The 59,986-nt window shown below is 37.1% G+C and overlaps 1 protein-coding gene across 2 annotated transcripts; it reads right to left on the bottom strand.

The window, feature by feature from the left end:
- Positions 1–2,963: 2,963 nt before the first annotated feature.
- MYBPC3 (myosin binding protein C3) lies at positions 2,964–59,775 on the bottom strand. 2 transcript variants are annotated; one of them, XM_042886301.1, is made up of 35 exons: positions 59,601–59,775; positions 50,897–51,163; positions 47,996–48,091; positions 47,662–47,748; positions 47,365–47,513; positions 46,299–46,416; positions 45,479–45,527; positions 44,768–44,812; positions 42,806–42,862; positions 42,103–42,105; positions 37,863–37,886; positions 37,076–37,242; positions 36,141–36,273; positions 35,911–35,913; positions 35,326–35,450; positions 34,645–34,750; positions 31,523–31,689; positions 30,991–31,156; positions 29,943–30,049; positions 29,587–29,616; positions 29,308–29,444; positions 27,029–27,106; positions 25,703–25,862; positions 24,209–24,313; positions 20,732–20,920; positions 18,640–18,774; positions 17,358–17,525; positions 15,972–16,060; positions 12,021–12,216; positions 8,171–8,310; positions 7,340–7,499; positions 6,663–6,799; positions 4,631–4,817; positions 3,618–3,658; positions 2,964–3,139 (listed from the first exon to the last, which is right to left on the bottom strand). In XM_042886301.1, exons 1-34 carry the CDS (start codon positions 59,623–59,625, stop codon positions 3,648–3,650), a joined length of 3,816 nt encoding a protein of 1,271 aa, XP_042742235.1. In that variant the 5' UTR covers positions 59,626–59,775; the 3' UTR covers positions 2,964–3,139; positions 3,618–3,647. The 2 variants fall into 2 exon arrangements, with proteins under 2 accessions (XP_042742235.1, XP_042742311.1); XM_042886377.1 differs by lacking the exon at positions 44,768–44,812.
- Between the last annotated feature and the right edge of the window lie 211 nt (positions 59,776–59,986).

The following is a 59,986-nucleotide window of genomic DNA, read 5'->3' as shown; positions in this document are numbered from 1 at the left end:
CTTCTGATTTATTTATATATCTTCCTCTCCTGGATTTCATGTTCTGTTGTTTCTCCTTCATCCTTTTTTCTTTTTGTTGCATTTTTTTTTTTTTCAAGCATTGCTCTTTTATTGTATTTACAAAGTGCAGCTCAGCCATTAACACATTTTGCTTTTATTTCCTTCTCTTGCAGAATAACAGTCAAGATTTGCACTTTGAGGCAAACCTATAAAGTAACTAAAGAAAATAAGGAGTACTGGTAAGGTTTGCTTTTCTTCCACGACTCAGTTTTGTGACTTCTTTATGAGGACTATTAAGCAAAGCTTCCCTTTGCTAGGATCAAACAGATCCTTATCAGATTTAAATGCAACACTTTAGTGGATTTGTTTTATTAAATTGTCTGGCCCTCGTTAATAATGTTTTCACGACTAATCTTACCTTGCATATTTGCAAAAAAGAAAATAATAGTAGTATTACTGATAGTACTTTGCAACTGCAGCATACAAATACTTGCCACAGCATTAGAAACCACAAGGCAATCTCATTTTGTAGCAGAGGAAATCCCACACAGAAGGTAAGTTAAAAACCATTATTTGTCATGTAGGTTTTCAGATGTGTTGGGGGAAATTGAGACCTTTTTTGTCTTTAACCAGTTACATTTGGGAGAAGCTGCTGAATTTATTAGTTTTAATTAAATACGGATGAACATAATGTATGTATTTCTTAACAACCCAAAATTAATGATGAATTAACTGTACGGTAAAGATCACCATCAGAAATGGAGAAGATAAATTTTGATACAGAATGGTTGGAAAACAGCAATAAACACAAATTTCTAAGGATCTTTCTAGAACTTCTATTAGAAAATTCTGATCTTGTGGACGCGCCTTGCCTCGTTTCCTCTTTTTGGTGTGTGAGCAGTGCTTTGCTTTTTGAATTTAGGATTCATGTTTTCAGAAAGTTAACTGGAGTGGATTGGGGTGTTGTTTTTTTTTTTGTTTGTTTGTGTTTCTGTAACTTTAGCTTTGGATTTACGTGTATGTGAGAGACATCTATGCATGTGGTAGAATTTTGGACTTGAAGACCATTTGAACAACATTTCATGAAAAATACAATTGAGTAACATTTAATACAGTGTACTTCTTTTCACAACTGAGAGGGAAAATAAGTGTTCACTTTTAAAGTACTGCTTTTCCCGAAAGCATTTTGCTCATGTTGAATAGCTGAAATTCAAGCGGAAGATGCCATTTTCTTAGTGTCTCTTGGTTTATTTTTGTACTCTTTCAGTACTGTACCCCATTACAGTATGAAAATCTGTTCATGAAACACCTTTCTGATAATACAAAGTGTTTGTTATAGCACCTGCTTTTCTTTGTAATCTAAACTCTTGCAATTCAGTCTCTGCAATAGCTGTTGTCCCACAGATGCTGGGTTGATCCTGTAAATCCATTTAACATTCTAGTAGTGGGTAATAAAATTATTTGTGATGTAGGACATCTCTGTCTTCTATGTATTACATATGCCTTACTTTTAGAATAATAGTGTTGCTTGGAAGAATAAGGAACAAAGCAGTGTAGACTTCTTTGCATATTTTCCATCACTTTTATTTATTTGCAGAGTAATAGCAGTGTATTGCAGACAAATGTCGACACTGATGTTCACGGTCTGTCCTTGTTCTGATACTGTAATAAAATAACCAAAATACATATCTCATTACATAAGTGTTTTCATTATGAAGATACAATTGCTTGTTTAGTGTAACTAATGTGCTGTGTCAGATGTGCTTTACCTTCTCAGTTGACATATTGCAGGTAGGGGAATAGTGTTACTTTAGCTCTTTCTGTTGCATCTTCCCAAACACACTCTTTCCTGGATTAATTTCATCTTCCCACATTCTTTGCTATTGTGATTTTATGAAAAAATACTTTCCAGCCAGAAAATAATGCAGGTCCTAAAATCCCAACAAATCCTATTCAAACTAATAAGTGAGAAACAAAAAATGCCAGAGTTTCCCCAGTTTCTCTTAATTAGACATAATGATCTGCAATAATGTACATAGCATTCATAGACTTTCAAAAGCCTCCAGTGATATCTGATGACAGTAAAATTATTGCATTTGTTACAAGCCTTTTGTTTTGATTTTTTTTTTTTAATGTGCAAATAGTATTTCTTTGCATTTTTCAGTGTTTCATCTGATGTACAATGTTTTCTCTGTAGATGAGGGTGGTGTCTATGATTGGCTGGAAAAACATCTAATACCTGAAAGTCTATGTGGGTGTATTTTCAAAAACTAAAAAACCAGTAGTGAGCAATTATCAAATAAACCACTTCCTGTATAAATAAGAGTACTACCCTAACCCATAGAGTCTCAAACGGTGTGTTTCAGACGTGCAGACACATAAATATATGCCCAAGAGCATGGAAGTGGATATTTCAAACGTTGGCAGTAAAAACAGAAGAGCTGGAAGTTACTTTCTACTGTCCAGAGATCAATATAAGAAAAGGTGATTCAATATTAGAAATAATTTGTTTGTAAGAGGGCTGCTCCAAAAGCAATGCCTCCTATTTTGTGATGTCAGCCCATGACATCAGAGGTGGATGGTGGTGGTGTGGCAGCAGAGGTTGAACCTTCCCACCAATATCCCAGTACATTTTGTTGCAGATGGCAGCAGAGGGCCAGTCTGACAAAATGGCACCTGCCACTGAAGGCAAAGGTATGGAACTGAACTCCTCTGTGCAGAGAAAATGGCACCCATTTCTGGCACACGTTTGCTGGACAGTTATGGAAGCCAAACAGTGTATGTGAGCACAGTGAGGTAGTGGCAACAGTGACAGTTTGTCACCTCTTGTGATGTGGACTGTTATGAGCACAGCATACAGGCTTTTGTTTATTGCTGGTAAAAATGCTTAACTAATGGTGGTGACTGTGTTGGGGGAAAAAAAAAAAAAAAGTGTTTTATAGCTGAGATTTTTTTCTGTCAAATGGTATTATTGTACTCTTGTATCTGTTGTAGTCTCCATTAAAATAAATAGGAGGCATTACTTTTGGAGCAACCTACACATGAAATGACTTTTAACATGTGCAGAACTCTTAAGTGTAAGTGAAATTATCCTTCATTAATTTCTTCAGTTTTCATCTCTTCAAATTCCATTCCAGGGCTGAGACAGAAAACAGGGAGAAGGATTTAGTGTCAAATACATCAATTTCATGTTTGAAATGTCTACAATGTATGTTACGTTTTAGATGCAGAGTAATTTTAACCACATTTGGTTAAAGTAAAGCACACACATTATTGATGACAGTTTTCTTCACATTAATAAATAGCAAATGGTCTCATAGAGGAGGTGCTTGTAGTGAGTTAAGGAAAAAAAATAAAGTACTCCGTTAGTTTTATGGGTTTCTACACTGTGCACAGTGTAGTGAAGGTTGGGACCTTCATATTGACTAAAAAACCCCCAAACAAACTGTCTTGTAAGAATGTGATTACATAATAATTACAAATGGAAATCAGAATGTGTGCATACCCCCAGATAATCAAAATTCCACTAGGCCTAACAAAAAACAAACAATGTTTATTCTTATATATAACCGAGCACCCGTTGTTCCTTTATCTGGCTGAATTATTTTGATTCATACCTTGTAGTGTGAATGAATTGAAATTCAGTCTTACTGAGGTACTGGAAAATGGGGAAAGAAAAAAAAAGTTATTAGGAAGATAATTTTAAATAGAGACCTGTTGCTGAACATAAATATGGAATCTCTGTCATGGTTGTTTTTATCTGTGATAGTCCTAATGAAGTGGCTTCACTGAAAATATTTAGTTGATATTCCTTACTGTGGTGCTAAACAAATCATCAGTGTCCACCTGGAAATTGTTTGCAACATAGCCTATGTTACCTCTTGCATCTATCTAGCAGCTCGTAACTGTGGAGTCATAGCATGGAAGTTCAAACTTCCATTGCAGAGTACAGCTCGCCAGTTTAGAACAATTATACGCAATGCAGTGTTTGCTGATGGACCTCTGTTCCTGTGCTATCTCCTTTAGAAACACCAACTCAGAACTATATTATCTTTCTTAAGCCCTGTGTTGCCTAGCATGTAATTTAATTATTTTGTAACAGTTTAGCCTGAAAAACACCATCTTGCTTTTGTGTGTAATCAACAAATGTAGACTAATTTAGATAATATTAGCTAATTCTTGTGGAAATGCTGAGTCATGTCTTGAAGCAGTGATTGAGCACCTGGTGGAAGGCAGGGCCAATCCAGGGGAGCTCAGCTGCATGTAATGCACCTGGTGACCAGAAAGGCTGGAATCAGGATCCAGCCCTTCCCAGACCTCATTTAAGAGTTGGCAGTAGAGGTGAGGGAGTCTTGCTGGAGCTCCCTATGTCCCTGAGGCTTTCTGAAGGTAGGCAGATTCTTTCCTTTGTTTCTGTGTCAGGACTACCTTTTTTTGAGCATATCCTCACTTGCTGCAATCTAGGGCTTTGCTACTATGCTGTTGCTGCAGTTTCCATCCCATTACAGTGTTACAGCAGTGTTTGGTGGTGTTTTTTGTTTTGGTTTGGTTTTTTTTTTTTTTTTGGAATACCATTAATGTTGTTTTTTCCATGCAGAGTTAACGTTATCCATATTATCGATCTGATTACCTCTGACATCCAGTCTGCATTCTATTTCAGCTTCACCACACTCGTTAACGGCTTTACAGGTGTAAAAGCCTCCATCAAATGGAGTGGGTTTCCGAATCTCCAAGGTCAGCACACCCTGTTTACTGAACATGCGGTATTTGGCATCCCCAGAGAGATCCACTTTGTTTTTGTACCAGAATATCTTTGGCTGAGGAACACAAAAGAAGAATCTTATAAAAGGAGGCAGAAAATGAAATTTACTGCTAGTGTAACAGTGTTAGTTTAGCCATCAAAAGTGTATGCACTGTGAGGGCTGCACATTGCGCTGCAGCAGTAATTATTTTTCAAGAAGCCCCTGCTCATTCCAAGTATGAACTCACGAAGCTTATGATTCAAGTGTTAAGAATTTTCTTTAACTCTCAAATAGCATGTAGAACACGTAGTTCTATATCACAAATTAGTGTGACTCTTAAAAACCCTTACCCTGGCTACAAATCCATTCCTTCAGAGGTTATTTCACTGTGCGTATTAAAATATTTTTCAATGCTTCAGCTACGTTACATAAAGTGAATTAAACTGCAGAGATTATCAGAGCAGAATTACAGAATGTGGCCAATATGGGGTGACTTGTCTAGGTCTGGGAAAGGATTTTCCAAACCCTTAGCACATCTTTAGCAATTGTAATGCTCAAAATCAAGTTCCTGCTCAGCTGGTTGGCCCGGAAACAACTCAAGTCATCGTGTTTTGATTCCAGTGTCTTTTATAAATGACATTTTTTAAAATGAAAAACATGTTTAGGGCAAACTGTTCTTGTTTATATCAAGTTCACTGGTACACATATTAGAGAGATAGACTTAAAGTACTTGGTAACCTACAGTTTTTCAGAATGGCAAATCTTGCATTGGCATCAGCTGCTCTGAAAAATTCCTGTTGCCAAGTTTTCCGTTAGATATAGAGTTTTTCATTGCGGTTAATTTGGGCAATGCAAGTTCAGAAATGCGTCTGGAAAAGCTGCTTCAAGAGTATGAGATGCGCTGAAAGAGGAAGACTGTATTTTTTGGGCTAATGTAGAAGGAAGAGCTATAGCAGGCAGGTTCAAAAGCCTTGGTCTACTGTATTGAACTGCTGTAAAATAGGAAGTGTAAAAATGTTACACAATGATACAGAAACTCAAAAGGGTCAGATGACTGAGAGGGAGCATCTCAGCTAGCACTATAATTACATCATTGATGTAGCCTGAGGCAGCTGCTGGGAGATGGATTTTGTCTGCCCTTGCTGTGGTTTCTTCTGTGCTGCTCTTCTTTTGCAGCTGCTTATGTGCCTGTGCTTCCTGAGTTAATTTAAATAAGCATTGATCTTGTGTTGTGCTTTATAGCTATCAAATCCTTGTGCTGGCCTGAGAGGTGGAGAGGAGGTGTACATTAGCAGCCTGAAGGGGGAAGGAAAAGGGTACTGTGTTTTTTTGTTGTTTTTTTTTTTTTTTCATTTAAATTTATGATATGATTACATCATAATGTGGTAAATTCCTTCATTGCAGTCAAAAAGTCTGTTTCCCGTTTTTGACAAACATTAATTTAACTCCTAGCTGATACAGTTTTTACTTCTTGTTCCTGACTCTAACAACAACAAAAAAAATCTACTTTTTCTTCTCTCTGAAGAGACTTCAACAAATTACGTTTAGAGTGAGAAAATACTCTCATGAGATTTAGAAGAAAAGCAAAACTGTCCAAATGGCAAGGTTAGCATAAAGCTGCAAGTCTTTCCCTTCCCTTTCCTCTGTCTTCCTTGCTGTATCGCCTATCTACATGTTTACCCCATTCTACCTGCACTGCACTCACTGGTTTACTGTGTTTGGTGAACTAGGTGAGGCATAACAGCTGAAAAATAACCCAAGAAGTTGGAAAGATACTCTGTGTACAACCATTATCTCTCAGGGGTGATAATTCAGGGACATGTACTTTTCCTCAGTGTAGTTATTGTAATTACACTGAACTGGCATAAATTCCAAGGCAGCATCTTGGCTTGTATCAATGATGGTTGATATATTTTGTACCTTAGGGATTCCTCTCACTGCACAGCTGAGCGTAGCGTTGTATCCTGCAATCACAGACCGGTTTACTAAAGGGTGAGTGAATTTAGGAGGCTCAGAGAAGTCGTGTTCTTTGTAACTAGGTGGCTTGTAAGTGGTGCCTGCAATTCAAAGAAACAAAATACTAATAACTGCTTTCAGTTCTGGTGAGTCGTGTAACCCTAACTGCCATGTTGTTTTAGCTCTGTGACTTTACTGACACTGACATTAATGATGCAGCAAATTTTAATACTGAGTTTCATTGAAAATGCAATACTTTGGTTGAAAGGTTCTCACAGTGATTGAATTTCTGTTTATGTTAAAAATGTGATAACCTGTGTCTGCAGTCTTCATTATACAAATCTTTTTAATCCTAGAATATAAGTGTACCCACACAGTTGTATTATTTTCTGGAAACATTACAGTTTAGGAAAAGTATCCGATCAAGTATTTTTTTGAAAAAAATTCAGTTTCTACAGAAGCCTGCCTAAATAAAGGCTGTTGATGCTAAAATACATTGTGAGTGCTAATTACTTAGTAGTGAAAATATCTCTGGTGGTACATCTACTAGTATTATATTTTTCATTTATGAACGTATTATTTCTAATAAAAAGCGGTTAAGTACTGCTTTCATAATGATTGTTTTTAATAGTAAATGTTACCTGATTTTTGGATATAGGCAGGATTTTTGGTAGTTGCAGCAGTTTCACTCAATCCACACAAATTTTCACTGAAGACTCGAAAGAAATATTCGTTGCCCATAATCAGCTCTGACACTACACAGTTTGTACGACGGTAGTGGTCATAAACAGTGTACCATTCCTGCAACAAAACTGCACTGTTTAGAAAGATACTTCTAAGAGGTCAGACATGGTACGGAGAGATCATTTTACTACAAGGAAAAGACAGGTATTTAACAGCTTGGGAAATGAACATTAATGTTCTTTCCTGTGAAGATCAGCTGACCTGCTTTCTTCTATATTCTGGCTCATGTAGTTGCATGAATATATGGATTTTGGAAAAACAACAACAGCAACAAGAAAAACCTCCTTACACTTTAGCCCTACTTATATTTGAGAGCCTGATGAGAATGCATCTGCTTGATGGAGCCTTCCTTGAGAGAGGCATTTCCCAGTCTGCTTGACAAAGCTGTTTGTTCCAGTAAATTCCCTAAGGTGCCTAGTGCTGAGCTCCTCCCTCCCCTTCAGTTTGTCTCTGTGTTTGTCAAAAATGTGATTCAGAACACCTTCACAGCATCAATCCAGTCACCACCAGAGACGGGGCAGGCTATGTATGCATGCTTCTTTTTTCCACTTAGTGTTTTGGTTCTTTTAAGATTATAATCTTAAATGTTTATCTGCCTTTGATGTGCCATAGGACACTTTGGGCACACAACCGGGGGTCATTAATTTAGCTGTTTTCATTAGGTGTCTGTATTCCTAAGCAAGAAGGTGTTTAAGCTCTTAAAACTGCAAGGACTCAGTGCAGCTTACCATTGTCTTTTTGTCAGCTTTCTGGACCGTGTAGCCCAAGATCTGTGCGTTGCCATCATCTTGTGGAGGTGTCCACTCCAGGGCAACATTAAATCCCCAAACATCGGCCAGTTTTATATTCTGAGGAGGGCCAGGCTTATCTGGAGAGGAGACATGAAAAAAAACTTAGCTTCTGCTTCAGCAGCTGAAAGTGTTGTCATTTCCTCCCATGCAGGGTAAAAATAGAGCTTGATAGCAATCTATAATTGTTCCACAGCAGTACGCTCCATTTATGTGAAGTTGAAACCATAAACAGGAAAGTTGGGAAATTTTCAAATGCCCTTTTCAATACTTTCCTGGGATGCCTGGAACCTACTGAAATATATAGGCAACACAATAGATGTTGGTGAGATAAACTCTTCCTTGAAGTTGAAAAAGAACCTTGTGAATTTTTGGATGAGTGTGATTGCTCTCTTTGCTACAGTTTTATTATGTGCTCTACAACATTACAATTTGTCAGTCTTTCAGGTACAGTGAGAGTAACAATAACAAATAACCTGTGTTCCTTTTCGATAAGGAAAGCCAAACATTTGAGACTGTCTGGGCAAGGAAGGGGTTTCATCCAAGTAGGATGAGGTGGTGCCAACAAGGACATATACTTAGAATACTGAATCTAGTCCTGCGCTGAGAATATCAGTCCAATTGTTAGGAGTGTCAAGCAAACAAGACTGCTAGAATTGTTTAATAGCAGTAAATGATGCAAGATGTTCTGAGGAAAATACATAAAAATTCTCTTCACTCTGATTATCAATGATTATCTGTACCATTTTGACTACATTGCTAAGTAGAAAATACGCATAACAAGGAAAGCAGAATGAAAAGTGGAGGTTGCTGGGATTTTGAAGCTAGTGTGAAAGCCAGGATGGTAGCTTACATCAAACACAGCTCAACAACTTTCTGGTTTAGTTTTAGAGTGTGCTGAGACAGTAGTTGATAATTACTTCTGAGTCTTTAATATAACTTGTTTTCTCTGCATAGCCCAACTTCAGTGATGGGGGGGAGCAGGAAGAAAAGAAATAGGATACTAATGAAAAAGAAAATCATTTAACTCCAGCCAGATATCCTATAATACAATTTGTGATATGCAATTTTATTTTACACTGCTGTAACCTGAAATTTTCCTAACCATTGAACTGTTTCATGAATTCAGACTTCTTTACTGTCCCAGAAATGAACTTTTCATGCATTTAAATTTCTGATGGTGAAGGACCATGAAAAGTGGTCTGAGGTGTTTAAATGCTCAGTCAGTGCTTTTGAGCAAGTTCTATGATGGCAATGACTATAGGGAACTGTACTCAGTAACCAGGTGATCTTTTCCAATCCTGTGCACTATTATAACCCTTAGACCTATCAACTAGGACATCTGTGAGGTACCACAGTAGGTACTGAAGTTCTTGTTTCCTACATAAATGGTGTTTCTATGTCAGAATTAAACAATTCTGAACTGAAATTAAATCTGAAACCTATATTTTCCTTGTGGAACATAACTCATGCTAAAACAAGAAAATGCAGGATTACTGAAAGGCATTTGATGCACAAGCTGAATAATATGTTGCATCTTTGCTTGATTTGAAAATATGATGAGGGAACCTGGCAACAACAATCTGTTGTATTTTGAAAAGAAAAAAGGTCTAACCTCTTTAACCTGTTTAGAAAGTTTGTAAGGTTTTCACCAAAATTGCCGTGTGCATTTTGTTGCAAGAACTGCTAGTCAGGTGGTCTGATTTCTGTCAGAAGGCAGTCAAAAATCCTGATGAATTGTAACCTATCTTAACTCCATCAGCAGTGCTTTTGAGACTTTATACTTGGATTCCATCTTGATTAATGTGATTCAAGTGGCCCCACTGATGGCACGGAAGAAAGTTTTCCGTAGAAGCAGGAAGTTCATGGTATGATTTTTGAATCTGTGTCACTTCATTCTGCTGATCATGATGGTACTTCCTAAGTGATAGGACGCAAATTGCTATGGAGTCCTTGAAGTGTGGTCCTTTCACAATTTGCACTGTTAATGAGCATGAGAATCTGTTTCTCTGTCAGACTACCTGATTCTGTTGACTGAAATGGAAGGAGATAACTCTGATGAAAGAGTGACAAAATCAAGAGTCAGAACCGATGCCTCGGTTGCAGAAGTAGCTGCATGTTTCAAGCCCTTTGTGTTCTTTGCCTGGAATCAAATGGAATTTGTTTATTCCCTTTTAGTTGAGCAAGCTGCCCAAGAAGTAGCAAGCTTAATACCTGTCTTCCAACTCGGACTTGCATTAATCTTTGTGATGACATTCCCTGCATTTTTCAGTCATTTTCGATATAAAACTCTTTGACTATTTGTGTATGCTTGTGTGTTTTTTCTACAGTGCCAAACTGGATGAAAGACATTTCATACTATGCTACAGGAGCAACGTGCTAGAATTGAGAATCTTGAACTGGTTTTAGAAAGATATTTTAGTATTTAGGGTGTAGTTCTTGATCCAAGTCAGCTGGGATTATCTTGTTTTGGTTGGCCTCTGTTTTGTTGTCACAGTACTGCAGCCACCTCCTGAGTAGAACCAGCTGATGGTGTTAAAACATATTCACTCCAATTTGGTATGGCTTTCTTGCTTGTTTTTGGCACTACTTCATATGGATTCTGCCATCTATATTCTATAGAATTTTAGGCATTATATCTTTCATTTCAAAGAATTAGGAGTTACGTTTATATACTGTCCTCCCAAAAATGCGTATTGTAAGAAGGTGTTGGCACAGTAGAGGAAATTTGGGATGACAGTGTAAAAGAGGAAGGAGAAAGAAATAAAAATTGTTATCAAGAAATTATGTAGAGCTGTAATAAGGAGAAATACAATGATTCTGGCTGAACGTTATTGAAATCTGAGTGCTCAAGATCCCAGAATATATCTTACAAAATCCCAGGGGAAAACACTGGAACTTCAGCAGTCCATTCCTTTAATATAACACTAGCAAAGAGGCTGGATTTTGCATAAGATAGAGAGCAAGCTTCCACTAAGCCTTAAGCTGCCTAGACACTCTTAGCAAAGTAAAGCATTAAACATGAATTTTATAAGTTCAAAAGACTGCATCCTGTCATCATTTTTTCTAACTCTCTTAATATACCCATAGAGGTGTATTAGTGCCATGCTTTTAACTTCACTGTTGTTATCTGCTGAAGTAACACAATAAAAGTACATGTATTCCAGGCCTCATATTTCTTTCTTTGGAGACAAGATTGCTATTTTCTAGAATACCAAAACTCTCAAATTCGAATGGTAAGATGAGTGACATATTTGTGAATGTCAAATATTCACAAATATTTGTCATATTGAATATGAGTTTAAAGCTTGAGAATGTTAACTGAGGGGAATGGGATTGAAGACTTCAGATTTGTGAGCAGTACAGAAGCAGTGCTAAATGATTATTCACTGTCTTTCTGATTAAAAAAAAAAAAATAGCATGGATATCAAACAAGATTATCAGAAGAGAGACTCAAACTGAACCAAATAGATTGTTGTAGATGTAAAGAATTTCACAATGTAAGTGCAAAAGAATGTTTGGATTCTGAAGCTTGATCGAGGTTCAAAAACTGACTGGACAAAATAGGAGAGAACATCTTTCATTGGACACACAGGTAATCCCTCTCCCTGAGGAAGTCTCTAGGACGCATCTCATCCCAAGCTGGGAAAATTTTGGAAAATGTTAGCTTTGTCTTGGCTGTCTGCTATTAGCCATTGTTAGAAAGGGATTTGGCGGTAGACATATCTCCGGATTACCTCAGCAGGGTAACTGTGTGATATGCTTTGCTCTGATGTTGATGGGTTCTTACCTATGATTTGAATTGTTATTGCAACTGTATCTGTCATATTTTCTATTTGAAGAGTGACTTCATATGCTCCTGAGTGATGAAGTTCTGCCTTTCTAATGAAAAGGATTGTGTCCGTGTTGCTGTTCCGAATTCCCACATCTTTGCAGTCTAGAGCTTGACCATCTTTCATCCAACTTATTTTGGGTCTAGGCTTACCCTGAGGAGAAAAAATAATTTTTTTTTTAGACTGCAGTAGGTTTTTATTTTCATTTGTCTGGTTTATCTTTTTTTTTTTTTTTTTTAATAGTGTTGTATAAGTCTAGAAACCCTAACTTAATATGCAAAGCTGCTGAAAGTGGAGTTTCTAAATGCTTACAAAAAATAATAATGCTTGTACTGGTCTTGTCCTATTTTCCAGGCACCTGTGAAGCCAACAGTTGATTAGTGTAACTTTGATTATTGTTAAGTAATAGAAATCTTTGTTTGAGGAGTTAATTAGCTGATTGTTCCTTTCACTCACTTTCTTAGAACATTTAATTCTCGATCCTGAGGCAATGTCAGTATCTTTCAAATCATGGTTAAAATGTTACAATCTGGGGGCGTAAATCTTATTGTATAATTATTCCTGCATGGTAAAAATTGTTTTTCTGACCATCAGCCTAGACAAATAGTGTTGCCACACCTCAACACTGAAGAATGATTTTGTGAAATCATTGAGCTAGTGTGGTTTATGTTACCATCACTCAGCTGCTTCTGCGACAAGTGGTAGATACTAGTTCTCTAGAAGTTTTGAGTGATACTTCTGCAGTATGTTTCCACAGCAAAAATCCCAGTAAAACAGAAGTGGGCTGTATCATGTTTATTAACTGCTTCTGTAGTCAATCTAGCAGAAAATATCTATGTATACTTTAAAGTTTCTGTCAGATCAACGTGGTGAAACAACGGAGCACAGCACTACAAATACCAGAAGTAGGTAAAATGGCTGGGCAGAGAGAAAGTAAGACCATCTGCATCAGGAATTAGGTCAACTTAGGCTGGCCTGGAATTGAAGCCCAGGGCACCAAACATAGGATATGTTTTGCTCTCCATCTCTAGTAAGAGAGAGAGCCTCTGAAGGCTCTTCAATTCACTGCCTGGAATAAACTTTCTAAGTCTGTATCTTAGGCTACCAATGGAGTTTATGATAATCAGCCTTCTGGTTTAGATACTGAAATGCAGGCAGAATGAAAAGAAATATCTGTGCCTTGATGTGCCTTTATTCTAGGTTTGACTGCTACTTGCTCTGAAAGTCTGTACGTTTAATTTTTATGTAATATTAGGAAAATATTTTTATGAGAAGCAAGCAAAGATCTGTCCACATCTGCAGTTTAAAAGGCTTCTAAACAACCTAAAGGTTGTCTTTCTTTAAAGAACAGTCATTTATCTGGTTTCTGCATCATTTGATCTTGTATCATAATTGATGATGTATCATTAACTCTGATGTAATCAGGGTTAATAATAAACCTTGAATAAGCAGTGGTTTTGGATCTTCCTTTTTCCCCAGTTGGCAACTGATTTTCTTAATATATCTGATATTCTTAGTATATCTGTCAAGGAGTGTAGTCACATCAGACCTGTAGCTCTGAAATATTAGGCATAAAGTTACTTTGTCCAGTTTTAATATACCTTCACCTTGTCTGTTTTCTCAGAACATTCTTAAGAAATAATAATAGAGAGATGGAAGCTTAGAAGAAATTCCTGAACAAGGCCAAGGAAATACAGTGAGGTGGAAAAAAAAAAAACAACAACATATCTGATTGTTGGTGACCCTGCCAAGTAAAGTCCTCTATTGTAGGGTAAATTTTAGAGTAAATTTTTACTTGTATGGAAATAGAGGTTCCATATGAGTAAAAAGGTTTTGTTTGCCAAAATGTCTAATTCGTCAAGACAAATACTTGGCTGTTTTTTTTGGCTGATTACAAGATAGAGTAGTTCTTGATTGATTTAATAAGTTGAACACAGAATCTGGCCCCAAATATCTTGGTAAAAATGATTACAAGAAGTCGTAACATCCTTTTTCGTTGGCAGATTGAGATATCTCAGTTATAAATTAAGCTTTGCAGCTGCTGCTATTCTAGTGTTGTTGATCAGCTACTTTCGTTATAGGTCTTTCTGAGTGGTAACCGAAGATTACAAGTGTTCACAGTGTTGGTTTTCATATAGTCTTGTATTTATAGGCTGTGAAAAACATAAACAGATAGCACGTTTCTAGTACCTATGTCAGAGGGTTGTATTTCAGTAATGTGTTACAGGTAATGTGAGAGAATAGTGAGTGACAAAGGAGATCTACTGATAGTGAAGGACAAATTTAAGTGCTTTTTCATTTTTATGTGCACATATACATGATTGACAAGGAGTCACACTGTGAGTCTTACACACTAGTAACACGTAATACCCCTTCAATCATCTGCCCACTTAGAAGAGTTTGATATAAGAATATGTTGACTCCCCCTCCTTTCAGCAGAAATCCCACATGCCTGATGTGTAAAGAGGGCATAGGTTAGTAATAATATTGCACTTGTGTTTTTTTTCTGTACATTCTTATCAAAAGTTTGGATAGAATTGTGAATAGGATTTAGCTCAGGACACTGTGGCAAAATAGCTGATAGAAATCCAGTGTTATGTGACTAAGTAGTGGCCGCAGAAGTCAGGTTGTTTTGACAGAGTTGCGGAAAAATTATAAATAACAGAAGGTATTGGCTTATGCTTTCTCAACATCCTGTCCTATCCTGTGTTCCCTGGCTCACGGTCTTATAACTTAAGCTCTTTGTAATTTGAAAGTTACAATTGTATCTGTTTAGTCATTTTCCTCACTAAAAAACATTCAATAAAAAGAACTTCTAAAAAATACAAATAAGAAAATGTTATTTTTGCTATGCTTTTCTGAAAGATGCCCAGTTTTGAGTATCTTAAGTTTTTAAGTATTAAAAATCATTTAATAATTCTTAATTGCTTAAGAATAGCTAAAAAAAAAAAAAATCATTATATATATGTATATATCATGAATTAAAATTGTGGCTTTGTTTCAAGGCTAAAATTTAGTGTTGATGGAGAGGTTTTAGCATTTCTTGTTTCCCTTACCTTTTTTAGGAAGAGGAGTCTGTCTGTTATACTTTCATGTGATTTGTCCGTCAATCAGCCACTCAAATAACTTTAGAATTAGTTGGTTCGTTTCAGTTAAATTAGGCTGCCAATTAGAAATCTCTAGGATTAGTTTAGTACAGTTTTGTTAAAACTGATGACAGAGTACAATACAGATGACTCAGTGTCCTCGCTGAAGAGAGTTAGGGAAGACTCTGCGTTCATCCTCTTTGTTTGGCAACAGCTAATGATACATCAAGTGAAGTGTTGGATTAATTGCAACATGTACCTGTGCTGGCCCGGGGAACTAAGGACATACCTAGGACATATCATATGTAGCTAAGGCTACGAGGAAAGGAGGGGGAAGAGCTGTCAGCTCTTGGGAAGTGCTGTGATGAGCCTGTCCTGAGCAAAAAGGTTATTAGGAAAACAGTGATATATTTGTGTCTTATACTTTTAATACAACTCCTTAAACTTCATCAGATTCTCTGCTTGTGGGGCAGCTTGTCAATTTTGGGTAAATTTTCTTTGTTTTAGACATTAAAGCAGCAAAATTATCAGCTTAATTGTTTGTTACAAGTTTAAACAAGCTTGCGTAACTGAAGTGTGGTTAACAAGATAGGGCTCTACAGTTACAGTAGTTAATCCTTCCTCTTGGACAAGAAAAGTTATGAAAAACAAACAAGATCAACTGGAACTGTAGAAACAAACAAAAACAACCAAAAAGCCCTACTGATATTAGAGTGATTATTAATACTGCTCAAGAAGTGGAGCAATGGGAACTTGCATAAGGGAAACCACTTTAGCTAAGTCACGATAAATACTTGTGAGTAAATAGAAAACAGTACAAACCTGAAAAGGTATCATTATATTGATTGTCTCACCCACTTTCTTCACCAGAGTCTGTCTAAGATGGCGCGGCAGCCAGATTTTGGGACGCTCTGCAGTTAGGCAACAGGATGTTAATACAAAGCTTTTGATTATTTGAAATATTACCTACAGGACAAATAAGATGAAATACTGAAGAGGAAGAGCTTGGATACTTGTAAGCGTAAGAAAATGGTGCAGTCTGTTCTTACAGTTGCAGAGCAGGTAGTTCTCTAAGCATTTTCTGATGTATTTGTCTACAAGATACAAATCTAGTAGCAAATCTGTTACGCATTTACAACAGTGCATTTTGCATTGATGGCAGGGCTTCTGAGACAGTGTTTTATTCAGAATGGCAGATTTGGGTGACTTCTGTTTGATGTGAATCTTCTGGGTGGACTTTATTTCTTTGGAGAACTTTATCAGGTAGTAAAAGGGGTATATTGAATTGAAAACGTAATTATAGGTGACAATTAATTTGTTGCTCTGTTACTACAACAGCCCCTTGCAAATTGCCATTTGGATGACATTGGACTTGGAAAGTACAGCAATCAGTGAATTGCCTTTACCTCTCAATGGTAATTCAGTTACAGCACTTTGAGGTGGAAGGTGTGGAGTAACATAGCACACCTTCCTTTTCGCTAAAGGACAGCAGTGCATGCTCTTTCTTTCAGTCCCCACTTTCTATGTTCTCCTTGTGTCCATTTTTCTTTTCTCAGTCATTTTTAGAAGAGTATATTAACCTACAGTTGGAGTACCTGTCATCTTGTCCATTTAGTTTTGAGCTGCATCGCAGCTCTCATTTACACTGAGTCATTTTGCTGTTAGTGGGACTCTGACAGACACTTTGTGCGAGTCAAGGCTGAAGAGTCCATTATTAGCAGCCGTTGATATCTTTTGGACTCCAGTCAAATGACTTGTAATCCTCTACCGCTGGGTGATAAACATGGTGTTAATTAATAACCCAGAACAATCAAGTTCAGATAACTGCTTTCATTTGAAGAGACCTCTTGCCTCAGTGAATGTGGTCATTTTGCAGTAATATAGCAGCTTTCCTAGCAGAGAGCCAAATATTAAAAACTGGCTGCTTAAATGCTGCCAATGACATTATCTGAGGTGAGAAGTACAGAGTTTGCAAGTTTCATTTTTGTTTTAACAGCTACATGTTGGAAATTGAACAGCTGGACAGGATGGCAATGTTTTCTGGTTCAGAAGATTTTTAGCACAAAGTCTGACTGACAGAATTGTTTGGATGTTGTTTTCAGAAGGCAGCACAGCCTTGTCAGACCTGGGATTCTTCTGCATTGTGTGCAATTAGAATTTTGACCGTAGACAATAGATGAGTGAGGTTTATTCAATCTGAATACTCACGCATGATCTCTTGAACAGTAATGGGCTCTTTGATTATTGCTGCTCCACTTTCACCAGCCAAGTTTATAGCCTTTACACGGAAATAAAGTTTGTCACCTGTGACCAGGTCTTTAATCAGTGCAGATGTTCGCTCAGTTAGGCCAGGAAGAGCCGGAGTCCATTCTGCAGCTGCAAGTACAGGATTTTTATTTTGTAACATCTTATTAATTTTCCAATCTGATGCCTTGTCTACAATTGAAAGAAAATTTGTATTGAGGTAACAGGGATTTAACTTGCAATACCACGCTTAGAATGGAACACACTGAACTGGAAGAGAACTCTTGATCTACAGGTACGGGATCAACTTTGGGTAGTTTCTTCAGCATTGTTTCACAGAGCTTAGGGCTATGGGGTTTCTTGACATATATTTTCTTAGCAGAAGATGGAGGGGGAAGCATTTTGGAAGTAGCTAGAAAGTGAAGCCTCAATTTCATTTTTTCCTGAAGCATATTTTCTGTGGGTGTCCAAAGCACATAATTTTTGGAATATATTCTTACTTTCTCATTTGATGCTGTAAAACAAAGTTTGTAGGGCCTCCTAAGTTTTGCTAATGTCACAGAAATACTACCAATAAAATTATGCTTCTATGATGATGACTTAAAGATTCTGGTAATTTCATAATGAGAACTCATTAAAGACTAGAAATGACTTCTGGATAAATTACACCCTGTAAAAACCCTAGCTAAGGTTATATGATAATTGAGTTTCCTGTCAGAGAAGATTCCATTGCTGAAATAATTATAAATTTGTTAGTTGATTTTTTTTTTTTTAATATGAGTATTATATTGTAGCATCACAATACAGTCCATTGAACATTGTAGATATGATGCAGTCATATTTTTTTATTATTGAACCACAGTTACTCCAAGAGGTAACAGTTACTTGCAAATTTGCCTAAGTTCCTTACAGTCATGGTATTGTATTGGTTTTAGAGAATACACAATTTGAGTATGACAGAAGTATCAGAGTGACTATAGAGCAACACTGATATTCTTGTTAGTACCTTCTTTATCAAAGTTTATGATGATTTTGAATATGAGGATATGGTTGATGTGACTATCATGGTTTTAGTGTCACGTCAGGTAAATATGGTGATGGATGCCAAGGATATTAATCACAGGTTAGAGTTCAAATTTAGTGATGCTGGATGCAGTTATTTGTTGTAATATTGCAGTGTAACGATTGCAGCTGCAGTATTTTAATAATATTTAGTTGCCTCTGGCTACTGGTTGTGCTTACTTACATCCATCTTTGCAGTATTCCACTATATAGCCATCTAATCCCCCTGCTCCAATCCGTTCAGGGGGTCTCCATTTCAAGGTAACAGTGGTGTCAGAGACATCCTCCACTGTAAAGTGTGTTGGTTCACTTGGAGGAGCTGTAAGGCAACATTTAGAAGTAAATTCCGAGAAACAGGAATGTTACTGTCAGAATTCAAAGGCTGTAGAAGTTATGATTAGTATCTGAACTATGTACCTCTATTTTAATAAAATGAATTTAGCTGAAACTCAGCTGTAAAATGCAACTACTAATACTTCACTTGATAGAACTGTTGCATAAGATTCCCGTAATGGGGAGCAGAACAAAAAGGCTCAATCAAATTACCAGCAGAAATCTAGAGGTCTTCAGTAATTTGTTTGCATTTGTTTGGAAATCCAAATGCATACAATTTGTGTGCTGCATTTACACTCTGTAGTTAGACAAAATTCATCACTGGCTAAATTTGATGTAATTTGTTTTGATCAAGAAGTGAAGAACGTGGCCAGAAATTTTGACTACATGTTTACTGAAACATTAGTTCTGCTTTGCTCATTTGTAACAGAGACATATCTGAAAAAAAAAAATACTGGGCTGACAAACCTTCAATTCATTGACATATAGCTAGTTTATATATTTTCAGAACAGAAATCTCATAGTTCCTTTGAAATCCATAGTTCAGAATGACCACTGGCTAGATTCAATCTTCTTAAATATGACTTTTGTCTACTAACAAAAAAAGAAAAGAGAAAAGCCCTTACTGGAGAATCCCAAAGTGTGAATACACACAAATTCAGCTACCAAATAAATCATTGATTCCAAAGAACAAACAGAAAGATAACTTCAAAATAACATTTGCAGTTACTGGAACATAGTACTTAGTATGCATGGAATAAAAGCAATCATTAAGAATGAAAGAAATTTGATATACTCTGCATAGGTATATATTCTAAACGAAATATCTTTTGAATAATCTTGAGAGATTTTACCTATTAAAAATTCTTCACAGATAAATACAGAATTATAAATTGTGCTATGGATTGAAATTGATCTTACTTCCTGAAGTAACTGCAAAAAATATATATAATCCAGTTTCCTTTCTGTAGTTATGTCAATATTTTTCATATTAATAATGGAATCAAGGACTGTGAACCAGAAGCAGGAGATGAAGGCAGCTGGGAGCCTACGCATCCACACAGTGTATACACCATCAAAACCCCAAACCTCTTTTCTGAAGCAGTAAGTGTGAACTTTATCCTTAATCAAGTCAAACTCTACCTATCCCATGAAAACTTTGGACCTTTTTTTTCAGCAGCTCCGCTTGATGGTTTTTTGTTGCCTTCTTTTCTTGCAGACCAGCTGTTTTGTATTTGAAGTCCAGAATTAAAAGACCCTTCTTGCAGTGCATCCTTTCCTTCTGACCCATTCACTGCATCATTTGCTTTTGCATTATTTCCTTCAGTATGTTGTCCCCCTTCACTGATGTTAGTAGATTTAGCAACTCTTGTCATTTTAATGTCCAGCTAGTTGTATTTTTGTGGCTCTTCTTTCTAAAGCTCTTAGCAGGGAGGCTTCCTGAGGACTCTCTTAGTTTGTTCTGGCTCAGAGGTTGCAGGAGACACTGTATTGCTGCGATGGGGTGGATTATTTATAGAAAATCATTCCCTAAATATTTTCTTAATCAGCTATCGTACTGGCTGCAGAGGGGGCCAGGATTAAGGGAGTACTGGGTGGGATACTGTGATATTTGCACCCATAAGGCAATGGGGGAAGTTGAGAGGGACGGGCAAATTTCTGTCAATTAGCTCTCCTCCTTTCCAGATCCAGTTTGACTCTCACACTTCTAATTATAACAACTAAATGTTCATCAGCAATTTCATGAAACTGGAACCTCTGTGCTTTGCAGGAAGGGAAATGAGAGATGGAGAAGAGGAAGATGACAAAGGAAAAAGCTGATTAAGCATAGAATAGCTTTTTTGTAACACGTCCTTTTTAGGCGTAAGGGCGGTTGAATAGAAGAGGTGAAAATTGTTCTGTCTTCTTTTTTCCTGGAAGGAACAGAGCGTGATAGAACTCACCAATTGGCATGAAGGGTTGTGAGGCAGGGCTTGGCCGGGACATGCCAATAGAATTCACAGCATAAATCCGCATCTCATAAACTACTCCTTCAATCATTCGCTTGGCTTCATAGGTTAGCTCTTTTAGAAGGTCAAAATTCAGCCTCATCCATCGATAGCTCTTCTTCTTTTTTCTCTCTAAAATATAGCCTGAAAAGGATATCTCTTATGATATAAAAGAACTGCAAATTGTTTCACATGCAGGAAAAAAAAAAAACTTTTTTCTATGACATAAAGAGACAAACATTATTGCATATAACTGAGTTGTGTGAAGTTCAGGTATTTTCCTTAATTTTCCTTTTTTATTACTATCTTTCTGTCTGCTGTTCTTATCTGAACAGTTATGCTTTTCAGAGTACACCTCACTTAGAATTGTCTATGTCTGTTCTTAGGCTTCAGTATTATTTACATGGTATACTAATTTACTCTGCGTTAGCAGTGTTATTTAGATGCGTGCAAAGTAGTAAATCATTGCTGGTGAAAGGTGTGGTCATTCTGTCCTGCTGTTGGAGAAATACATGAGACTCAGGAGTTCAACAGAAAACCCATTTCTTGAAGGAGAAATTGCCTTGAAATGTGTAAAATGAGTTAAAAACTGATTTATTTCATTCTGCAGCAATCTTGAATAACAGCATCAATTGCAATGCAAAATATTAATAGGCAGAATGATTTGATATCTCCCGTAAATTATTTCATGTCTCCTTTAAAAGCAAAAATTGTTAGATATACATCCATTTATATATCCATTGCTAAGTGGCAGAATTACAGAGCGCCTGTAATTGAGTGCAGATCACAGCTGTGCTTCAACCCTACTGTGGAGTGAATCTCAGCCATGCATAGCTTCCTTACTCTCCTTCCCCTTGGGAAGGAAAGTGAAGCTGCATGACTGCAGAGAGCTGGGATAGCTGGCTATGCTGCAGAGCATACCTGTAGTATAGCTTAGATATAGTCTTCAGTACATCTCTTACCCTTTGGTCATCCACAGGTTTTCCCACCCTACCATACTGGGTTGTTTTTTTTTTTTGTTTTCAGAATGAACAAGCCAGATGGAATTAAGAGAGGAACTTCAGTTTAAAAGATGAACACCTTTCCCCAAACTGGGAATATAGTCTGTAATTCTTGATCCTTAGTGTGGAAAGTGACTGTATAAGAGTTTGGAAGGTTTGTGTAAAATCACTTTTCTGTGACCCGATACGAAAGAGTCATAGAATGGTTTGGGTTGGAAGGGACCTTTATGATTATTTAGTTCCAAACCCCCTGCTGTAGGCAGGGACACCTCCCTCTAGACCAAGTTGCTCAAAGCCCATCCAGCCTGGCTTCAAATGCCTGTAAGGAAAGTGCATCCACACCCCTGCTGGGCAACCTGTTCCAGTGTCTCATCACCATCACATTAAAGGATTGCTTCCTAGTATCTAGCCTAAGTCCACCTTCTTCCAGTTTAAAGCAATTTCCCCTAGTCCTGTTGCTACGTGTCCTATAAAAAAGGCTAAAAAGTCCCTTCCCCAGCTTTCCTGTTGATCCCCTTAATGTACTGAAAGGCTATAAGGTTCCACCAGAGCCTTCTCTTCTCCGGGCTGCAGAGCCCCAGCTCTCTCAGCCTACCCCTATAGCAGAGGTGCTCCAACCCTCCTCTGGACCTTCTCCAAAAGATCAGCGTCAGCTGTTTCTTTATGCTTAGCCACATTTGATTTCTTCTCCTGTATTCACCTCTGTATTGCAGGTGGTATGCTTGGTTGTGATGCATGTAGACTTCTTTTAAGCAGATTTTGTTTAGAAAGCTACTGATCTTAACAGCTATGGAATGAATAATCAGAAAATCTCTAGAATAGCCATATGTACTGTGTATGAATATGTATTTTATGTGCATTTCTACCTATGTCTACAGAGTATATGTCTGTAACTGGCCAACTACAATAGTATAGGGATATATCAAATTGTGAAGACTTGTGAGTTAAGCCTCAGTCCATGGCGTTCACAAAGTTTGTGGCTATCAAACTTGCAGATGCCCCTTTAGTATACCTGAGAAGTATGATTCTCAAAGGGCTTGAAGGGAAATGGAGGATGATAGGCATAGCAGGCCCAGACATCCTGCATCAGTAACCTTTCCTGTCAGTGTTAAACTGCAAGACAAGCATGGGAGTTTACAGAATGTTTTGTGAAATGAGTGGTGAAAGCTCCTTTGAGGTGACAGGTTGTTTGATCACTTCTAATGTTAAAAGTTACTTCTGGTATACTTCTTTTCAGTAGCTTTTTAAACGAAGTCAAATGCTGTAGCAAAAAACCTGTGACATAGGTGTTTTTGCTTTTTCTCTCTTTATCCATGTCTGCGAAACTGGGAGAAGTTTTGGCAACTCAGTTTCATTTTTCAGTAGGTATAATTTGCTGTCAGAATGAAGGAACTTGCATACCATTGAATTGCAATTAAAACAGATAAAAAGAAGAGAAAAAGACCATGCTGGTTCTGTTGGTGATATTTGATAGGGCAGCTTGTGTTCCCAAATGCATAGAACGCATGATAAAGATACTGCTTTAGCAATATAGAAATGAGACCCCCATGAAAAGTATGTAACAGGGAAAGGAGGGTGTTAATTTCTGCATCTGCTAGATACAGACAGTACAGACTGTAGAAGAATGTCTAGATCTGTAACAATATGGAGACAGATGAGAATACGTACATCTTTTTCTCCTGTCTTTTAAATCTGCTTTTTTAGGTTTCTTTGAGTGGCTATTGAACAGTGATCTTAATTAAGCAAATTGCTACACTTGCAGTTCAGAGGAATGTTTTTCCCCAGGACTGACCAAGACTCTTCCTTGTTTTCTTTTTCTCTTGAGGATCACAGGGTGTCTTGTCTAAAAAACACCGTCAACTAAAGAGGGCTTACTGTGGAACTGATGATATTCTTGATTGTGTTAGTTTTTTTGCTGCATCACGTTATGATTTTGGCCTCTGGATTTTAGTACACGTTTTAAAATTGTTGAAGAGATTGAATTGTATTTGCAATTCATCATATGTAGTTGTATATAGAATAGGATTAAGTAGCTTTTTATATAAAAAACACAAAAGCATGTTTTGCATAAGAGCTTGAGACTGCTAGAGTTGATGAGCAGTGCAGCCACAGCTCTGTTATTCCTAAGAAAGTCCAATGGCCTCTATATTGACTGATGGTTTCAGTCTTGAAATTGAAGTGGCACTTCTTTTAGCTTCAACTTCTACTTGGCTGACTTGCCAAAATATTTCTCTGATTCAAACAGCACAGGTAGGGGGCACCATCACTCTGGTATCAAAGGGCCAGATTCTAGATGGATTTGAAGCTTTGCTTTATTAGTGAGCCTTCCTAGTGTGAATAAATGTATGAAATCCTTCTGCATCATTTTAAAGGAGCAGAAAAAATATTATAGGTGAGACTGCTGGGGACTTTGTATTTCAGCACTTCTTACCCAGTACTGGTTGCCCTCCATCATATGCAGGAGGTTGCCACTGCACAGTGCAGTAATCTTCTCCAATGTTGCTGATCTTGGGAGCTTCTGGGGGGTCAGGAACATCTGAAGGAAACGTCAGAATGCATGGGAGTTGTTACTGTTTCTGTTTACAAACCAATTAAATATTTTAACTTTTTTTTTTCCTCCATATCATAAATCTAAACCTGAAGTAACCAACCATCCTGAGGAATTTCCAAATAGTTTTAGGGGCATAAGATTTTTTCATCAATGTGGTGCTTTGAAAGTGATCGTGTGGATTTACCAGATTACAGCAGTAGGTAAAAAAGTAGAATGCATTGTTTCAGTGCAGAGGGAGTCCTACTCAAAAAAACCTCATCAAAATGTTTCCAGGTTGGGATGGTTTTCCTGTAAGTACCATTTGATTATTCATCTCTCCTTTTCAGGCCTAAACATTTGCAAAATGTAAGATCTTAGGGAATTAGCTGTATACTAATAGGGATTTAGTCGACTGCCATGCTGATGCTACAAATCAGAAACAAACTGAACCCATTTGAGTCACAGGCAACGTTGGTATTTCCTTCCTTTGTATATAGTAAGACCTCTTGTAGACAGAGGATGCCTCTTATCTTTATTTCATCTAAAGAAAAATACAGTTGGACATCATGCTCATTTACTGGATTTTCCACCACAAACCACTGACAGAACTCACCTGAGTATTTTAGAAAACATCCAGTTTTTTTTCTCATACAGTTAAACAAGAAATAATTCACACCTGTTGGTAATTTGGTGTTAATTCTGTAATGGGAGGCTTCCTCCAGGGTTTTCTTTTCTGTCTGGAGTGAACTTTATAACATTTGCACATCTCACATTTTAATTTAGGAGATATTTGTAAAAGATGGAATGAGATTAGTGTTCACGTTGGCAGCAAATCCTAAACTTTAATACTACAGATGTAAAGAATTTCTTGTATCAATTTAAGTTTGCTGATAACCTGACCTTTTGTTATATAGACAGTTAATAAACAAGTTAATTACTATGACAAATATAATAACAATTACTGACTAAAAAAGAAGTTCCTCCAACTCTTCTGTGACACACAGCATCATGCCTCTTTATTCCATATTAGCTGTTCATGACTTAGAGAATTAAATTACTTTTGTTTTAAAATATATATATTTTTTTTTTTCCTTATCTTAGCAGGAAATATATTCCTTAGAAGAGAATGTCATCTATAAAATGATAGGATCACCTGAAACTGGAAAAAATATGAAAAGAAAGCACAGATTTTTACTGGGAGTTGTTCTTTTCATGGAGCAGCCATCTTCGTGTGAAAAACACTTCTGCCATTTCTGGGATTGCTAGTATTCCTTCCTTTATGATCCTTTTTGCTTTTTTCTTAAGCTGAGACTTTGGCCGTTCTACAGGAATTCTACAGAATTTCAGTGAACTTGAGATGCTTTTGTGCTCTGGTTATTGCGCTCTTTCACTTACCAATAACTTTGACTGTGATATCAGCCTTATCTTCTCCCACTGGATTCTTAACTATAACTCGGTATACTCCCTCATCCTCCTTTTCAGCTCCTTCAATGATGAAGACACAGTGGTCTTCATACTTTTCCACACGAACTCTGCCTTCAGATTCAAATAGAGGCTGTGGGCAGTGAAAGTAAAAGGAACAAACAGTGTGACTTGTGCCAGGGATGGCCTAATGAGCCTGTATGTAAGTTAGTGAAAATCTTAATGTTACTGAATATTATCAAAAAAATTAAAAAGATGTCAAATTCTTTTTGTATGTAGAGAAAACAGAGGATAGAATGTCTCAAAACAAGCAATTGCCAGGAAAATTGGACCTGAAAGTCTCTGGGTTGTTAGGATTCATTGAAATGCAATCATGTATGTGAAACTAGCAAAGTAGTTACAAAGTACTACAAATTCCTGATTGGAATAATGGCAATGTGAAGTTTCACGGACAACAGTCAGGTAGAATGTAAATTAGAGGTGATTTGCAAATTCATTCAAGTGTATGAGCAAACATTCTAGTTCAACAGTGTCTACATCGGATAACATGGATTTGAACAATTTGCTTCTAAAAATGCTGCCATATTTTTTTTGCTACTGTTAATGGCATCGGTGTGATTGTTGTCGCTCAAGAATGCCATGTGGGATCACTTTCTGCTCTTCTCAGAGCTATGAGGTCTAAACATAACCAGAAGAACTTTGCTGTGCATTTATTACACTCTCCATACTTCACATCTGTAGGCAGTAAACAAGAAACTTCACAAAGCATGTGTGCCTTTCCAGTAAATAGCACAGAAGCATCTTAAATATGTAAGAATATATAAAATATAAATACCTAAATATATGTAATAAGGAAACCTTTTGGAAAATTCCTCTTTTCACTGTACATACATAGCCTATTTTCCTGACCCTGTAATAAGTTGTCTTTTTTTTTTTTTTACCCTCAGGATATTGTTGAAGCTTACAGCTTAGTGGGGGGGAAAAAAAGAAAGAGGGGTAAACATTCACAAATAGATTGAGAAGAGTTTTAAACAACTTGATTTCTTGTAATTAAGCCACCATGTGATGGTAATTAGAGATTTTCTTGATCAGCATCTTACTCTAAAATCACTCACTAGCTCTGTTTTGCTTGTTCAAAGAGTTTGGTAATTGCCATTGTGAGCAGAATGATGGGTGGCTGTGCTATTTACTTCACCAGTTTTGAAATCTACTGACTTGAATTTTGTTTTCTTTCAAACTGGACCACTGAAATGGAAAGCATTAGGCATGTTTCTGTGTCTGCATAAATAAGGAACTCACCTTACTATCGGTACTTAAATCACTGCTGTTTTCTGAGGGGGTCATAGAATCTTCATTGCTTTGAAGAAGCTCACCTTTCTAAATAAACGAATCACAGAAAGATAAATATTTCTGAGCAGAACATGAAAGCTGTTTCTGCAAGACAGGAGAAGAGTCCATAGGTACACTGGGGTGCTTGAACATAAAGGTGAGAGAAATATCATAGAGCACAGTGAAAGATTAAACTGAACTGGGAAGGAAATCAACGTATGAAATGAAAAAGCAGGAACGGAAGTAGATACGTCAGACTGCAGTGATTTAGAGGAAGGATAAGTCAGCAAAACCAAATCTACGGCTTCATAAACAAAAATGCATGACATTCCCAAAATAGAATTTTAACTGATCATAAATCAGTGTATGTCCTGTGGTAATGTTTATAATGACAAAAATGTAATAGTGGGATAGTAAGCCCATATAAGCGTCTTAACAGTCTGAAATATAGTCAGGACTGTAATTCATCATCTAATGTATTCTGAAGCTGTTACATAGTCTGTTTAGAATTTTAGTAGTTAGCACATGCTATACAGCATTCATATCAAGCCCAGCTTCCTTTAGTTGTGTTTTGGGACTTCACACCTTAGAAGTAGTAAGGTCTGTCTGATACTCAATCATCATTTTGTGAGAGAAACCTTCATTTCATCAAAGAAACTGGCAAATGAGGGAAGCAGAAAAATTGCCCTTGGTTTCTAAAAAAAAAAAAAAGAGATGAATGGCTTTTTTTGTTAGGGTCTGTACTAATTCTGTATTGCAGAAATAAGTCCTAAATTATACTAAATTTCCCACTCTCTTAAAGAATGCTACAAAATTGGGAAGAAATGAGACTGAGGAAATGAATGTAATTGGCAGTATTATTTTTGTCTGTATCAGTTTATTTTCTGTGATACCTATGGGAAGTGTAATGATGCTGTAGAATATTATGTACATTTTTTTGTACTAGATATAGCACAAGAGCACACAGATGGTGAGGGGTGTGGATACTCTGAGGTAGCCATAAAAGAAGCTCACTTAGACTCTGGTGTCAAGATTCTCATCTTTTTATTTGATGTCTTCCAATTCCTCTGATTAAGCAAATAGCAAGTGTTCTCTATTCTTATTATACCAACTACTTTTCTTCACAAATTGTAGAAGAATCATTCAGACTATGAAAAAGAAACTGTCACCTCCAGAACATGCCCGTGATATTAGGTAAGATCATGGTTCAGTGGTCTTCTGTTTCATAGAATCATGGAATTGTTTGAGCTGGAAGGGACCTTTAAAGTCATCTAGTCCAATTGCCCTGCAATGAACAGACACCTACAGCTACATCAGGGTACTCAGAGTCCCATCCAACCCGACCTTGAGTGCCCCTGGGGAATGGGGCATCCACCTCCTTTCTGGACAACCTGCTGCAGTGCCTCACCACCCTTATTGTAAAAACACTTCTTCCTTATAGCCAATCTAAATCTCCTCTCTTTTAGTTTGAAACCATTTTTCCCTTTGTTATATGGCAACAGACCGTGCTGAAGAGTTTGTCCCCTTCTTTCTTGTAACTTGTCCTGTTTAGCTGTCCTCTATTTTTCTCTAAGATAGTGAGAGAATAAGTCTGCGTGGTATCCTTCTATCTGCACAGATGTACATCTGCTCATACTACAACACCTACTTTTGGATGGAAGAGGCAACTGTTCCTAAAAAGAACAATTCAAAGTGACTCCTACAAAAACAGCAACTTAAAGACACGTATTGCAGCTATTTATTTTTTTCTTAATGAGTTAAAAAAAAAAAATAAAGGAACATGAAAATACTTGTTATTAAGAACTTTAATTCAAACATACACTTGAAAAAGAAAATTTATCTCCCATTGTGGCTGCCTTGTCTCAGCTATTGTGTTAGATTATCTTGTTGTAATACGCTGTCGTTGTTGAACTGTATAATTAATGAATGTACAGATGTTATAATTATGAAATATACCAGAGAGTTTGGTTAAGCAGTTATTATACCAAAAGAGAATAGATAGAAAGCTTACCCATATCCTGGGCTCACTATTAAACTCTAGAGGAGGGGATCTCCAGAAGAGATCCTTCCCCACTGGTAGTCAGCTCTTAAATGGGTCTAGGAGAGGTGCAGCCAGGCTCCACCTCCTTCCAGCAGCACAGGTGAATTGCCTTCACCTGTGCTCCCATGGCTGACTCATTGCTCACCTCAGGTGATCAATCAGAGGTTCAGGCCATGATTCAGCAGTTCCCATACATTGAACGTATTACCTTGTTCACTTTCTGCCAGATGACAGTAGGTGTTGGATCTCCTGATATGGGAACATCCAATCTCAGTTTGTTCCCAGCCACCACAACAATAGTGTCAGGGGATTGACCCAGACAGTCCAGATGGATTTTGGGAGGTTCTTTAGGAAAGGCAAAGAAAAATTGAGTGTTGTGTATGAGAGGAAGGTAAATACTCATGTCTTGCATCAAAAATGAAAATACAGTTTCCTTTGCTGTTGAAAACATATTTAGTTGCATATGAGTAGTGAATGTTGTCCTTACCTTCTCTTGGTACAAAATCAATCTTGACCTCTGCAGGAAAAAAAAAAGGTGGAGTTAGGAAAAAACAGGTCAGAAAACAGAATTTTTGCACTATCTCCATCCAAAAAGTAATTAAAAAAATTATTAACCATTACATTATCAGAGGGCATATGCATCTACAGATCAATGTAAATAAACTGCAAAACAGGCTCTTTAAAATAATGTACTAATGATAACAAAATAACAGGGAAAACCAATATAATGCAAAAATTTTATGGTAGGAAGGATATTCTCCACACTCCTTCCTGATAGAACCATGTTTAGTTCCATCTCTTTATCCCCATGGAATTTCCGTTTCATCTGCTAAGATAACTTACCCAAAAACTGGAGCTTGGCAGAAAGGTTGTAGGCAAATCCCTGAGGGATGAAGGAATAGTCAGCCTCATCAGCTGGTGTAACGTCCTCAATAGTTAGCTTATGGATCCTGGAATCATGAACAAATATGTGTCACTCCCTTATGCTACTTTTCCAGGAAAAATGGGGCTATCTCAAGAGACAAAGTGCAGACTATAAGATATTAGCAAACATTACCATTTGTTCTTCCCTTTCCCTAACATCAAGAGCTGCCAGGGCTGTGGACTGCTCCACTTTCAGTGTTTGCTTGGGTAAATCAATCTCAGCGCAGTGTCTGTGAGTGGACCTCTCAAAGTAAATGCAGAGTCTGCTCTGAATAGAGGAAGTGGTTTCTAATCTTTATTCTGGCCCTTTACCCTTAGAAGAGCAGTTCTATCACTGCTGACTTATTTCATTTGATCAAGCTTGTAATTAGAATGAACTGTGAAAAACAAGCTAAAAATTGATGTCACATCCCTTTATTAATAAAATTTCAAAACAGAAGACAGAAAGGGAGTACCAAGGAAGAATTTACCTAATGTGTACTATTTATGTATTTTATGGATCTTGTTCTTCATTTCCGATAAGAGTTAGGCTGCTAAAAAACTGCTAAGAATGGTGCAATTGTGTATGTTCTAATGTTTTTACATATGAAGACCACTGTTTTTTTCTGAAGGGTAAGTGCTATATTCATAGATATGTAGCTATATTCATCTGTCTAAGCACTATTGGAATTTTTAAAGTTACTACAAATGTGTTTTCTAAATGATTTCAATAGCAAGAAAAATGTGATCTCTAAATGAAAACTGGAAATGAATTCCGCTGATACCATAAACACAAAATGTACCAACACACTTGCCAAACAAGTTAGTGACTATGTGTTTATTGCACATGAAAAGGTTTTAACTTTTTCCTTCTAGTTGTAGCTAGGATGAAGTCTTGTTTTATATTCCCACCCCCACTGAGATGATAATTCCTGTGTGTTGTAATGTAATACTGAAACTTGTATATTCTTTCTGAAAGAAGACTAACCTGCCAATATGGGAGATCTTTATCCTTTCATCTGGCACCACCTCCTTTCCATTTTTCAACCAGATTCCTTTCACATTTTCATCAGAAACTTCACACTTGAAGACTGCCTGGTCACGTGCCTTCACTGTCAGATCCGCAATGCTCTGATAAACTTCCAGCTTTTTCTCTGATTTTGTGAGAATAAGCAATACACACAACTAATAAGAATAGCTCTGTTAATGAGTAGCTGATATGGCTTTACTGAGTAGAAAAAACTAGGATTGTTTGTGAAAAGGTGAAATATGAAGGCAAATCCACAGCATGCGGGGCTTTAACAGGGCTGGTAGCTAAGCACCTGTTAGTATCAGAGTATCTGTTACATCTGGCATGTAGGTCTGAGTTCTCCCTGAGGTCTCTATTATCAAACCTTATACAACTTCTGAAGTACTCTTTTTTCCATGGTGTAAGGCTTTTGCTACACCTCTCTGCTATCCTTGAGAAGGTTATCTTCAGCCTGTTTTCACTTTCCGGCTTCTGTAATATCTGCACTTACCTTGTACAATTAGTTCAGCAACTGATACCCCACCGTTTGTCTTCACTGTGTAGTGTCCGCTATCCTCCTTGGTTGACTCATTAATAATTAGATACTGCTTTTTTCCATCTTTCTTAAATCTGTACTTGAATGTTTCTTCCCGTGTCAGTTCAACACCATCCTTTTCCCTGCAATTCCAAACAGTGTTGAGTCATTTTTCTATGGGTGGAAGAGGTGGGTAAGAGTCAGCTCAGTGTTGAAAGTCACAAGATAAATCCAATCTTTGTAAAATTTAGAGTTAGCAAAAAAAGAGACTATTTTACAAATGCTAGCAGAACCAGAACTGCTAGGGAACAAAATCCTTCTAGCTTGACCATTTGTGCTCACTGGTTATTTGACTTGTGTTCCAAGAGAGTTCACTCAAAGGGAATTCCTTGTTTGGTATTATCCATATGCTGTAGATACATAACCGTACATTAAATGCTGTAGAAAATACAGGGATGAAGAAACACCTTACCAGCAGCGAAAGTACAATCTTAAAATCTCTGCTATATGGTAATCAGGACTTACCTTGGTCTTAATTTTCCTGATGTGAATTGTAGTTGTTATAATTTAATCATTTGTGGGCATCCGTAAAAGAAGAAAAAATAAAGATGATTTTAAATGAAGATATATTTAAAATTTTTGTAATTCCTTCCATTCAGGGATACTACAGTATATTTAAGACATACTAAATAAAGCTTCACAGGGCAGCCTGAGAGGAAATCTAATTATTGTAATTTCCAGTCATCATGAAGGGAAACAAGCACAGAGGATTCAAGCTGTTTAGTCAAGGTCACACAAAAATATGTAAGACTTTTTAAAGCTTTCCTGTTCTTAATCCTAAATAACATCGATTCCAAAAGAATAACTTGGAATTTCTTCAACTTTCTGCTTTTGTAGCTTTTTATATTTTTCATCGTTATTTGAAAATATTCGTAGTACTCCAATATCTCTGCAGAACGTAAATTGAAATGTTTTGTTATGCTTTTAGTATAACAGAAAGTTGCCTTCTGTATTGTATTGTTGCTCTTATTTTTTGTGCCAGCTATTCAGATTAACATGTGCTCTTCAAAGCTATCTCAGTGTTCTAGTCTAGCGCTTTGGAGAGAATGAGATCACTTGATCTCTTTAATGAAAATAGAATGTTTGCATTGAATAGTGTCTTAAAACCCCAGGATGAGAATAGTATTTTTATCTTTTGTTTGATTTAGGAGTGCACTGAAAGTTGTGGAATGATTACAGTCCTTCTTTTGGGAACAAGCAATGAAGCAGTAAGGTCAAGTGATAATTAAGATGTAAGAGGAAGATTCTATAGAACAGTGTAAGTGTTGGTTAAAAGACCATCATAAATTACTTGCAGATACCTGTGACAGAGAAATTATGTAACAGTGGGGGCACTGGGATTTATTGCTATTACGACTTTGCTATAGTTTGTTTTCATTGCAGCTCTTTGCTCCAGCACTCAGCCATGGAAAGATGAAGTCAAAACTGTGCATTTTATTACATCTTTTTCTCCAAAAAGTTTATTACTTCCAAAGCCACTTGAAGTTTAGAAATAAGTACTCTGTAGTATTTTGTAAGAATAATGTGAAGTCTTTGCAGATGGTTATGAGAACATTCTTTCCTGTTTACTACAAGGAGGCTCATGTGATGAATTCTCTAATCCCTAGTCTGATGGCAATGCTAGAAGCCTCTTAAATCCTGTGCAAGTCATGTATTTCTTCGTCCATATGCCTGTGACTTCATCTCCTGAGTTTAAAGGATACAAGAGCTGTAACAGGTTCCTTTCATAACTGTCTGTTACTTTGCTTAAACTGTTGAGCATTTGCCTAACAAGACGTGAAACTGGAGTTTGTTCTCCATACCATGTCTCATGTTTTTCCTGGACTTTTCTTTCTCTTGTCTTTGTTGCCAAAGAGCACTGACTGAGCCTCACGTAAAAATGGTGAAGTACAGTGTAAATGTCTAACTGCTCTGTTTTCTGTTGCTATGCACTGAAGACTTTCTCTGATCACTTGCTGCATTTCAGGCAGACAGCTGCTCCTTTGCTCTTGTCAAACCAAATGCCCATCCCACTGATAACAGCTCGGCAAGATGTATGGGAGTTGTTCAAAGGCATGGGATCAAAGTGTGGCAGCTGCACTGTGCTCTGACGGACAGATATGGTTGTCCCCATCTCTTGTGACCAGGCATCTGTAAACAGTTCCTGAACGATAGCGTGTGTGTGCCCGTGCTTTGGTTTTAAGAATGTAATGCATATGCTATAGCAATTCTTGGACTCCATTTAAATTCTCAGTTCCTTCCTTTGGGAGAGAAGATGTGTGAAAGCGCTTTTCGGGAATGTAATGGGCATTGTGGGAACATTTGATAACCATGTGCTTGAAGCTGTTAACAAGCACAAGAGAATTTCATCTGGTAGAGAAATGAAGTGAGAACAGTGTGCATAAGGCCTGGTATGTGAGGACTGCCTGCTGTGCCTGCTGGAGCATTACAAACCTTCCAGCTTTCCCCCAGCTGGAATGTCCAGCCAAATGAACTCTATGGCTACAATGTTTGTCATCTTAATCCCACTTGCTGCATATGCATAATGTCTGGCTTTGCAGAATCACCACAATGAATATGTTAAAATCAGTCAATGACCTTCCCTCTCTGTGCCAGCAGACTCTAACTTTTTACTGATGTGAAAAAATCTAATTGCAACTGAGGAGATCAGAGCTCATCACAATACAGATCTGATTAATCTGCACAGTAATTAGATTTTGCTGTCAAACATTTAGAAAATTTTAAAATTAACAGCTTGGTGGAATCAGTAACGTCCTGTAGCTACAGAAAAAGAAATTCTAGAGACTATAAAATATCTACACTTAATTTGTTTTCTGTAATCTTCTGGCCTCTGAATTCTTCCTTAGTGCTTGAAGTACAGGACGATGCTATATTATTATTTTCTGAGATCAGTGTTGTAGGATGCCATCATTCTTTTTTATTCCATAGCTCTTCTCCAAAAATGCTGATCCTATGATGTGCAATGGAGGAATATCTTTTGATATTTGTTTTCTGATTCTTGTTGTTGTTTTTTGTTTGTTTCTTTCTTCTTCCCTTACCATTTCACAGTAGCTCCTTCCTCAGACACTTCACATTCAAACTCCACTCTCTCTCCAACCATCACCATTTGATCCTCCAGGGGGTGAGTGATCAGGATCGGGGGCTCTAGAAATGAAGAGGCCTTGATTAAAACACTGTTATGAAAGACTGAACACCACAGGTAAATGTCAATCAGTCTGCAGGTAAAACCCCTGGCAGAATAAAAAGTAATGCTCTCTGTGCTGGATCATCACTATCAATGTAATCTGATGACCTCTTGATAGTCGGTTTGTGAGACAAAATGAAAATACAAGATTAATCAGTTTTCATACATATTTCAAAATTCTGAGCTAGGTATGTTAGTTTTCTTATGAAGCTTGAGGCACATATTTCTCTTGAGTGGAATCTGATTTTTAAAGTAAATTTCTATCCCTATTGTTGGTAAACATGGATAATTTCCAAATGAGAATTAATGATAATTTTTACTGTGCTCTTTTTGTGTGCTTTCTCAGATGTAGCTGCTGGGAAAGTCTTTCTTTATTTAACTTTAAGAAAAATACTTGCTTTAATAGAGCTCAGATTTTGCTCATGCGTTTGAATTTCATTTGAGATTGACACGTCTGAGAATAAAGAAGGATTTGACAACAATTTGATGCTAAATGTTAGAGCGGGATCTCTTTCCTTTATCTGCCATTGCTCACCTTTTACAAACAATTCTGTGAAGCTCTTCTCCTCAGCTACCACGCATTCATAGGCTGCATCGTCAGCCAGAGAGCAGTGGTTTATGGTCAATATTCTCTTATTCCCAATGGCCTCAAAAATGTATCTGAAAAAAGAATGTAAGGGTAATCAGAGAGTATCTCTTCTGGACTCAATTGGTGTCTTCTACTGCCAGGCAGAAAAGAAAGCTTCACACTTTTTCTCACATCAATGGCAAGATACATATAGACTTAAGCCCTGTATCCCTGTCTTAGCACAGTGGGTGGAAACATGAGAAATTCGAAAAATTTGACAAATGAGCACAAGGAATTATGGAGAACTCTTCATACTGAACTGACACACACAAACTCCTGTGAATGTTGTTGGCATGCTGGTTAGTCTGCATGCTTTTCTAATGCAGCCATACGGCAGATGTGGCTGCCATTAAAATTTCTTGTCACTGCTCTAGCATCAAATCATTGGAATTAGGTTTTACAAACAATCTACAGTAAAGAATATCCCATATCATACATATATGATACATAAAAGTGGATACATAAACAGTAGAGCATAATTAGAGAACTTACTTGCTAGGTAGGTAGACGTGAGTATCCCATTCCACATGTAGATAGAGCACAGGAAAGAAAAGAAACAGCCATGAGAACAGTAAACTTGCCCCAAATTTATGTACCATGTAGATTTCTTCACAGCTCCCTATTTTATTTATCCTTTTATTCATGTCTTTCTAGGAATAACTTGTTTTTCTACCTTGTCCATGCTGCAGCCCATTTCTTACTGTATTCCTGTTCTTGTTTACCTGCCGCTCACTTGGATCTCCTGTCCGTTCTTCAGCCATTTCACATCAGCATCTGGATTGGCAACTTCGACCATTAATTTAATCTTTTGTCCTTTGTCCACTTGATAAGCAGGATCCAGTTTCTTGAGGAATGCTAAGATGCATAATGATTTTTAGAAAACAACTATATTAATACTATTGTTGCATCTCTGTCAGGAAAACAATCTTTTGTTTACTGTCATCCTAAACCTTCTCCACCTTCTCCACTTTCTGCATCCACGTTTTCATTTTCACAGTTTCCTTTTCTCTGTTCTTGTACTGTTTATAGGATGAAAGCATGTATTATCAAGGTAAAATGAGCCAAGTAGCATGTTTCAAATCAGTTGTAAATATGTACTTCAGCATATCCTTAGGGAAGTTATAGCTAAGTGAGCCTATAGAAGGATGATAATAATCTTCTCAGTACTAATGAAAGGGAATTTAATTTATCTGCTTCAGATTTTTAAAACAAATGATTTAAAATTACTTAGTTAATACTTGACAAGACTAGAAAAGTCTCAATCCCAAAAGTATTGTGCTTCAAATGTTTTTAAGAAACCTTCCCCATGGAAATTAAGTTGTTTAAATGTATCACTGATGTCTGATGTACTGACTGGTTTTTGGGTTGTTTTTGTTTTATATTCAAGATAAGGGTCAGAGCAGAAGAAACCTGTAGAATGAGAAGGTTGAAAACACCCAGGGTTTCAGAGCAGAGTAGACCAGAGCATTGGGCACAGCTCTGATCTTTGGTTATCACTATTTTACATATAAAGACCATGAAATAATTGGAACAAGAAACTGTGCCACACTCATATTTCTCATGCTCTTCTGTCTGGCTGCTGTCCAGATGATATCTGAAGTGCTCCCAGACAGGAATATACTGACACATAGATTTGGAAGAAATACAGTTTGCCAACCTGTACTTTTTTTCTCTTCTTTCCTAATGCGTTTGAGGCGTTTCAGCATCCCACGCAAATCTGTGATACCATACTGAAAAGCAATTTTCTCATATTCAGAAGGAGGAGCTTTCCTCAGGATTTCCCAGACATCAACATCAGGTTGTGAATCACTTTTTCCATCACCTCTGCAAAAAAAGATGAAGCCGTTTCTTAATAAATAGTCTATATTTACTGTATTATCATCAAAAATAAAAAAATTACGGCAGGTTAGTTTTACGTAAATATATTTATTTGTGGTGATTAAAATTCAAATGTTGTCCTGAAGGATTTACTGTGTAATAGCCAAGGCAGGTAAATTTTGGTTTCTCTTAACAGTGAGGGATTGAAACACAGAAGACTTACTGCTCTGTGATGACTGTACACAAAACATGGCTGTGCAAGCCAATATCCTGAGAATGCCTTAGAAGGAAGGCAGTTGGTTTGTTTTAATAGGAAACAAGCAATTTTCTCAGGACGTTTTTCCTATTTGCTAATTCAGTAGGATTATTAAAATATCTATTATTTTTTGCAAAGGCAATGTTGAGTACTGGCAAATGAGACAATACTTACAACATTTTATGATTTAACCAAAGAACTGGTGATTACAGGAGAATCAGTGTTTGATTTATAGGTTCTCTTATAGGTTGAAAATAGGTTCTCTGGTGCTGGGGAAGGTTTTGTTTTTGTTTTTTCCCTGTCATCATGTTTTTTTAATTAAAAAATTCAGAAATAGAAAAAGAAATTGGTGTAACCCATGTTGTCTTACCGACTTGCAGTGCGCAGGAAACTGCTGAACTCAGGAACGATGAACAGAAGTGTTCAGAAAAGCATGCAGCATCCCAATAGCAAGAAAGAGGGCATAATGCATTAATACAAGAGAGTCATGAATGTCATCTTCACCTTTAGCAGAATAAGCCTGTACTTCAGCAGCAGGGAGATGAAGGTGCTTATGCAAAAGCTCTGAAATAGCCTTAAGAAAAGTGCTGTTCCCTAGTGATGTGAAATTCTCTCACTCAGTTTGTAAAGTTCCACTCCATATTTTAAGCTGCGAGTGCAAACCCTTCTGCTTGTTCCTAATGATGGCAAATGACCTTATAGGGAAGTAAGTAGCTCTAATTTGCTCTGTCTTCTTGGACCTGTTGCCTGATGTTGTTTGATAAACAGAGAATGGATAGAAGCAGTAACGTTTTCTTTACTTTTCCTAAACTTCTTGTGGTGATTGTTTCTGATGTTGCCAGGACCAAGCAGATTCCACTGCAGTAAAGCACACTCATTTAGTAAAGTCATGTATAGTGGTAAACCCCAGCATGCAGACCACTTATGCAGCAGGCAATGTTGAGAAAAGTGGAGGATTATGGAAGGATTATCTTTGTTATCCAATGGAGAATTATTTCTTTCAGGAAAAGAACTTTATGAGGAATGCGACTACATAACAAAGCACGACTGTAGTCAGTCTAGGCCATAGGTGTAACCAAATGTTTTAACAGTGTTGTGACTGACCAAAATGGTCTTGTTTGTAACACAAATGTTATGGTCATTAAAGTACTGCAGTCAGTGCTTAATGTTTCCACCATCTTGTCGTTCTTGAACAGGAGAAGGGAGACAACAGAAGAGAATTTCAGCTCAGTGAATGCAAGCTGAAGTATGGCATGCAAAGTCTTTATCTTTGGAGTGGTTTATCACAATGAACATTAAGTCTTCACTAGCACTCACTGGACTGATAGTGTATCTGAACTTTGAACTGAAGTTTTAATTTTTGATTTTTTTTTTGTAAATATTAAGAAAAAAAAAGGAGAGGAACAAAACCAAAAAGCTAATGGGATATTTGACCTTATTTTTGTGAAACTAATGTGACAGTCTTGTTTAGCTGCAATTCTTAGTGTGCTCTCAAGGTGTTCATGAGAGATTTTTGATGAAATTTAATCTTCCTGTACTTCATCCTTGACAGCTGTTCATACTGACTTGACAAATGTGCACACTGACAAAGAGCAATCATGTGAATAAGATGTGGCTGTGAAGCAAAGGATATTTTTCTGAGAGAGTGCTTATGAAAGTTTGGTAAAAAAGGCATCACATTTTTGTGTTGAATATCTGATTGCAACTCTATACGTTCCATTTGAAAATTTGCTAATGCTGATTTTTTTATTTTATTTTTTTTAATGATCTTGGAACCTCTTCTCAAACTCCTTTATCAAAACTGAAAGCAGGGCTTGGATATTCAATGCTGTTCAGAGCATTTTTTTAAGCCAGTATATCAAAATGCATACAATTGTTTGCCATCACTTGAGTCAGCGCTGCACAGCAATCCCCTCCCCGTGCCCTGGTTTCAGTCAACACAGTGTTAATAGCACACAGGAGGATTTGGTTGTTGCTGAGCAATGGGTATGTGCCCTGGGGCCACTCCGTGGGGAAGAGCTGCTGGAGGCAGTGGGCAGGAACTGCAGGTTGGACATGCCTGGCCTAATATATCTCGCTATTGAAAAGACCTCCTTAATTTTTGCTTTAACTTTTCCATTACTCAGTGTCATCCCATTTGTAGGTCTGGCAGTACTGCTTAGTTGCATGCGAGTGGAAATAAAAGAAATAGGAAATAGCAGTATTTACAGTAATTAGAGGAGAAAGCTTATAACTTCTACGTTTGTATAAAATACAAAAAGTACTAAAAGTTAAACATTATCATTTGTGTAGTGTTGAACTGGATTCTCAAAAAGAAAAAAATGAAATCCGTTCTCTGCCTATAGGCAAGGGCTTCACCATCCCAGTATGCCTTCTCACCATTTTGTTTTTTAAAACATTCTTTTTTATTCCAGAAGGACGTAGGCTGTACTCTTGCGCTGTCAGTAAGAACTAAATGGTGTATGAAAAGTAACCGAGAGCTTGGACTCTCAGAGTTTCTCCCACCCTTAAGTTACTCTCCTTGATATTGGGGATCCTTAACAAGGATGATCACCTCATACATTAACTATGCACTTGGGACCGTTAAGATGGAGCTTAGTGGATCTGCTGTAAATGGAATATGCAGCTGATATGTTTTAAACATATGTGGAAGGGTTAAAAATAGTTTTGTACATCCCAGAGATGGTTCCTTCCTATCCCATTACTGTCAACTGAATGGACCCTGTCAGCTGTCACCTCCTTCAAGGTCTCTGCTCACTTTCCCATTTAATAGCTCTATGACAGCTGTTCCCTTCCTCTTCCCAGTGACCTCTCCTTGGCCCATGACATCTGTATGTCAACACCAGTTAATTAAATTACAGTGATAAGAGATATAATATTAAAGAAGCTCTTCCTATTATAGAGAGAATGTTCATTACCTCTGGATTGAGGGCACTTGTAAAAAGGGAGGAACAAAGCAAAAGTGGTAGAACAATCTTCAGTTCTTTTTGAATCTGCATAGCTCTTTAAAGTTCCTCAGCATGAGGTCCTTTTTATCTGTCCTATTCTAATGAAAAACACTTTCATTCCATGGTAAGTTTGTCTGCCTTTCAGTTCTCATTTAACATAGGAGCAGTCTTCAGCCTGTAGTGTGCAAAGTCTGAAGGACTCACAAATTACTTCTAAAGCAACTGTGAAGAACAACTAGGAACAGTGAATTTATCAGTGTGCTTAAATTACCAAAACAAGAAATTTTGTAACTCACAAAGGGTCAAAAATGCTGATAGAATGCAGTGAAATTATTTTTGTCTAACAAATATTGAATAGTTAAATAATCAAATTGAACATTGCTGGAAATACTGGTGATATTTGCTACTTTTTAGAGTTCTATGTTTACTCAACAGAAATTAGGAATGCATAATTTTTTTTACGTTGGTCTCCATTTATTCAAAACTTCAAAAAAGAGGTCACTGGTTCTCTTCCCTTTTATATATATATAGGATGCATGTACAACTACTGTGTTAGAGCTCTCAGTTTTGGTTACTGCAATTATTCAGAAAGTGTATTTTCCTTACTTTAAAATTACAAAAAAAAAAAGTAATTCACTTTTTGTCTCAAACGTCTCTGGGGTTCATGATGAAACAAGAAAGTTTGATATCAATATCAGTTATAGGAAGTTTGATTGTTGTACTTTCTTCTTCCAGCTGACCCCTTTGAGGGTTCTGGTCGTAGTGTTAACTGCAAAACCAGAATGCACTTCTAGTTGGATATATTTTACAGAGGTCACACATAATGTGGGGCTTGCTTTAGATAAGCTAGCTGCAATGCTATTGAGGCTTTATTGCTTTCCAAAGTCAGATGTCTGTATGGTTTGAGTCTTTACTTTTGTGAAGTTAGAGTGCATCTCATAAGCAGTGATACGAGCACCTGAAGAGAAACTGACCACAGGTTCACAAGTTCACTAAGTCACGGATTGTGAGAAGTTATCCTGGCTATGTATATTTGCAAAACATGAGTCTTGTGACAAATAGCTATAGTAACTTCAGGAGACAGAAAGAGAGAGCGACCATGGACAATAATCAGAAGGAAGCATGCCTGCAGTAATGGATGACAATGAGCAATGGAAACTTTGCCTGAAATAAGAATTATTATTTCGTAATGAAGAAGTCTGTACATTTATGGATAAGTTACTTTAGTAGTATGTTCACTGTACATATTTAATGATGAATGATTAATGCAGTAAAGCTTGAGAGCAATTTGATTGGCACTAGCACGTAGATCAGGCAGATGATGTGGGATCAACAAGAAGCTTCCCATTTTTAGTTGCTATAATAATGGGAATTTAAAGCAACAGCTTATTGAGAAAATTTGTGTGTTAAAGCACTATTTACATATGCTTATAAAAGAAAGTGATGGTGAAAAACAAAGGACAGGAAAATACATTAATTTCTACTAACTGATTAAAAACATTTCTATCTCAAAAAATTGGCAGCAGGTGATTTGCTTTCATACCATCTAATTTTTGTCCCATTCTACGTGTAAGATAATAATGCATGCATTGTTTCAAACCAAATGTTTCCTATATTCAGTGTGAGCCATGCATTTATAATCAAAAGAAGTAGAAATCTTACTCTCTGATGCCAACAATGGAATCCAAAACATCCAGATTACAATGGTGGTAAAAAGAAAAACATAAATAGAGAGTTTGTGAAGACAGTTGTGCCAAAGAAGGGTGACAATGGGAAGAAGAAAGTTCACAAAAGAAAGTGAAAGTAAAAATAAGAAATTGGACTTGAAATCAAAATAGTAAAGTATGTTGTATAATATGTATGCAACATGGAATTTCTCTATATAGTAAATAGGTATAGTGTGTCTAATATATAGCTGTACAGTATAATAATAACATTAAATATCTAATAAAAATGCTTCTCTTTCTGGCTCTTTCCTGCCATGTATTGTAAAAACTTAGAACAGAAAGTTCTTAGTATGGCAGTCTTATAGATATGTATTGTAATTTTAATTTCTGAAGTGAAAAAATGGTAGTGGAAACAAATAATTGCCCTAGTTCCAGGCTTTCTTTGGGGGGTAGGAGGGAATCCTTTCTGTTTTTTTTTTTTTCCTCTACTGTAAACCCAGCAAGAATGCAGCAAATCATCAATATTTGGAGAAACTGAATTATCTGTCATCTTTTTTTCTAGCCAGAGCTGCTTTTTAGAAAAGCTACAAGGATTCTAAACTTAGGAAACTTCCGCTTACTCTACTTCTGGCGTTCTCAGAGTTATTCCAGAGAAGCTGATAGTTTTACATCTCTAAAATTAATGAATTTTTACTCACCTCTTTTTGAGTAGGGCACTAAAATTCAACTCTCCAGATTCTTCAGATCCCTCAGCACTGTGTAGTAACAGAAAAACTTAATTAGATTCCGAAGGAAATGGAAACAGTTTGTAAAACTATATTGTGATGTAGAAGATATGTTCTGTGTAGGAGAACAGTAGAAAGGTTTGGAAAAAGTTTTGAATTTGCTCTGACATGGCAGAGGACTTAATTAGGTGTTTAGTCTGTACTGACCTTCATACGGGTTTAAGAAATTTACTGATTATAAGGAGAATTGTACAGGGTATTATTTAGGTGGTCCTATTGATCTGGAATGTGTTTGCTCTCCTACTGATGTTACAGAAGCTTTCCTTTAGACTCACTGGTGCTTTTAGAAAGCTGTAGTTTCAGGAATATGGGTATTGTTTATAGTATGGACCTGCACAAAACCAGTCTTTCTAAAGCCCAAAATGACAATTATTTTTGCTATTATGCTAGCTTTTTTTCTATTAAGTCTCCTTATGATTCCAGAGTTCATTATAAAGAAAGAAGTATCACGTTGTTGGTGCTCAGGAGAGCAAAAGTAAGAATTCTGTCATCTGACTTGAACCTCATCTCGGGTTTTAAATTGCTCAAGAAGTATCATGGCAAATAATGTTGTGATGAACTGATTTATGAGAACAAGAATTTGGCAATGCCATCTCACAGTGTTCTGATTCCTCCCATAGCAGCACCTGATCTTTAATTAATGCATATACAGAAATTACTCTTTCAGCTGAACTAGTGGTAGTCGACATAACAGTCTCTCTGATAAAACACAGTGCTAGTTGCATCAGAAAATATCCATCTGTCTGTAGACATGTAGCAGAATGTAAGGGGAAATTGATATGGCATGAACAAATATAAAAATATGTAGGAAAATGGCCTCAGCAGATAAAGCATGGACATTCTACTGGTGATAAAGATAGAAGGGAAGGAAGTGCCAAGTTTTTCAGTGCTGCTGGACAATGCAAGGTTGGTGACAAAAAATAACAATTCAAAAGCATATTTATTTTGAATCACTGCTGTGAGAACTTCCTATTAAGAAAGTATCGTTTTTACTTCCGTGATTACTTTCAAGATAGAACAGTAGTAGAAAGGATAATTTTCTTGTTATAACACTCAAGCAAGCAAGTATATTTCTGGCCACCGTGTTTCCTGCTTTAAGCACATTTTCATTTTCAATGGTTGCAGGCATAAAATATGTACAGAAATTTCTGTTATAACATCAGATTTGAAAGGGCTGCTTCTGAGTAAATATTCAGGAAAGCAGAATCTAGAGGTGTGAGGGGAATTAGTCATGTTATTACTTCCAAGATGGTAATTACAATCAGATTTTCAGGAAAGCTCCTTGATGTTTAGCTCTTCTGGAAGGTACAGCTTTAATAATTGCTTTAGCATGCATCAAGTTAAATCCCATCTCAAACTTTTATATTTACTGTAGAAGACATCAGGACCAAAAGAGTTAGGAGGGAAATTTAATGATAAATTAGGACGGAGAGTGTGGCAGGAAGCAATAGATTTTTATACACATATGAGTTGATACATTTATTTGAGAAAATTTGGTTAGGATATGATAAGTCAAGAGAAAAAGATGTAGAACAGAAGGGCAGGCATGCATATCATTTGAAGTTTGCGTGAAGATACTACTTGCCAAACACGTGCTGTTTTTTGTGATGAATCTGCCTCTCACTGAACTATCAAACTACAGTTTTCAGTATCTTACACTTATACTACTTCTTACTGTTACACATTCTATATACAGTCTCCTGTAGCACTAAATACTATAAACCATTGTTTATTGTGAAATTGTTTATAATCAAAAGTGAATCCAGTTCTGTGTTGTTGTTTGTTGGTTTTTTTTTTTTTCAATCCTTTTCCTGATCAGAGAGAGACAGTTCATTGTTAGGCTTTAATTTGTCTGCTGACACAGTCAGAGACTACCTGAGAAAGGCTGAAGTCATCCGTCTGCCCCCTCCTGCCAGGCTCCTGAGTGAGGGTATCAAACACAGAGCTTCAGATTTAAATAGTTCTGTTTTATATTTGGCTTCTTTCTTAAAGAGGGAGCTAAAAATCTGAGCAGTCTGAAGCTGCTCACGTACTCACTCTCAAATGATTCTGAAATAATTCTTTTAATCCTGCTTGCAAGAAGAGAAACTCTTGAAAGCCTAATTCTACTGCAGTGAAATTAGCACAATGCAGCTGTGCAGCGAATGCTCTCTGAGGCATCACTGCAAGGCTGGCTGATTAAATTTTCCCCTATGTTAGAGAACTTGATGTCTGTTGGAATGTTCTTGGTCTAATAACTTAGCAAAAATACATGAAAAACTAAAGTGGAAACCAACTTGTACAAAGAGAGAAGAAATACTTAACAATGAAAAAACAGATGTTGTTAATGCTAGAATTCATAAAATGTTAGACATTATCAACTGCATAATTAAGAAAAGCATGATGTAACCATGCTAGTACAAAGTCTGAATTATTTAGATGATTCCTAGATGGTATTTTAATAGTAGAAATATTTTAATAGACATCCCCATCTTTGTGCTTGTTGATACAACAGCTTTGCTTTTAATTAATCTTTGTCTAGGACAGTGATGAATTCTGCATGGCAATATAAACCAGTCTATGTAAGTTTCTACCATACATACTCACGTGCGTCGGAAGGCAGCACGAATATCCATTTCTCCACTTGCTGGTGCCTCTGATATGACAAAGAGTGACAAATGAGCGTGGGATGACAGACAAGTCAAAATAATGAAAAAATACAGTGGTATTTAAAAAGCTTTTCAGTTATTTTATTCAGAAATTCTTGCACTGTAAATTGTGATCAGTCACATACTGGAGGATTGGATCAGTAGCTTTAAGCATGTAACTGTGACTGTTTGCCTTCAATATGTGGTGTTTAATGTGTAGCTTAATTCTGTCTCATGCTCCATAATTGTCTGCAACATAACATTCTCTTCCTTCTTGTTTGTTAATTCCTCTGCCAGTAAATTTTAATTTCAGTGTTAGCTTCACAGAGTATTTTGAAACTCCAGTGAGAAAACTATTAGAAAACAACTGTCTGTTATTATTCACCCCCTGAAAGCAAAGGTAAATTCCTGGCAATAGGTAACAATGTACAGAAACTCCATGTAGGATATTGCATAGAATTAACCTGCTTACTCTGTTCTAATCTCCTGAAATCCAGAAAAAGCCATAAGCAGTTGGGCTGCTTTGTACCTTGCTGTGCACTGTCTTTAAGAGCATTCCAGTTTTGACTAGAGTGACATCCAAGTGTTCCTTCTAATGCTGTATATCTCTGCCAACCCATCCTAATTACCATCTACAGGCCTTTGTAAGTGTAAGCTCTTCAGATCTATACTTCAGATGCTTCTCTAGTAACTGCTGTGTGCCTGAAGGAATTGTTGATGGACATACAGGAAGAAAAAAAAGTGGAAGTAAGAAAGGAGGTGGCAGGAGTTCATCTTACCATTCACTGTCAGGTTGAAATTAGAACTATCAAACTTGTCCTTGGTTGACACCTCACATCTGTACCCTCCTGCAAAAGTCATATTTGCTTCTATGACTTCCATTTCAAATATGTACACCTAGAACAGACACCAGTTTCTAAGTTAGAAAATGAATGCTGAAGGAGAGAGAGAAAGAATACAGCATTTTAAGGCATAAAAGCAAATAGGCAAGTGATTAAATATTTTCATTTCCTTTTAGGATTAAGAACATCCTCATTGTGTAACACATTACTGTCATAAAAATTACATATTCCCAATTCAGTGAGAGCAGAAAAAAAAGAGTATGATTGGTATGGGTCTGTGAGAGAATATAATGTTATATTAGCAAACCATGCTGATGCACCGGTGTGCGCAGTCATTACGCATGGTAACTTCTTGTACATTGGAAACAGCAGTAGAGCTTTCATTAAACAAATACAGCCTCTATCCAAAACATGTGCAGTACATTTAAAAATTCAGCAAAATCGGTGGCTCTTTTATTCGTGTGCAACTGTGTTCTGTTGCCTCCAGAAGAGGGTGGTAGTGCTTCATATAGCATACGGGATGAGACGCCATGGCTCTGACTCTCCTATGTTTCTCTTGTGTCTCCTGGACATTTTTGTGGAAGAAATTGCTTAGCTACTTAAATTAGTTAAACTAATTAGAGAAAATTAAATTCCAACATAAATAGCTGAATGCTTAATCTGTGTAGAAATATGACAGATCATATGTAAATATGTCTGATTTATTGTTTTCTCTTAAATATAATCAGAATTTATTACTTGAGAGGAAGGTAAAATATTCTGCTTAAGAATACTTCCCCACTCCTCTATGTATTTTCTCACCATAGATAAAGTAAACAAAAGAGTCTGAATGTAGTGCTTGTCTCTTATCTGCATGGTCAAAATATGGATGTGCAAGCATAAATATAACATTGTGTGGAGCTTTGGGTACTTCAATATTAAAACATTTCCTGATAATTTTATATTTTCCCCACATAAAAAATTAATATATACAAGGCTAAGAATCTTATGCTATCAATTGCACCTTGTTGTTTCTGTCATAGCTGTCACGCAGCTGGAGATGTTTCCCCACTTTGCTTGCCAGGTCCATCCACTTTCCTTTGAACCATTTCACTGACGGTTTCTTTAGCAGACTCTCACCTGCAACTTTGGCAGTGAACATGATGTTTCCACCTTGTAAGGCAAGTAGGATAAAATAAGATTATGAGCAATGTTATTTTGTTTAGTCTATCTTTTACGTCACTGCAGTAATCCCTTAGTAGAGAGATAAACAATCAGGCAGAAGGTGCAGTTTGCAACTTGACTTAGATTTTGTACTCACCAACAGTAACTTCTCCATCCTGAGGTCGTGTCACAAAGAGCCCAATAGGGTCTACAGGCTCTTCTGGTTGAGCCTCAGCAGGTGGAACTGCATCAAACAAAAGAGTTACTAGTTAGGACTTCCTGCATCAGCTTCTGTTATGACCTACACATTAAATTTAAGTCATTTCAAAATGTCTCAGTATGTTTCTTCTGATTCTGAGATTCGTTATTCTCTGTCATCTAATACTAGCACTCTCCTGGTGTCTACCTCACTTACTGCAAGGATTTCCTGTTCCAGTTCTTCCCTTCTGTTGTGTATCACGCTTAAAATAACAGCAGTAGTTCTTTATTACCTTCTGGGTTTTGGTTGCTTTCTACCGGTGGAGCAGGCAACTCTGAGGCAGCTGGGGCAGGAGAAGCTTCAGCAGGAGGAACTGGCTCACTCTTTTCTGCAAATGAATGTAAACCTAAATTAGAGAATGCTTTCTTTCTGAATAAATCTTCTATGTTTTCTACAACTTAGAAGATTTGCTGTTAGGAGAAAGGGCCTACTGGCAGCTGGATGGTAAGGCTCTTTGCTGAGGTGAGAAAGAGCTAATATCTGAATTTTTTAATTCTACATTCTTGATATGAATGAAACTTGTCAGCTGATGCTTAGTTCTATTTTAGCCTCAGTTATAGAAAAAATAGAAAAAAGTAATGAAAAGTGATGCATTTATAATCCTTATGAAGGCTTTGCTTTTTCATGAGATTTCCCTTCGTTCTGTGTGTGAATGTAATGCCCTAAACACAGCGGATCCAGTAGTTTGCGAGAAGATCTAGACACTATTTGCAATAGTGTCAGGGAGATTCCTTCTGTCATTTGCTGCTCTGGGAATTTATGTCCCCTGAGTTAAAATACGATCTTACAGACAAATTCAGGCAAGTTCATTTGGTGAAGTAGAGAAGGTAGAAATATTTGAGCACAGAAATGTTTGAAGAAGAAGCAACTATGACAGAGGAAGGAAAGTAGAATTTCTTGAACTTATCCAGTTGCTGAAATATTTTTTTCCTCCTGGGTAGCAAAGAAACTTCCAAAGGGCCTTGCTTATCCCTCACTTAAGTCCCATGTGCAGTTTCTCATCTATTTGCAGTGTCTTTACCACCAGAGGAATCTGGCAATGTTGTGCCAGAGAATAATGGCTGTGTCTGGACAGGTGACGAGACAGTTTCTGCAGTTTTGATAATGAAAAGCTGAAATGATTTTTGTTTGCGAAAATAATAATGATTAATCCAGTTGTTCTTTACAATTTAATCTTAACTAAGATATGAAAAAACCAAGACAAAATGAGAACATACCATGATGGGTCAACCCACTCTCAGAAGATGTATGCCTTTTACACTGTAAATCTGTATCTTAAGAGAGAAGTGTGATTTTTAGCTTTTGTTGGAGAGTATCCCTTTGGATCTAGTCCAATTTTAACTCAATTTTTACTGTAATGAACTAAGTTATCCTAACTGTGTAGGATATATATAACTTATAACTTACACGTGTAACTATTTAGAAAAAGCTTGTTTTGAGGCATCGGCATATGACAAACACAGGAAAGTTGTCTCATTTTGGCATCCTCATATCTCTTCTACCAATATACGTTTATAAAAGGCACAGATCTTTTAGACCACAATTCCAACTCCAAATTCAGTAACTCTGCTATTTGAGGCTCTCTACATGTAGCGGGTTCTATCTGGAACTAACTTAAAAGATAGTGAGAACCACACAACTAGTATAATGTGTACCTTTTTATTTTGTCAGTGAGAAAGCCAGCAATAATATGCTGTTATATGCTCTGACAACTGTTAAATTGTCCTAATCCATATGAGGATTAGCCCTTCCTCATAATCTGTCATGCACTGTTGTTGGAACGGGATATCTTGTCTTCTGTTAAATGTTTGTGTCTTTTCAGCTGACCAAAAGAACTCACTAACATCATGATACAGTTGCTGCTGCTTTTTTCTTTTCTTCTTTCTTTTTTTTTTTTGTCAGAAAGCATCAGAAATATCAGAAAGCAAAGTACTGGAAGTGCGGAATGGAGGCTAAAAGTTTTGGAGGAAAAGAAAGGGATTAGAAATATTTCAAAGTTGAGTGGCTTTATCTACCCATGAATGCCTGGGGAAGTTTTTCCATTTCTCATCCAACTGTTCCTTTAATGCACACAGAAAAAGTAGTGATAGGTGATAAATACTGCTTACATTGCTCCAATAGTAATGCCTCCTGTTTATTTCAATGGAAACTACAACAGACACAAAGAACACAATGACTTTGTTTGACAGTGCAAACTCTAAGCTACAAAAAGAAAATATTTTTCAGCATAGTCATCACTGTTAGTTATGCACTTTTTGCCAGCAGTGAACAAGAGCCTGCACACCATCCTCATAAAAATCTGCACCAGCAGAGGTGACCACTGCTGAAATACACCACTCACTGCCTCACTGTGCTAACACTTACTGTTGAGTCTCTATAAATGTTCAGCAAGTGTTGATGAATGCCAGTGGGTGCTGTTTTTTTTCTGTAGAGAGGAATTTAATGACACACCTTTCCTTCATACACACCTCATGGCAGATGCCATTTTCTCGGACTGCCCTTCTGATGCCATCTGTCACACAGCAACAAAATGAAATTCTGGTGGGAAGGTTTAACTGCTGCTGCCATCATCTGCCTCTGACATCATGGGTCATCATAACATATGAGGCATTACTTTCAAAGCAACCTTTGTTGCTTTGAACGTTACTTATTGTGCTCAAGTCACTCAAAAAATAAGAGCTTTTATTAGTGAGTTTGAGAACTCTGTAGGAACGTATGTGCGCCTTAAAGCAACTTGAAATTCTTTGTCAGTTACTACAATTTTGTATTTTAATGTAATCCTTAAGAAAAATATCAGACCTAAGATGCATCCATCTTAGTTTAGATTAGGCTAGACTTGCTTTGCTTTGCTTTTGATGGCGAATTGTAAAGAAGTGCATTGAGATTTCCTCTGTGATCTCAACTGTGGACTTCTGTCATTGGAAATGGGTGTCTGAGCCACAGGAAATGTGTTCCTTAGCTAAATATTGAGTATATTTTGGAAACCTTACTGCAGCTTCAAATCACATGGCAGAACATATGTATTGCTGCTAGAGAAATTTTTCTTTCAGTTAATGCCTTTAGCCTCATTTACGAATTTTGAATGTGAGACTAGAAGTAATGATGAAATAGAATTGTTTAGCAAACAGTATACCTGGTTCTTTGACCTTCAGTTCAAATTTGACCTTGGAAGTTCCAGCTATTACAGCATATGTCACATCGTCGTCTTTTCCTACGTTATTGATTGTCAGTGAATGCTTGTTTCCTTCTGCCTTGATAGCGTATTTCTCACTGTTGGTAATTTCTGTGCCAGCTCGCTGCCATTTCACCTTGATGCCGGTTTTCTCTGTCTCTGCTTCAAACACAGCTGTGCTTCCGGCTGTCACCTCTGTCGTCTTCGGCTTCTTGGTAAATGCAGAAACTAAAAAAAGAGAGAGGGCTCACTAAAATCTGTTTTGCAATTGTGGTGTATCTGGTGTAGTCAGCTGTTGTGGCTGCAACAGCTGTCTCCTTTCTCTCCCATCTGCCCCTGCAAGATATAAATTATAACACTTTCCACGGGGAAGCTGTGGAATTGTCTCTGTATTTACTCAGTTCTATTTCTGACTGAGATTTCTCCATATTGTTATGAAACAAAATGTAATGGATAGCAAACTCATCTTGCTGTCCTTCTTTCTACTGTACTGAGCTCTGAGTTTTTCATGAGTGTTTAATCTATGACAAGATGGTACGATATGTATTTTTACTTACAAAGCTCTCTATGTTAATTTATGTAGTCTTGCTTAGAAATAGGAATACTTTTTATATAGGCTTTTTGGTTGTGATCCAGTGCTTGTCTAATACTGTTGCTAAAAAGAATCAGGATCCTTTCCTCTAACAAAGCTGCAGTTAGCATAGTAGTAACCTGCGTCCTGATACACCACTATAAATTAATGTTTCCTTTTCAGTATTTCTGTTTTGCCTGATCAAGTCTTCTATAGTGGCAAGAGATTCATGTTCCAATGATGGCCTTTTAATTTTATTCCAGCTTAATAGTATAAAGTGGTGTTTGCATTCAAACTCAGTATATGAAATACAGTAAGTACAGTATTAAAGTGCTTGCCTATGTAACTCTATGACAACTAGTTATCTAATGAAATTACAAAATGGATGAAAATATTTCTTCTGTCTTAAGGAGAGCTTTTGATGCTGATAATGAAAAATAATTAAATTACTAATACATGGAATGAACATGCATAAACCAAATAACATTTTGTCTCATATGCAATCAAAGTAGCACAATAGGTGGGAATTTGAAAGCAAGCTGTGTATTCTTCAATGCTGGATTTTAATGAGGTAACCTACTTTACTATTTCCCTTGCCCTGAATTATTCATTTAGATTTTCTATTTTGAAACAAACTTTTCATTTTCATGTTTTCATCTTAATGAATTCTGTTATCTTTTGCTAATCGCCCCTTGGTATTTTATACAGAATAAGTGCATAAAAATACTTTTAATTAACACTGATTCATGCATTAAATGTTTCTTGTGTATAGTTAGTCATCTTTTTATTGACTTATCCTTTTATAATCATGCTTTTATGTAATATTATTAATTCTATCATATCTGTGACCTCTGCTGCAAATTACCTGTAGCTCTATTACTTGGGCAACAGTAACTTTCCTAAACACCAGAATGATAGTTATAGTTAGCCTTAAGCTTTTGATTCTACTTTATAAAAATGAAGAGAACATAGCATGGAAGGATATATTTTTTAAAGAAGTTGTTCATACTCATGTTCAAACAGATGCTTTAGTCAGCATAAGTGGTATGTTACTAATAATACCATCTGCACAAAATCTCCATTCCTGTACCATATGCTAGACTAAATAACTTAACTGACCTCAGTAGGGTTACACCAGCAAAGATTTCATCTGGTGCCATTTGGACTGTTGTCATAATACAAGGCACTCTTCTGGCATTGCTTTGCAAAGAATTTAAAGATGCTTAAGCATCAAATAAAGTGACTTGTAAATAATATCAGAATTTAGGATGTAATATATTTTACTTTTCTTTGTTATGTGAAGTCCTAAAATATGTTTTTCTTTCTTTTTTTTTCCTCTATTTTCTTTCGTTCTATAATCTCATGAGAAAACAGATGTATCTTGCACTAAGCCTATAGCAGCCTCAAATGAGCTCCTTTTGGATTCTGCATGTGTGTGAAGTTTCCGCTGGGAATGGAATATCCCTGCATCCATTTACTTGATTTCAGGCCTGCAAGTGATATAATTGCTCTTAAAATAATATAGTACTATAAAGTACTATGCTTTAGCATAATACTCAGATGCTTGTTATCAATTGCACATCCTTTGATGGAGTACTGCACTTCAGTATATATTGCCACACCAGAGTGTACTTTGATGCAGTGTGTCACTGTGACTAGATGTGTGAGTGCTGTTGTAGACTGCAACTCTAATGCAAGGAACTGGAAAAATAATTAAAGTTGTCCATGCAGCCACACAGTGCAGAGCCAAGTGAGTTCTGGGACTCACTCCTGAAACACTCCAGCTAACCATTAGCTGGCTCCTCTCCCTGTGACTCTGGAGATACAGTGGCAAATTGGCCTTTTTCTTTCTCCATGTGCTATCATCATCACTCTTCTATTTAAGCACAAAAGAATCTATAAATATATTAATTACTTAACAACAATGTGGCCTGCAAATGTTCTGCTCTCCAAATGGCAGTGTTTCAAGACATGCGCTCTTAGGTAGCTCAACAACAAAAAAATCACTGGACAGAACTATATTCACAGTGAGAAATCTCCACAGCCACAGCATATCTCTGACTTGAGGAAAATCCAAATAGTTAGGTGGAAGTTTACAAGTAATTCTCCCTGTCTTCTTTTTTCTTTCCTTTCTCTGCCAAAAGACTTATTTATTTGGATTCCTGCTTCAAATGATTGTGAATATTTCCATTAAAGCATATAATTGGAAAGTACCAAGAACTTCCATGAGAATAAAGGAAGAACCATTCCTGTGTACCCACATTTTCACAGATAAAGGAGATTCTAAGAGCCTTTTTCTTGCAGCAGGTTTTAGAGTCGGTGAATGACATTGCCCAAAGTGGTGTCTCTCTGTATATGCATCTATGCTCCCTTTCCACTTCCACTGTTAATTGCATGCAAAGGAAGAGTAGGAATGTAGGGCTGAAGATTTTAATAGAAATTACTTTTTTTGCAGAAGAGAAGCTGCTGAACAAGCATGTGCTGGAAATTCCATCCTTTTCCATTTTGGGGGGAGAACGGGCAGCTTAGCAGAAGGAACAGTGAGAGATCATCTATTCTCAGTCCCGTCTCCTCCCAGGTGTCTGCTTCTTTAGGTAACAAATGTATCTGACTTCCAGATATTTTTTCCCTCATGCAATCACAGCAGACTCATCTAGCTACTGCCTCATCAGGAATGACTCAAAATGTCACAATTTAAAGCTTCTTGTCCTGAGAGCATTGCTTTTTCCTGCTTTTGTCAAAAACACTTTTCCTTGGAAATCTCTCTCACTTCAACATTTGGCTTCTACCCAGCTGTGTCTCTCTAAGTTTCACGTATCTATTTGCTATTCAAAACATTCTTGAACACTACCATTACAAGCCTGTGGAAAATGCAGTAGCTGTGACACCTCTCATGTGATGTTGTGGAATATCTACACCTCTTGTGCCTGTCAGGCCTTGACAGATGTCAGGCACTGTCACATGCTTACCCAGACTGCTGTCTAGCATGTGCTGAGCAGCCATTGGGTTGAAGCACATGATAACTTAGTAGCCAACTCCTCTGCCTCCTGTTTTTTCACTTCTCTGCTTCCATGAGATTCTAACCCACACAGTATGAAGGGAGAGAGTGGAGACATTTATGCTAACAATATAGCAATGCTGGATAAGGGGAAGAGATGCATGTGAGTTACCAGACCTGTTTTTCCCAGGAATTGTTGAAGGGAAGGTGAATTGTAAGTGCTGTGGATGTTTGTGTGGGGTTGGTTTGTTTTATTATTTTGAGTGGGGGGGAGAATGGAGCTGGAATTGCTTTAGGAAATTAACCTTCCTCCTCATCTGTCGTATCCCAGACTTTCCTACAATACTAGTGTCATAATGTGAAGAATTTCGTGTAACTTCTTTAATCAGCAAATTTCTGCTCATGGCAGAATAGGAAGCAGGCTCCATGTGGTCTGAAATAGTCTTGCGGGAATCTGTTTATACCTCATGCAGCTCCTACTACAAGTTGCTCATGGCAGCAATCCTTTAGGAGTGCTGTAACAACTGTAGAAGGCTCTGGACACATCCATCATACAATTATCTATGTCTTAGAATCATTAAAGTTGACAAAGGCCTCTAAAATCATCTAGTTGAACTAGTCCATCCCCACCATGCCCACTAAATGGTGCCCCCAAGTGTCACATCTACACTTTTGTCGAAAAACTCTGGGGACAGTGACTTCACCACCTCCCTGAGCAGCCTGTCCCAATACTTGGTCACTCTTCTGGAAATTAACTTTTCCTAATATCCAACCGGAACTTCCTATGGCTTGAGGCCATTACCTTTCGTCGTATCACTGGGAAAACAGGTCCACCCTCCTCCCTCACCACAGCCTCCTTTTGGGGAGTTGCAGAGAACAATAAAGTCTCCCCTGAGACTCTTCTTCTCCAAATTTGAAACAGTTTCAGTTCCTTCAGCTGCCCCTCATAAGACTTGTGCTCCAGACCCTTCATCAGCTTTGTTGCACCTCTCTAGACACTCTTCAGAGCCTCCATGTCCTTCTTGTAACAAGGAACCTAAAACTGCACACAGTATTCAAGGTGAAGCCTCGCCAGTGCCAAGGGCAGTGGGAAAGCTCCCTTATAATTTCTGAATTCAAAGTACACGTGAGGTACCTGAAATCAAAGAAATGTGGATTTCAAAGGAGTGGTTTTATCTAGATAGAAAGATGAAGTGCCATCCTGCTGTGGTTTTTGTTTTTAAATTTTATCTTGCTTTTTAGACCAGTAGCTCTGACTTCAACTTTTGATCACTCACGATGGAGGAGAGTTAAGCACTTAAGGAAAACGTGTGTTAGAATTAGCCTTTGAAATAATACTTCTGTCTTTCTGAAATAAAATCTGTTAGAGATATTAATATTAAACAGGAGAACCTAATATATATGGTTGATGAGTTAATTTACTTTACATTCTGTTTAATTTATATCCAGATTTTTATATGGGCAACATTGATTGAATATTAAAAGATAGCATTAGCTTTTGGAGTTTCCCTAATTTGTTAAGGCTTCATGTTGAAAATGTGTCTTTGTTTCAGTGCCTACACTTGGCATCAAGTTTTTCTTTTATACCATTTGTTCTTTCATTGAGATAAAAGCCAAACTGTGAATAAACAGACTTCAGTAACGGAGCTCGTAAATTCCTTGCAGAGGAACTATATAAAGATGCTGTGCATTCCTCAGTCAGGACCTAAGTGGCTTCTTGCAATTACAAGCTTAATCATTCCTTGATCCAAAAGCTATTGAGCTACTCAATCTTATCATTCCTTGCCTACTTCAGCAGCTGAGACTGTAAATTCCTGTAATATGAGCAACAGGCAAGGAATAGTTTCACTAACCAGTCATTTCTCTCTCTCTATGCACTCATCACACTTGCTGTAAAATGCGAATAATAATACTGATCTTGCTTTGAACTTTGAATTAAGAAAAAAAACAAATAGCCCTATGTAAATTGTTACTGATTTTTGAATTCCTGTAGCACACAGAAGTTCATTATTGTGGACCAATATTTTAGCACTGAGCAGTACTTTACCACGCTAACTTCTTAAAAATGTAGGAGGAGGAGCTATGTTCCAACTAAAATTCCATAGGCAGCTCTTCATTATGCAATGTTGTATATTACTATGGAATGACATACGTCTATCTGTATTTATAGCCAAAGTGTTTTTAGACCTTTGAGAAAATTTCCTAATCTGAGCTTCAAAATCTGAATTCTTCAACCTATAAAATGCATAAATGAAACGTCATTCATTTTCAGAGAGGGTGAGTAATGCCACAGTTCTTTTCTTCCTGATTTAGTAATGCACACATTTCCCATTAACTGCAATTTATCTGCTACGTTTTTCCTTTCATTGTTGCAACATCATGTTAGGGAAATGGTTTGGGTTTTTTTTTTTTTTTAACCTTTGTAAGTTTTCACAACAATGAAAAGACCTAAATTTTCCAAAAGGCCAGCATTTGAACAGAGATCAACTCTGAAATGTTTAAGACATAGAGAAAGGAACATAATGCTTCTGCAGTGGAAAAGTAATGTTCTTCAATATTTGATAGTTTGCTTTGACAGGTGAATGCCGTTGCTCTAGAGGAATATGTCAACTCTCTGGAAAATGCCACCATTTCTTTGGGTGTTGCATAAAGAAGTGGGACTGTCTCATCCTGCAGTGTTTCAGCTAGACAATTTAAAGTAAAAGAACATCACTTGGGAAGTCCACTTCACTTTTTTTAGTTTATTTATCTGTTTATGCATGTTGAAAGGCTTATTAGAAGAGCAAAATATAGCCACAATATCCTTAATCGTTCTCTGGCATGAAGCACTTTCCCACACACACTTTCTATGTGTGAGATGCCCTAATTTCAGTAATAAAGGCTAAAGATCTCCTAGGTTTCTTTACTAGTCTCTTAGAAACAACGACTTGTCCAAGTATGAACTGTTAGGTGCTTATCCAGCCCTCTTGAGATTATGCTTGATATTATCCCGTCTTGAACTGTATAAACAACATGAAATAGAAAACCAAAGGGATTAATGTCTCTTGGGAGAAAGAGAAAATCCTCCCAAGAAGTTATGAGGCATGTGACTGTTTCTGTCTCAGTCAGAGAGGGCAATAAGAGCTTTCCCTCCCCTGCTGTGATAATCACAGTTTGGACTGCTTTGTTCACAAGAACTGCGGAGGAGTGGTGATGTTAGACACCTGTTAGGTTTCTTTCCTCTGGAAAAGTAAACTGGAACAAAGTTTATCTTCACTGTTAGCTAGTCAAGGTGGGCATCTTCACAGTCAGAGAAGTTGCTTCTCATCCTCAGAAGCTAAAAATGATAGTTTATAGATATGATGCCTAGAAAATCACCTTGTCAAATTTTGCCTAACATAACCTGCTGTATATCGTTTTGGTAGCATTGCCAGTCACAAGCATCAGACGTTTTAACGAATCTCAGAAGTCAGGTGGCTTTAAGAATAGATTATGAATATGATTATGATTATTATTTCAACTGCTGAACCTTTACAAGCATATATTTTTAAGGTTTCTTTTGTAGTTATAATGTCTGGTGTATACTTATTTTTGTATAAACTTCTACGTCCACCTGATTTTAGAAATTGCATCTTGAAGAATATCAAAGGAAGTTGTAGAGATAGAGTTGAGGTATTGGTGACACTGCTGCCACTTTAAAGTTGTACTGAGGGAACATAAAGAGTCCTGAAATTGATCATGCTTTAGAGTTTAGCATTTCTTAATGCAGGATACAGGTTAGGTCTGTGCTCTGTCCCTCTGGCAGTGGCCAATTCCATATATTCTGGCCAAAATGAAAGTTCTTAACAACTGTAAGCTCATTTGTTGGAGGTGAGCACAACAGATTTTCCCACTGACCAGTCTAACATGAGTCTGATGCCTTTGTACTTTGCAAAGTACAAAGGCCTACATAAATATGTATTAGCAGTAATTATTGGCTAATTTTGAAAACTGTGTGTTATTAAAAAAGCATCCATTTTGTACATTCAAGTCATAGTGGTGCTGTGTATACTAGTATCATTTCAATGAAATGAGTATCTTGCTCTAAAGGAGAAGAGTTCTAGATTTAGCTCATTTTTTTTCCAGCCCTATGATTGGGTACGTGCATACTTATCCAGTGATCATAATTTCAGCTTTTGACATCTTTTTTTCCAGAATTAGGAGTGTTTTGTTTTCACAACTGAGATCTCTCTCTACTCACACTGGAGCTGAACTTTTCCTGCCTCTGCTCCCCAGTCTTTCTTTTTCCTCCTCAGACAGACAGATATTTTGTACCTTACCCTATACATTTCCTTCCTTTTTTACCTACTTGGGCAACTTCTGAATGATTCCCTATTTCTCAGTTATGAATTAGGAATGTCCTAAATCTGTTTTTGGTTTTTTTTTTCTGATGTTTTTCTAGTGAGGTAGAACTTACACTGGACTCTATTCTGTCCTTGACTTTCTGGAAGTAGCTAGTTATCTTCTGTCTCAACAGAAGATGATGAAGGAAGGTAAATGAAAGGAAATATGCATGTATTCTTTAAAGTACAGTGCCTCCTTTTTTCCTAGAGCTCTGCTGTCACTGACTGGAAGAAGTAGAAAGTGTAGCATCTGAGCCAGGTGCCACTTGTTTTCATTTTCACAAAGATTTCATAACAGATAACATCAGCATTTGCCAATCACACTTCCTGGAAAGTATCAGGATAAAAAAAAAAAAAAGAAACTGGTAGACTTTTATACTGCCCAGTTGGCCAAGAGAGAGGCAAGATTTTTTCACAGCCTAAGGGTTACTGGAGAAGAAATAATAAATGAAAGGAAACTGAGTGTTAAAGTATTAAACTTCTGTTCCCTCCTTGTCCAAATTCTTTGGATACAATTCTGTAACTGAGGGTTGCCAAATTAGTTACTGATTTCACTATAAGAAAACATCTTTTTATAAAATAAAATCTCTTTTATGTCTTTTTCCTCTCTTTTTTTTTTCTTAAGGTATCTTTTTTTTTTTTTTTTTCTTCTTCTTTTTCCTGGCATACAGAAGCTACTCAGAATTTTCTGTTTCAAGCTGTTTTCAGCTCTTGTTTGTTAGTCATGATCCTTACCTGCTTTCTTTGCAGGCTCCGGCATCTTCACTTTCTGATGAAGCTCCCAGTTGATTCTAGAATCTAGAAAGCAGAGTCCGAGCTAAACAGAAACAAGACTGCAGGGCTTTTGAGACCCCCAAAAGAAGCACTCGGTGGAAGCCCCCATCCTGCTCCTCCCCCTCGAATCTCCACCGTTGTCAACTACAGCATTTTATCAGTAGCAGGGCACACTTGACAGGCTACATCAGCCAGGATAAATATAGCCAAGTTCCAGGAGCCAGAGAACTCAAAACGCGTAAGGCTGGCTACCACTGATCTGTTAGTGCAAACTAAGCATGGTCTGATGCTGCACATGCTTCCCATACACATTACATTAAGAATTCCTACACTGCCATGTTTATAGC

This window comes from Lagopus leucura, unplaced genomic scaffold (assembly GCF_019238085.1).
Source record: "Lagopus leucura isolate 7727_CA_CO unplaced genomic scaffold, USGS_WTPT01 Super-Scaffold_1, whole genome shotgun sequence".
NCBI classification, from domain to species: Eukaryota; Metazoa; Chordata; class Aves; order Galliformes; family Phasianidae; genus Lagopus; species Lagopus leucura.
This window is presented reverse-complemented; position numbering and strand designations above follow the sequence as displayed.

Excerpts from the sequence above, each read along its gene's own strand:
- MYBPC3 (XM_042886301.1), bottom strand. The coding sequence starts at position 59,625 with ATGCCGGAGCCTGCAAAGAAAGCAG. Across the intron at positions 31,690-34,644 it reads GAAGGAGCTACTGTGAAATG|GGAAAAGGATGGTGTTGAAC; the intron begins GTAAGGGAAGAA and ends TTGGAATTGCAG. Across the intron at positions 12,217-15,971 it reads ATATAATGATACCTTTTCAG|GGTAAGCCTAGACCCAAAAT; the intron begins GTTTGTACTGTT and ends TTTTCTCCTCAG.